This window comes from Camelus dromedarius, chromosome 8 (genome assembly GCF_036321535.1).
Source record: "Camelus dromedarius isolate mCamDro1 chromosome 8, mCamDro1.pat, whole genome shotgun sequence".
NCBI lineage: Eukaryota > Metazoa > Chordata > Mammalia > Artiodactyla > Camelidae > Camelus > Camelus dromedarius.
This window is the reverse complement of record NC_087443.1, coordinates 9862572-9931024: the sequence shown is the minus strand read 5'-3', so window position 1 is coordinate 9931024 and position 68453 is coordinate 9862572. Positions and strand designations below refer to the sequence as shown.

The following is a 68453-nucleotide window of genomic DNA, read 5'->3' as shown; positions in this document are numbered from 1 at the left end:
ACATCTTCCTTATCCATCATCTGTCAATGGGCATTTAGGTTGCTTCCGTGTCTTGGCTGTTGTAAATAGTGCTGCTGTGAACATTGGGGTGTATGTCTGGGAAAACTAAAGATTGTCATACTAAGTGAAGTAAGTCAGAGAGACAAAGATAAATACTACATGATGTAACTAATACGAGGAATCTAAACAAATTGCAAAACTGATACCATGTTATAATGAAGCCACTGGGAGAAACTGCTTCTCAGGGGTTACAAGCAAGCTGAGATACTCCAGCTGAGTACAAATCCTCTTGTTCCTGGTGATCTCGCCTCTGTTTCTACTGGGATTGGGCCTGGATAAAATCTGACCACCAGCCTCAGTCTTGGGGAGAGGCATTTAAAGACAGAAACATAAAGGAAGCATCACATGAGATTGTCAAGTCTGTCTGGAGTCAGCAGCCCATCATCTGCCCATCTGTCCCTGGGCCACTTCACGTCCAGCCAGAGAAACCCAGCCTGCCAGACTGTCGCCGGGGAAGTGGACCATTTCCCTGCCCCCAGCACTGTGGTACTGAGAGTGGACATTGGAGACACAATGTCTTTGATCCCAGTTCCAGCCCTGCTACCTGTATGGACTTGAGTCACAGTGCTCTGACCTCCTAGCCAGGGCCTCAGCCCCTCTCATTGGGTTTGCTCTGGAAATTAGAAACCCTCAGACCTCAGGATGCTCTTGCCCATCCCTCCCACGTGGGCGCAGTTTTCCGCTGGCCACCCAGAGTGTGAGCACTGGCTTAGACACACACACATACAAAGACACACACATAGACCCCCGTGCACGGTGACATTGAATACGGATTATGGGGTGGGATCAGAAGAGGAACAGACATTGAGGAGGAAGTAAGAGGAAGAATAAAGGGGTAGAAGGCAGCACCTACATATGACAGCACTCCCCCATTTTTCCAGGTCTTATTCTGCATATGCCTGAGGACATCCCTGGAAGAATCTGCTAGAATCATTCTCACTGTGCAGGTGGGGAGACAGACAGACCTGGACAGACACCAGGACTTATCCAGGATGGAGAACAGGTAAGACTGAGGAGCTGAGTCTGGAAGCCAGGGCGTCTCCTCACAGCTGCACACTGAGCCTCCCCGGGAGCCGTGGAGAGGGCGGGGCTGCTGTCACTGCGGAAGAGGTGGGTCTGCGTGGAGAAGGGGGTGAGCAGGCAGCAGCCCACAGGGCTGTGTGTGGAGGTGTTGTCTGTGGAGGGGGTTCCAGGAAGTGGACCCCAGGAAGTGACATCACTTCCTTGACCACAGACCCCAACAGAAGTGGAACCTGGTTACCAGGCACCCACATTCTAGAGATGGCCCCAAACCAGCTCACTTGGCTGGAGACAGTTGAGGAAGAAACATATTTTCCTTCTGTGTCCCGATCTCCCAGGGCTTCTCCATCAGGAAGCCCTGGAGTGAGAGCTTGTTCAGTGGCTGTAGGCATTGGATGAACCCTCAACCCAGATGCCTCTGGTCTGTTATGAGGAGGTCACCTAAGGTAACACGGGGTGGCCTGGAACAAGCCAGTCTGGGACCAGCCTCCTCTGAGAGCCCTCCCTGGGCAGGCTCGCTTCCCCTCATCTCCACGTGGGGGAAGGGGGACTTGAGGGGAGGTGGTCCCTCTGGGCAGTAACGGGTGATTGAACATGTGGTAACCCGGTGGTCCTGTCATGGCCACACCCGAGGACAGGGCTGGCAGGGGGGAAAGAGGACTCCTGAGGGGCATCTTATCTGTGCCAGTGGGAATCCAAGGCCCTCAGGTTGTCAGACTCTTTGTCCCTGATGGAGGTCCGTGCAGAGAGTGGTGTGAGTGTGTCTGGACTGGAGATGCCCTGTGGGTCTGAGAACCAGCCTAGAGAACCAGACAGGGCTCTGAGGTTTCTGCCTGGCCGCTGGGCACTGTGTTTGCAGGACCCACACAGGAGCTGGGACAAGACCTGGTCCATGGGATCCCACACTCCATCTCCCTGGAGGAGAGGCTGGCGCCCCATGACACCAACAAATCCCACGACAGGCACAAGTTGAGTGCCAGCGAAGAGACGCCATACCCAGGAAGCCCCGAGTCCAGCACTGCCCCGCTCCTCCCCTGTGCTCCCTCTTAGAGACCTGCTGGGAAAGGAATCTCATTCCTCATCTCCCCCACCTGTCCTCACAGCCCAGGCCCTGCCTTGGTCAGATACAAAGTCAGTGGACACATATGAGTCAGAATCTCAGAAAGAGACTTTGACAGAATCTCAGTTCATGTTAAGTCAACGGTGTTTCTGCATTTTTTCTACAGACTGTCCTGTTTTCCCTCCATCCCACATGTCCACATTTGCCTGAAAAACCTCATCCCTCCCACCAAGGGATGAGCCTCTGTCTTCTCATCTCTGGAATGGGATATTGTGGCAGCAGTCACAGGGATGATGTAGTTCATGCAGGGAGGTGCTGTCACTGTGGTGCTGACACAATGATCTGAGACACTAATGCATTTAATCATCACCTCCGCCTCATGTACTGGTGATTCTGAGTACCTTGAATCTGCTCAGGGCTCCCCTATTCCAGCTCTTGGCACAATAACTTAAGGCTTGAGGATTTGGTCTGAGCACCAGCCCAAACCCCCATGGTGGTCCCCAGTATTGCCTCTGACTCAGGTCTCTATGAAGAGTCCAGCAACGCAGGCTAGAGAAGCTGGTGGCAAACCTGGTGCCTGCCATCCTGTGTGGCAACCGCTCCTAACTGTACACATACCTGGGCAACTATAGAGGTTTCACCACTGCCCAGCAGGTGCTGGACCTTCTGTTTCAAAGGTGAGCACTCTGATGACATGGAACATTGGTGACTGGGCCAAATAATTGTACCTCCTGTGCGGGTCCTGCAAACACAGTGCCCAGCGGCCAGGCAGAAACCTCAGAGCCCTGTCTGGTTCTCTAGGCTGGTTCTCAGACCCACAGGGCATCTCCAGTCCAGACACACTCACACCACTCTCTGCACGGACCTCCATCAGGGACAAAGAGTCTGACAACCTGAGGGCCTTGGATTCCCACTGGCACAGATAAGATGCCCCTCAGGAGTCCTCTTTCCCCCCTGCCAGCCCTGTCCTCGGGTGTGGCCATGACAGGACCACCGGGTTACCACATGTTCAATCACCCGTTACTGCCCAGAGGGACCACCTCCCCTCAAGTCCCCCTTCCCCCACGTGGAGATGAGGGGAAGCGAGCCTGCCCAGGGAGGGCTCTCAGAGGAGGCTGGTCCCAGACTGGCTTGTTCCAGGCCACCCCGTGTTACCTTAGGTGACCTCCTCATAACAGACCAGAGGCATCTGGGTTGAGGGTTCATCCAATGCCTACAGCCACTGAACAAGCTCTCACTCCAGGGCTTCCTGATGGAGAAGCCCTGGGAGATCGGGACACAGAAGGAAAATATGTTTCTTCCTCAACTGTCTCCAGCCAAGTGAGCTGGTTTGGGGCCATCTCTAGAATGTGGGTGCCTGGTAACCAGGTTCCACTTCTGTTGGGGTCTGTGGTCAAGGAAGTGATGTCACTTCCTGGGGTCCACTTCCTGGAACCCCCTCCACAGACAACACCTCCACACACAGCCCTGTGGGCTGCTGCCTGCTCACCCCCTTCTCCACGCAGACCCACCTCTTCCGCAGTGACAGCAGCCCCGCCCTCTCCACGGCTCCCGGGGAGGCTCAGTGTGCAGCTGTGAGGAGACGCCCTGGCTTCCAGACTCAGCTCCTCAGTCTTACCTGTTCTCCATCCTGGATAAGTCCTGGTGTCTGTCCAGGTCTGTCTGTCTCCCCACCTGCACAGTGAGAATGATTCTAGCAGATTCTTCCAGGGATGTCCTCAGGCATATGCAGAATAAGACCTGGAAAAATGGGGGAGTGCTGTCATATGTAGGTGCTGCCTTCTACCCCTTTATTCTTCCTCTTACTTCCTCCTCAATGTCTGTTCCTCTTCTGATCCCACCCCATAATCCGTATTCAATGTCACCGTGCACGGGGGTCTATGTGTGTGTCTTTGTATGTGTGTGTGTCTAAGCCAGTGCTCACACTCTGGGTGGCCAGCGGAAAACTGCGCCCACGTGGGAGGGATGGGCAAGAGCATCCTGAGGTCTGAGGGTTTCTAATTTCCAGAGCAAACCCAATGAGAGGGGCTGAGGCCCTGGCTAGGAGGTCAGAGCACTGTGACTCAAGTCCATACAGGTAGCAGGGCTGGAACTGGGATCAAAGACATTGTGTCTCCAATGTCCACTCTCAGTACCACAGTGCTGGGGGCAGGGAAATGGTCCACTTCCCCGGCGACAGTCTGGCAGGCTGGGTTTCTCTGGCTGGACGTGAAGTGGCCCAGGGACAGATGGGCAGATGATGGGCTGCTGACTCCAGACAGACTTGACAATCTCATGTGATGCTTCCTTTATGTTTCTGTCTTTAAATGCCTCTCCCCAAGACTGAGGCTGGTGGTCAGATTTTATCCAGGCCCAATCCCAGTAGAAACAGAGGCGAGATCACCAGGAACAAGAGGATTTGTACTCAGCTGGAGTATCTCAGCTTGCTTGTAACCCCTGAGAAGCAGTTTCTCCCAGTGGCTTCATTATAACATGGTATCAGTTTTGCAATTTGTTTAGATTCCTCGTATTAGTTACATCATGTAGTATTTATCTTTGTCTCTCTGACTTACTTCACTTAGTATGACAATCTTTAGTTTTCCCAGACATACACCCCAATGTTCACAGCAGCACTATTTACAACAGCCAAGACACGGAAGCAACCTAAATGCCCATTGACAGATGATGGATAAGGAAGATGTCATGTATGCACACAATAAAATACTACTCAGCCATAAAAAGAATGAAATAATGTCATTCCCAGTAACATGGATGGACATGGCATGTATCATACTAAGTGAGGTAAGTCAAAGAAAGACAAATATATCACTGGTATGTGGAATCTAAAAAAATGATACACGTCAACTTATTTATAAAACAGAAACAGACTCACAGACATAGAAAACAAACTACGGTTCCCAGGATGGAAAGTGGTGGTGAGGAGGGTTAAATGAGGAGGGTGGGGTCAGCAGGTGCACATGACCATGCACACACTAGATAAACAACAAGGACCACTTTATAGTACAGGGAACTGTATCCAGTAAGTATTAATAACCTATAATGACAAGACTATGAAGCAGAATGTATATACATGTATAACTGAATCACCACGCTGTACAGCAGGAACGAATGCAACGCTGTCAATCAATGTTCTTCAATAGGCCATGGGGACGGAGAGGGTGCAGCGATCCCAGAGGAAATACAGCTGCCCAGCCCTGATGGGGGTGGGGGCTGAAGGATGATGAAGGGAGGGGACCTCCAGACCGAAGGACTCATGAAGAGAATGAATCGGGAGCCAGGACCCCTTTCATGCTGGAATCCTATGATGGGATGGATGTCTCAGCTCATAAGGACCAGGCCGCCAGGTGACAAGGAGAGTGGACCAGAACAGGTGAGGAGGGGAGCTGGGTGCCTCCCTGGGAGGCTGGCACAAGAACAGACAGGAGGGAGGGAGGGAGAGTGAATGAGGCTGGGCCCAGGCCCTGAGATCAGGGAGAAGGGGAAGGATCAGAGGGGGCTGATGGAAGAGAGGTGACAGGATCTGGTGACCACTTAGCCCAGAAGTTGAGGAGACAATCCTCAGATTTCTGGCTGAGGAAACTGGGTGGAAGGTGCTGCCATTGCCCACACACAACACAGAGAAAGAGCGGGCTTGATGGAAGGATGATGACTTTCCTTTTGGACATGATGCTAAAGGGTCTGTAGGCCTCTGACTCTGAGTCCAGCTGCCTTGCATCACTGGGAACTTTTTAAATGCAATTTCTCAGGCCCTACCCCTGACCTCCTAAGTCAGGAACCCTGTGGGTGGGTGGGCCCAGCAATCTGGGTGTTGACAAACCCTCAGGCCCTCCCAGGAAGGGTGTGATGGTCAGTGTTTAACAACTCATTCCTGGGGAGAGGGGAGGAGTCCTGATTTTAGTATCTGCCAATTCAGTGGTGGGAAGCATCCCACCACGGGGCTGACTTCTAGCCACTCGTCTGAATTCGCTCCACACAGAGTTGAGAAGAGACACAGCAGTTGTCACCCACAGGCATCATGGTAGCTCCAGGTGGTTGTGATGTGAACCTGGGGCCCCAGAACCACTGCTGGAGGCCAATTGCATGAACGTATCTACTAGGCAGGTAGATGTGTGGGCGTAAAGCTCGAGAGGGAGGACCTGGGATGCAGAAAATGGGAGACATCAGCGGAGATACGAGCTCTGGCCAGGTCAACACAGGGACACAAACATGAGTAATGAGTCCTGGTTCCTGCCCCGAAGGAGTGTGCAGTCACTTAGACAGAAAGACAGAGAACCAGCCATTGCAGAGAGAACAGCAGAGGTGCAGAGGGGTGAGCCCCTCAACCTGGGGGGTTTCCTGGAGTAGGTGGCAGGAGCTGAACTTTCAAACACAGGAAGGGAATTAGGCGGGTAGAGCAGAGGGAGGCCAGCGTCCCCGGCAGAAGGGAAGGTGGGGAGAAAAGACCAAACAGCATCCAGGGGCTGCACGTGGGTGAGCACGGCTGACGGGCGGGGTGGGCGCTGTCCTGACAGGGGGGAGGCCAGGGGAGTCAGGGCCAGGAGGGAACTGGGCTCAGAGCGAAAGGATTTTAACTTTATTTTGGAACCTATGAAAAATTGGTAAAGAATTGGAAGGAGTTGGGGGCTATGATTAAAACCGAAAGATCATGCTACCTCCTTAATTGTCACGTTCTATTTGCTCTGAAATTTCTTCTGCTTCTCAAACACATCAAACTATTTGTCACCTCCAGGCCTCTTTGTGTGCACGTCCTCCTGCCTGGGACCCTCTCACACTAGCTCACCTCTGGGTTGACTTTGACAAGTTTCCACCCAAGTGTCACCTCCCCCGAGGGGCCCTCCGGGGCCATGATGTGAGTTAGAACAGGCCCCTCGGTTCTCCCCATCACAGCACCTCCTTCAGCTCCTTGTGAGAACTGGCACGAACCACCAGCTACAAGGATCTTAGTGGTTTCTGTGGCTGAGTTTAAAATGTGTGCATTTCATCTCTAATGTCAAAAGGAAAAGCCAACATGATTCCCCACAAATGAAAAAAAATTAATTGTATTAATGGAATTGAACTTTGCTCTCACGGCTCTATTCTAATATTCTCCCCACTCAGGATTTAGTAGGTGATTTTCAGATCCATTTAAACATTCTCTGTCCAGTTTAGAGTTTTGATTTCAGTTTAAAAAACAAAAACAAAAAAACCCCTCAGTTACTCAGGATTTCTTCATATTCCCCTTCTTTCGTCTTTGTTTTCAGTGGGCCCCAGGCACAGGGAAAGCTCGCACAGCAGAACCTTTGGAAGGAGGGCTGGAGAGGGGAGAGGCCTGATGTGGTGCTTCCTGGTGAGAGACTTCAACCTGACAGCCTCAGCTGCAGTGAGGACGGGCAGGGCTTTCAAAATTAAACACAGAATTACCCATTGATCCAGCAATTCCACTCGTAGAACTAAATTTCCTAAAGAATTGTAACCGGGGTCCATGTTCACAGTAGCATTATTCTCAACAGCCTAAAGGGGCAAACAGCACGTGTCCATCTCCAGGTGAATGGGTGAATCAAATGTGGTGAATACATACAATGGAATAGAATTCCACTTTGAAAAGGAACTCAGTTCTAAACTTAGGGTTACCAGGGGGATAATGTGGGCGGGTAGGTATAAATTGGGTGTTTGAAATTTGCTCCTCTTGGGGAGTGATGGAAATGTTGGCTATCTTGATTGTGGTGGTGGTTTCAGTGCTGTATACCTCTATCAAAATTCATCAAATTGTACATCTGAAATAAGTGTCATTTACTGTTCAGGAATCTACCACAATAAAGGTGTTAAAAAATAAATCAATGTAATGGCAATGCAAAAAGGAAAAATAGGAATGAAGTCCTGCTACCTGCTACGACATGGATGAATCTTGAAGACGTTACACTAAGCAAAGTATGCCAGACACGAAAGGAAAAGTACTGCATGATTCTGTTGCCGGTAGATGCAACCAGTGTTCCAGGCTCTCGTCCCATCCCAGAAAGAATTCAGAGACAAGACACGGTGGTTAAAAAAGTAAAGTGAGGATTTATTAAAGGATGGGTAGTACGCTCTCAAGGCGAGAGCGGGCAGGCTCAGGTGAGGGGCTGCCCTGGGTTTCTTTGGCAAGTTGGTTACATGGGGTGCAAAGATGAATGGGCAGGATATTCATTAGGGAGAGAACGGTCTAGGTTCAATTGCCTGATTTTCATCCCAGCTCCACCTTCCAAAGGGAGGAAGGATGTTTGTCCTTGTTTAGTCTGGATGGGAAGTGTCACGGGGTCGGTGCATGATGGGTACTTCTTATCAGCAAGGCTAATTTTATTGAAATGTGGGGAAAATAAGCAAAAAGTTACATTCAGACACTGGAAATTCCTACTTTCCTCACCTTTCTTTATTGACCTCAGAGCCACTTCTCACCCCCAAAGGCATGACCACTTATCAGCCCAGAGGTTCCTGCTTTTCTTTCTCTGCCCAGGGACCCCTGGTGCTTATATGACACAAGGTTTCCTGCATCTGGCCTGTGGCCCTCCTTTCTGCCCAACTCCTGCCATTGCTCTGTGTCTCCCTTTCTCTGCTCATATCTAGCTATGTGGCTGCTCTAACATCACTGCAGGACTTCTCACCAGCCTGAGCATCGGCAGGGAAGGAGCAGCTGGCTAGAGTCTCCAAGACTCCCAGCCAGGCCTGTGAGCACTCTGCTGGAGGGGGTGGCCCAGTCCTTGCCACATGCCGAGGACAGGGGTCAGGAGGGGCTTCTGGTGATTTTTACACCCAAGTATTCTCGAGAGCAGTGTTTTTTCCCCACAGCCCTGTCCAGGGCAGGAGGTTGGGACCACACGGTTTGGGATGGGAGGTAAGGGGCTGACCGTTCATCGTGGTGCTCAAGATGGGCCAGTAGCCCCACCATCCACATTCCATAGTGGGACCAGGTCAGGCTCTGGGTCCATCTTAATAAGCTGTATGGAGAGCAATCCCCTACCCGTGTCTGTCACTGCCCTGACCCATGGGGCAGCCACACCCAGGCAGGCCCTGTGTAGCGGGGCATCCCCCCCCCCCCCACTGATATGGGCCCGGTGCCCAGAGCGGGGTCGCTGGATGTGGGCGGGCCTGGGTGAGCTGCCCTTGTCCGGCCAGATGCGGGATCTTGTGCCTGCAGATTTTAGCTGGAAGACCTCAATGAGATGAGCTCCAAGCAGTGGCAGAGAAGAGCCTTGGGCCTCCCTGACCCACCCCCATTCCTGGGTCCTCCTCACCCAGCCGCAAGGCCTCACTCTCCCCCGGGGCTGGCCTCACCAAATGGAGTTCAGCTCCATCTTTCCTGTTCCTTTTTGTTCCTGGGAACTTTGCCTACTAAATGTGGCTCTCATGGATTTTGCAAATATAGTAGGCTGTCAGGAACGAAGCAGTTGCCACAGGGCCCAGAATTAGAGAAATTGTTAAATTGCATCAAACCACCTCAAGGAAAGGGGTGGGACTTCCTGAGGACAAGACTGATGGGGAGTGGGAGGGCTGTGGGTCTAGGGGTTCAGGTTGGGGATGGGGTCTGGGAAAAAACAACATTTGCTCCCTTCATGTGTGTGTGTCACACTCTGGTAATTCTCCCAGCATTTCATACTCTTCATTACTATTTAACTTGTTACGATAACCTGTGATCAGTGTTCCTTGATGTTACCATTACAAAAAGATTGCAAGTTGCTGAAGGCTCATATGATGGTGAGCATTTTTTAAGAGTATTTTTTATTAAGGCAAGTACACTTTTTCTAGACATAAGACTATGGCACACTTTATAGGCTACAATGTATAACTTTTATATGACTGGAAAACCAAAACATTTGTGACTCACTTTACTGCGATATTTACTTTATTGCAGTGGTCCCAAACCAAGCCCACAGCGACTCTGAGGTGTGCCTGTAACAGCCTTGTCATCTAGCGGTCTACGCCCTGTAGACTGACTTTGCTATTTTCAGATCTCCTTAGCTGTGATCGGCCACGGAATCTGCATACACATTTTCAATTCAGACTTGCTAATTTCTAACAACAAAACCAGCTGTTGGATGGTGATCAGGGAAGCACTCAATCAACCAATCTGGGGGAGAATTCAGCCTTCAAAGTCATCAAAAGTCCTTTTTGTCTTTTAACCTCTCGATTTTTGGATGCAGTTTTTGGATTTCTAGAACTGTTTTAGGGCTGTTATAAATTTAACAGCAATGTAACAGTGTTTTAAATGCACATATTTGAATTGTACGACTTGGTAAAATTGAACAAATATACCTGTGTAACCATCACAATGCGGCGAACCTACCCATCATCTCCAAGGATCACTGCCCTTTATTGCCTGACATCCAGTGACGTGAAAATAATTCTTCGTTTCCTTTTACCCAATTTTGTCAGGCAGGGGGATAAGTCTGGCCCATGCAACCCTACCCAGAAGGATACAATTGTCCTGGTATCACTTAATTTTTCTATTTGTTGGTTATACACAAAAATATGATTTTTATATAGTCGGATTGCTAAATTCACTTATTTCTAATAACTCTTCCATAAACTTTTTTGACTCTTATGAATACAATGATAACACCTGAAAATAATGAGTTTTACTTCAATCTTAACAGTTTTTATGCCTCTTTTATTTTTTTTTAATCTTTTTGGCCTTACTGACCTGACCAAACTAGAGCTTTCAGTCCAATGTTGAATAAAAGTAGTGGTGACAAGCCTTCTTGGTCTCATTATTCACATAAGGAAGAGATAGTCCAGTATTTATCTGCTGAGTATGATTTTTATTTTGTTAGTGTTGTTTTTAATGAAACTTCCTTTCATTCCTAGTTTTTTTTTTTTTCAATCATGAAGGTGTGTAAATATATTTTTCAAATATATTTTCTGCATCTACTGATACTAACATGGCTTCACTTGTCTTTTCCTACTAGTGTGTTAGGCTACATCAGTTAACTTTAATGCTTACAGATTTACTTTGAAATGACTTCAAACTTTAAGTCACAAGCAGTGTACAAAAACCTCAGATTTCCCCAACTGCGCACGCACTGCATCTCCTCCACGTCCCTTGCACACCTGCTCGCACTCTTACCTCTACACACACTCACATGCATTCCCCTTTCGCTAAAGCATCTGAAAATAACCTGCAGACGTGAGACTCCACTTCCCCTAACAAAAACACTCACCTACTGAACCAAGTCAGGAAACAGACACTATCATTCAATCCGTACACTCTGAATTATGCCAACTGCTCTGGTTTTCCTTTTTGTTTTCTTGTTAAGTATCTTCAACCTCCTCCAATCTGGAAGCCTTTTCCTTTTGTCCTTGCCAATTTAAACATACACTTTCAATTTTGTAAAAGAACCTTTCAAGGGGGTTTATCTAACGTTTCCTCGTGAGCACACTCTGGCCACGCGTCCTCAGCAGGAATACAGCACGAGTGACCCTGGCTCTTCTCAGTGCATCTCATCAGGGGTACGACACACTGACTTGCCCTACTGCTGGTGAAGTGAACTTTGATCATCTGATTATGCTGCTGTCTGCCAGGTTTCTCACAAAGCCACTGTTTTCACCTTTGTAGCTGATTATTCTTTGGGGGGAACTATTTGGAGAGTATGCCAATATCCTGTCCATCAAAACTCTACCCACAAACTCCAGCCTGCATTGTCAATTACTTACTGAATCAGCCACCAGTATGACAGTTATCACACTGTGATATTTCTATCGCCATTGTTCCTCCTACATTTATTAGTTGGCCTTGTATAAAGATTTCCTTCGTGTATTCACAGATTTTTATCAGTACAAATTAATGGATTCCCATTTTAAGTCTCCTTTATTATGATGCTGTTCATTTTGTTTTGAAGTTTCAATTGTCTCAAATTTGGCCAGTGGAAGCTGTACAAGATGGTTCTTTTGTCCTTTTAACATGTCTCCGTAATTCTTTGACATTTTATTGTCTAATAGATAAGATGATTCAGGATCGTCTTGTATTTCTCGCCATCTCTGACGTTCAATAAGCCATCACTTCACAGACCTGGTCTTTCATTGGTGGGAAGACAGTACTTAAAATTAACAACCTGGCACCTGGTGTGCTCAACGCTGGTGGGGTGTCATTCTGTTTAGGTCCTCTCAGCACACAGATCCAAAACACACACCCGCAAGCACTACGATAACTATTTGTGTATTTAAAATCTGAATTACATTCCAATCCAACACTTTAGGTGGTTTTCTAGCTACCCCCTTCCGTGTTTACAGATACCGTCTCCAACAGTGAGAAACCTGGCTTTCGCCACCCTCAGTACACTTACCTATCTGCCCAGTATTACCAGCATCTCAGCCATGCTGATCATCTCTTCCATGCGCCCTCAGCACTTCTGCTGCAAGGGGGCACCTCACCTCAACACCTTTCTCATCCCCCAGGTCAGGGCCGTTCTGACTCCCACTCTAGGACAGGCAAGCAGGAGAGAAATGTGCAAATGCAAGGGAGAAAGCGGAATCCGAGAGTAAGGGATTGGGAAACCAAATCAATTGAGTTTTAAATATTAAATCCATTCTTTCATTCCTCTAATAAACATCATTTAGTCAAGATATGTTCTGCGATGATATTGTTGGATGTTTTTTTTTTTTTTAAATTCCAGGATTTTGCATCTAAATTCATAATGTACCTTTACTTTCCTGAAATATCTTACAGGTTTTGGTATCAATGAACAGGAAAACCCCCATCATCCTTTCTCTGGAAAAGCTTATAAAAGCTTGCTACTATTTCTTTAAATATTTGGAATAGCTGGAGTGAAGTCATCTGTTCCTGAGTTTTCTTTCTGGGAGGTTTTTGAAATGAGTGGCAAATTGTTTGCAGGTTTGGTAAAGGACAGCCATCCTTTGGTACGACCCTGCACTCACTGAGAGCATGCTGTGCTCACCGAGGGCCCATCCTGCTGGCAGTTCCTGAATTCTATTCACGTTTCCCTCAGTGATGAAAAAAACAAAAAACAGCTTAGGTTTCCAGACTCCTGCCCTGTGTCAGTCTTCTAAAAATTTTGAGTAACTGGCCATGTGTTTGAAGTCTCCTATGTTTCAAAAATGTTCACTCAAGCCTTGACTGCCAAAGTTCTGCCAGTCTCTGGTTTCTGGTCTCCCTGCACCCTACAGCTCTGCTCCCCTGCCACCAAGCTATAGCTCTCTGCCTGAGCCAAGCTCAATAGCCAGGTTCCTCCCTGTAGCCAGAAGTGACAAGTGCTCCCAGGTAAAACAGCCACATTTCCCCATTTACTTTCCGTCTTTCACTCCCCTCCTGGATTTTACCATACTAGCCCTCCTTGCTTTTGCAACAACAGGTTGCATTTAAATAGGTGCTTTTTGTGAACTGCTTTTCTCGTTGTCCTTACTGAGTGCACTGCTCTGCTGAAAGCGACAGTGACCCCACCTAGTTGTTTAATCTATCTGTGCTTTTTAAAGCTCCGTACCTGCCAACGTATACATTTGTACGTGAATGTTTTGCTTTCTAAAAAATCACTGTATGTATCACACACGAGAAGTATTAAGTGAGTTGGGAAATAAAGTTGCGTGCAGTTAGCCACTCACAGAAGGATGACAGTTGGCCAAACCATTAAAACACTGGTAGGGCAGAAACCACCCATGTTCTATACTCACCCACTTCTGCTACAACTAGTAAGTTGCACTCAAGGCAACCCACCTTGCCCCCTTGACCCACCACGTCAGGACAGGCCACTCAAAATTAGTCTGCCCCAGAAGTATTTTAAAAATCCTGCTGGCAGGCTCCTGTCCTATGTATGTCACCAAGACCAGGATCTCTCTCTCCACCTGGACATCAGAAAGTCTTCTTGCAGGTAGGTCTCCCTGCAAAAATCTTCCCTTGTTTCACATATGCCGGAGCAATAAACCTTTGCACTGCTTACAACCACTGGCTCCAGTTCACATCTACTACCTCAAACTGAAAGGAACAGCACACCGGGCAATGGGCCAGATTGTATTTTAACAAAGTAAAGTGCTAAACTGAAGACATTCCCCACATTTCCTAAATTGCTAGACACTTCAATTGAACATCTCTGATGTATGATAAACTTAGGTTTAACTTAAAAGCTTCCACTCACTTTTTCTACAAACTACTACCTCATGCCCACTTAGATGCCACATCAAGAATTTCACACAAGGCCAATAAAATATCACCTCATAGTAAATGTTCTCCTATAATTTCCTATAGCTTGTGCATCTTCTCCAGCCTGTGGGTAAAGTCTTCTCTACAAATGCTGATAGAGGTTTCTACCCTATGTGGTTTCTCTGATGTTTAGTAAGGTGTGGTTTTGGGCAAAAGGCACCCTGTATTCACTCAAGAATAGATTATCCCCACTCAGCTGTGTCGTACACTGCGGGGTCCAAATTCCACTAGAAAATTTTCCTGTGTTCAGAACCTCTTCATATTATTTTCTCCCCCCTAGAATTCTCTGCTCTGTATTGTGAGAACTCATTTTAGACCAAAGGTGTTCTCAAAATCATTATATTAATAGATTTCCTCTCCACTTTTTGTTCTGTGTTCTACAAACTCTGGACCTCACCCAACGTGAATTCCCTCATTTATCATATTTATAGAGTTTCTCCCCAGGTGTGTTCTCTGACGTACAGTGAGTTTTGACTTCACACAGAAGGATTTCCCACAAACATTACATTCCAAGGGTTTCTCCTGTGTGTGTGTTCTCTGATGTGGAATGAGTTTTGACTTCACACACAATGATTTCTCACATTCATATGGTTTCTGTCTTATGTGAGTTCTCTCATGAACAACTAGGGCTGACTTCTGATGAAAGTTTTCCCCACATTCATGACATCCAAAAGGTTTCTCTCCCATGTGTCTCCTCTGATGTTCTGTGAACCCCAAGAAGTAGGAGAAAAAACTTCCACACTCAATAAATTCATAGGGCTTCTCACCTGTGTGAGTTTGCAAATGTTTAGTGAGAGTTGACATCTCAGAAGAGGACTTCCCACATTCATTACATCCCTAAGGCTTCTCCCCTGTGTGAGTTCGCTGATGTTTAATGAGGTCTGACCTTCTGAGAAAGGCTTTCCCACATTCATAGCATTCATAAGTCTTCTCCCTTGTGTGCATTTTCTGATGTACAGTAAGGACCGACTTAACTGAGAAGGGTTTCCCACATTCAGGGCATTCATATGGTTTCTCTCCTGTGTTCTAAAATGCTGGGTGAAAGTTGACTTTTCACTGAAGGATTTCCTGCATTCCTGCCATTTCTAAGGTTTCTCCACTGTATGAATTCTCTGATGTTTAATGAGGTCTGAATTCCTGAAGAAAGTTTTCCCACAATTATCACTTTCACAGGATTTTCCCCCTGCATGGGTTCTCTTATAGCTTTTGTGGGCTGGCTTCTGGTTGAAAGTTTTTCCACATTCATGGCATGCATAAGGTTTTTCTCTTACGTGTATGCTCTGTTGCACACCTAGACTAGATTTTCACTGAAAGCATTTCCATATTCATTATACTTAATTATGTTGTCAGTTGAGTTGGTTCTGTGATTTGGAATGAGGTTTGACTTCTGGTTCAAAGGGTGAACACTGTGTTCAAAGAGAATGGATTTCTCAGAGAAGTTCTCTCCACATTTATTAAATTCATAGTGATTATCTTCTGGATGTGTTCTTTGGTGAGCAATAAGAGATGGCATGTCTCAGAACTTTTTTCCACATTCAGTGCATTGACAGGTGTTCTCTCCTATGTTAAGCTTTCTTATGTATAACAAAGAGTGAATTTTCATGGAAAGCTTTCCTACATTCATTGTATTAAAAAGGTTGCTCCAAAATTTGAATTTTCTGATGCTGAACAGAGTCTTCATTAAGAAAGAGGCCATTCCCATTTTTATTACATTCTTAAGGTTTCTCTTCAGAATGAATTCTTTCATGTTTGTCATCATGGCGCCATTTTCTACCTTTGTTTAACTCATCAAACTTCTTCCTTGAATAGTTTCTACGGCTCTAAATTAATCCTGTAATATAAATAGAGTGATAAGGAAGATAAGCTGACAAGTATATTTAGAGGAAATAGCATTCGTTTTGGGGACTTCATCAGTTTAGATCGGTAACTCTTCATGCCTAGAATATGACAACAGCGTATACACATCCACTCACATCTTCTTTCCTATTGTACCTGGCAATAATAAATCATGCTTGGGGCTGTGGAGAAAAAGGGGCCATCCTACACTGCTGGTGGGAATGCAGTTTGTGCAGCCACTGTGGAAAACAGTGTGGAGATTCCTCAAAAGACTAGGAATAGACTTACCATATGACCCAAAAATCCCACTCTTGGGCATATATCCAGAAGGAACCCTACTTCAGAATGACACCTGCACCCCAGTATTCATAGAAGCACTATTTACAATAGCCAAGACATGGAAACAACCTAAATGTCCATCAACAGATGACTGGATAAAGAAGATGTGGTGTATTTATACAATGGAATACCATTCAACCATAAAAACCGACAACGTAATGCCATTGGCAGCAATGTGGATGCTCCTGGAGAATGTCATTCTAAGTGAAGCAAGCCAGAAAGAGAAAGAAAAATACCATATGAGACTGCTCATATGTGGAATCTAAACAAACAAACAAACAAACAAAACATAAATACAAAACAGAAACAGACTCAGAGACATAGAATACAAACTTGTGGTTGCCAAGGGGGCAGGGGTTGGGAAGGGATAGACTGGGATTTCCAAATGTTGACTAGATAACAAGATTATAGTGTACAGCACAGGGAAATATATACAAGATCTTATGGTAGCTCACAGAGAAAAAATTGTGACAAGGAATAAATATATGTTCATGTGTAACTGAAAAACTGTGCTCTTCACTGGAATTTGATACAACATTGTAAACTGATTATAAGTCAATAAAAATGTTAAAAAATAAAAAAGTATAATTAGCATTTTACAGAAAAAAATAATGAATTAATATTCTAAAAGGTCTAATTCACAAAGGAACAATACTAATCTACAAGCTTTAATTCTATTTCTAGCTCTGATTCATGAGGAAGAAAAATATGTTAAAAAGAGAAAAATCAAGCAATGGACAAGCCATTCTTGCCACAGGATTGGACTTAACAGCTCCACCCTAGTTCTGGTGTTTTCCCTTTATTTCATCAGCATTGTTCAGCAGTGGACCTCTCCTGACCATCAAACCCTGTTTCAATCCTTTCTGGCTTTCACCCAAACCTCACCTGATTTAATATCAGTATTCAATCCTGCTTTCATATACATGCTTCAACATTTCTTTCTATATACCATGAAAACAAAACCTTAAGGAATAAAATTCTACACCTGGTTCCAAAAGTTTCATTTACCTTTATTATAAGATTTTTGGTTATGGATGACTGTTTTTTACTCCTCTACTATCTACAAAATTCTGCTTCTTTGCATTCAACTTCCTAAGAACCGATAATACATATTTTTTAAAAAATGTATCACTGAGACAAACATTATCATTACATCTGGATTCAGATCAGAATCAAGCCACCATTTTACAAATCTAGAATAAATATATTTTTTCTTCTGGGCAAGTCCACACCTTTGTCCCCAATAAACTGCTCATTTTCATCCACTGTCATCCACTCTTGGCTGTTCTCAGGTCCCACCTCCTCTATGTGTTCCAGGCCAGCCACCTTTAGATATGTAAGCATATGGAACTCTCTGGTGTCCTGGTGTGTTGGGCAGACAGGCGATGTGTTGAGTTACAGATGTTTTACTGCTTATAGGTTGAATGGCGTATAGAAAATGAGTATCTCACACTGCCACGATGCTGACATCACTCAAAGAAGTAATTTTTAACAACAGCTTTGTGTTATTTTTTAGCTACTACATCAGAATATACGGTATAAATCAACTTGGCATAGTTCCTAGAGACGGTCCTCCCAATCAGGGAAAGAAGTGTTTGTGGTGAAAGTTTAGCATCCGTATCTAGAATCTTACACTCCTGGAGAGAACAGGCTCCCATGATGGATAAGTTTTGCTTATGGGGGCTTTAAAAGGCTTAGAAATTATTTTTACCTGAGGGAAGGTGGTATACAAAGGAGACAGCATGAGCAGGGCAGTCTCGAGATGGAGATACACTTTAGGAGATGCCTTTTGGAAAAGTAACGATGTTTTCTAAAGAGCAAATGTGTTAAAATGAGTTAATGAGTTAAAATCTGATGTCTGACACATCAGGGGCTGATAATGGGTCTCTAGGCTGCTTGTACCCACTCTTCAGTGTTTCAATTTGGGATCTACAGCTTACAACGTGAAAAAGACTTTCAAAAAGAAAACTCTGCAAGTAAAGCCTTGCAGGCCAGCAAGCTAAACATCTAATGCCTGGAGTCACAGAGGCTTTCTCTTAACTGCCTTCTCTGCTCTGGCCTTCAGCTTTGCCAAAGTGCAAGCAGGTGCGGTCATCCTGCTCAATGACAGAACTCTGACAATGTTGAAAAACACCCATGTGGTGCTATAAGCAATGGAAACACTGTGGATCCTGGCAAAAAACTGTCTGGGTCACTGGTTCCCATGTGAAAAGCTTGTTCTAGTAGCCTGTACAACCAAGATTACAGAGGCTTCCCAAATACTTAGTTTATGATTCCTGTGGAAGGCACAAGGTAGTGGGGAGGGACACTCATTTCTGGGACAGTGTATCAAATCTGGATTTAAACCCCCCTCTGGAGGACATCTAACCACTGTTGACTTTTCAAAAATGAGAAAGAATGAGCCTGATTCTATTGTCCTCACCTCCTTCTTGGTACACACACCTCAGCATGGTAGTCATATTATTGAACACTGCTGTCTTCAAAATGGGATGGCCTCCGGGCTACTAACTGGGTACAATGAGGACAAAAAAGATATGTGTGGGGAGGAGGCAGTATATAGACCAGTTCTGAAATTTCTGAAAATTCAAAATCTCATCCTGATACTGGTGACATCCTTGGTGCAAAGCTGAAAACAATGGTTTTTTTCCTCCATGAAGAAATGTATTTATATACCAAAAGCTTAGAGAGAGAACTCAGGATTCTCCAAGGGAACAAAGGTTTTTATCTCTCTTTGAAAAGAGGATGCGGGAGAGCTACCCCTCTCTCTTCCATAGAAACATGGCCAGATTCATTTTTATCACCATTCTTCTCCTGCAACATTAACTTTGCATGTATGTGTAGAACACCTCATCGTACCAAGAGTAAATAAGATATTAAGGTATGTCAGAACCACACTGTTATTACTTGGCTTTAATAAATAATAATTCATATGTAGTGTTCCAGAAACTACATGTGTTGTATTTATGATAATATGAAGAAAGGTAAATATTAAAAACATATCAGCCTGAAACTTTATATCTCTACAAAGAGATAACTTCAGGCCCAAATGGCTTCATTGGTAACATCTTCCAAATATTAAAATAATAAAATCTTCTATAAAATCATGAACAGAATTGAAAAATATGAAACAATGTTCAACTCATGTTATGAAAATGAAAGTAATCCAGTCTTCAACCTCAAATATGGAAGATTACAACAAGGAAAATTACAGGATAGCCTGTCTATGGATACACACAGAAAAATCAAATTCAGTAATTATAAAAACAATACATTATGAGCAAAGATGATGTATTTGAGAAATATCAGATTGGTTTAACAACTGAAAATCAACTAAGACTATACACCATAATCACAGAATAAATAAGGAAAGTTATGTGATTATCTCACTACATGCAATAAAAGCATTTGGCCAAATTCAATATTTATTCATAATTTTAAAGAAAGTCTTAGCAAACAAGGAATGGAAGAGAACTTCCTCAAGAAATAAAGGGAATTTACAGAAATCCTTCAGTTAACACAAAAATTAGTGGTATCGTACTGAGTGGTTTCTCCCTGAGGTCAGAAACAAGACCAAGATGTTCACTCTCACTACTTTTATACACTTTACTGATATTCTGAGCCAGTACAAAACACAAGGAAAAGAAAAATAGCATAAAGATTATGAAGGAAGAAGTAAACTTGTCTTTATTCACAGATGACAAAACGGTTTACACAGAAAATTTTCATAAATCTACAACACAACTACCAGAATAAGTGAATCAGGGAGGCTGCAGGATACAAGGGAAATGTGCAAACGTCAACTGTTTTCCTATATATTATAGCATTAAACAATTAGAGAATAAATAGTACAGACAGCACAAAGTAAAAAGTGAAAACAGTATAAAATATTCAGAAACGTACTTAATGAAAAATTGGCAAAACTGCTAAACTGAAAACCACAGAACCAGGAGAAATTAAAGACCTAAGTAAAGGTACCAGGGTCATGGACTGGAAAACGCAGCACTGTTGAGATGTCAGTTCTCCCCCAAAATAAGCAATACAATCTCAAAAAAAAACAAAAAATTCCTAACAAGGGGGTGTGTGTGTGTGTGTGTGTGTGTGTGTGTGTGTGTGTGTGTGTGTATTTGTGGAAATTGATGAGCTGATTCTAAAATTTAATGAAAATGCAGAAGACCTATAGCAGCACAGAATTGTCCAGAATGTCTAAAAACATAGATATCATTATAATATATTCTGTAGATGAAGGATAATCCTGGCAGCAGTCTGTATTCATGCTGTAGAACGGCCAAGCAGTCTTGAGGAAAACAGCAAACCTACAAGGCTAATGCTGCCAGATAGCAAGACTTATTATTAAGTTATAATATTATAAGTGTAGTGTTGTCCTAAAGATGGATAGATCAGCCAATGGAACAGAACAGAAAGCCCAGGAACATAATCATACATATATGATTGCCTGATAATTGACAAAGACAAAACTGCAATTCAGTAGAAGAAAGGATAGTCTTTTTAATGTTTCACTTCATCAGAAGATATTAAGAAAATGGCAAGACATTTCAAAAAATGTATTTTTCAATACATACTATTGACAAAAGATTCATTCTTGGAATATATTTTTAAATACTATAAATCAATAGAAAAAGACCAATAACCCAATAATATAATAAAAATAGAGGACCTGAATATTCACCTCACTAAAGGAAATACCCAAATAGGCAACAAACATAAGGAAAGATGTTCAAAATCATTAATCATCACAGAAATGGAAATTAAAATTTCATGAGGTAACACACCACAATGACTAGAATGGCTAAAATTAATTAGACTGACAATACTAAGCGCTAACAGGATGTGATGCAACTGGAACTCTCACACATGGATAGTGGCAGTATAATTGAGTACAAACATTTTGGAAAACTGTTTAAATTAAATATTACTAAAGCTAAATATGTAACTACTCTATACTCAGAAAGTTTATTTCTGGTTATACATCTAACAAAAATAACATCCTGCAAGACACATGAAGAATATTTATGGAAAAGGAAATCACAGTGGCAGCAGAGGAAAATGCTGAGTTCATCTCCTTCCATGAACACATCAAAAATACATCTATATTTGGAGCAATTCTCACTGAAGACAATCTGGAGACCCGCAGAAAGACCCTTACACAACTAAGGCTGTAAACAGGACCCACAGGGAGCTGGGAAGGAAGGGATCAGGTCGAGACCTGCACCACTAGGAGGGATATTACACAGGCTCAGAGATCCTCCCCAGGGAGTGAGTTCAAACCACATACCGGGCCCCCCAGCCCTGGGGCCCAACACCAGGAAGACAAGGCCCCTTGGCTGGTATGAACATCGGTGGGACTGGAGAGGGCACTGTGAGAAACTCGGCACTCCACTCATGAAGAGCATGTCACACATGCTTGCCTGCTCAAAAAAGAAGGTGGAGGAAGCAGACTGAGACTGCCAGAACTCTGGCTGGTTTCCCTCGACTGCCCCCCAGACTACACAAAGTACCCGCTCCTGCCCCTTTTGCTTCATGGCACAGCTCATTAGGCTGCTGCTGAGGGGAGTGCACAAATGGGGGACAGAACTGGACTAGACCTGACAGTACACTGAATGGGATGGGGGGCATTACTGGTGCTGTCAGGGACGGCAGACCGGGAGTGTCCTGGAACACTGACATGTGCCAGGGCTAGTACAGAGGGTGCACAGTCCAGCCTCTCCTGCTCCTGTACTGCTTCCTTCTGAGGAATGGAACCAGCTCTGACCCAACTCTCAGGGCTTCTGAGCTAGCACCTTAAGGCTATGGTAACTACAAATAAAAAATGTACAATGGTTGTTTTGTAATAAAAAAATCTCCCAACAAACAAAGGTCCAAGACTGGATGGCTTCACAGGGAAATTCTACCAAACACATAAAGAAGAAATAATACCTCCCTTCTCACACTATTCTGAAAGTTGAAGAGAACAGAACATGCCCAAATTCATTGCACAGGTAAAAAGTACCCTGATACCAAAATCAGGCAAAGACACTATGAAATAAGAAAATTATAGGCCAATATTTCTGATGAATATAGATGGAAAAATCCTCAACAAAATATTAGCAAAGTGAATACAAAAGTATATAAAAAGGATCATACACCATGATCAAGCGGGTAAATTTATTTGAGAGATGCAAGGATGGATCATTATGTGCAAATCAATCAATGTGACACACCACATTAATGAATGGAAGGGAAAAATCACATGATCATCTCAGATGCAGATGAAAGCATTTGATGAAATTCAATATTCATTCATGATAGAAACTCTCATTAAAGTGGGTATAGAGGGAGCATAGCTCAACATAATAAAGGCCATTTATGACAAACTCACAGCCAACATCATACTCAATGGTGAAAAGCTGAAAGCCTTCCCATTAAATCCAGGAACAAGACAGGGATGCCCACTATCGCCACTTGTTAACACAGTATTGGAAGCCCTAATCACAGCAATCATAGACACATGCACACAGAGTAAGAGGTGTCCAAATTGGAGGGTTAGTGGTATAACTGTCCATTTGCAGATAATACTCCTGAGTATATATCCAAAGAAAACAAAAACACTAATTTGAAGAAATACATGCACCCCAATGTTCACAGCAGCATTATTTACAATGGCCAAGACATGGAAACAACACAAGTGCCCATCGACAGATGACCAGATAAAGAACATGTGGGAGGTGTGTGTATGTACTTATGTACACACACACATACACAATGGAACATTACTCAGTCATAAAAATTAAGAAAACCTGTCTTTTGCAGCAATGTGGATGGAACTAGAGAACATTATGCTCTAGTGAAATGAGTCAGAGAAAGACAAATACTATGTATCAATTATATGTGGAACCTAAAATATTATACAAATGAATATATATGCAAAACAGTAACAGACTCACAGATACAGAAAACAAACACGGTTACTAAATGGGAGACGGAACTGGAGAGGAACAAATTCAGGGTCTGGTTTAACAAACAGAAACTACAGTGTATAAAATAGACGAGCAACAAGGATATATTGTATAGCACAGGGAATTATAGGCATTATCGTGTAATAACTTTAAATAGAGCACCTGAAACAAATATAATATTGAAAATCAACTGTACTTCAACTAAAACAATTTATAGCACCATTTTTCAAAAGCCCCAAAGGTCAAAATAAATATATTTAAAACAAGTATGTTTCAAATATATACCCTAAATGTGTTTCAACAATATAATGGACAGATAAACTCTGGAATAGTCACAATGGAACATTACACAGCAATAGAAAGCAATATACTACTCATATACACAATACACATGTATCTCACAAACACAGTGCTGATCCAAAGAAGCTAGATTCTATATGTATATGTGTGTTTGTAGTATATATACACATGTATACAGTATGTATGTGTGTAAGTACATACAATGCAAATGCACATAGAGTGCATACTGTATGACTAGTTATCTGAAGTTAAAATCAGGCAAACTTGATCCATGATAATAGAAGGGAGAGATGTTACTTACTTACTGGTAAGAGGACACCAGGGAGCCTCCTGGGGTGCTAAAAAATGTTCCATATGTTAACCTTCATAATGGAAATATAGGTCTGTACACATACAAAATTGTATTTACTTCAACACTTAAACACTGTGTATTTAACTCTATATAGTTTATACCATTTTTTAAAAAAAGGAAACCATTTGGGTATGAAAGTGACAATAGGAGATACTGGGTGATTCAGTGACACTGGGTATTTGAGTCATGTCAACAAGCTACTTCCAAAGTTCAAGAGCCACTAAAAAGTGACTCCTGAAGACCATTTCAATGGCCATAATCTCTGAACTAACTCTTTGTGACCTAATTTCCTCCTCAACTTCATCTGGCTCAGACTCACACTAACTCACCTGGGACACTCCGGCTTGATGATTCTTCCCCTAATATCCATGGCTCCTCTCCTTGCTCCAGCTTGAGGATCACTTCTGGTTTAGGGATGCAATACCCTGTAAATGAGCACTGCATGATGAGACAAATTGGATGAGTTGTGGGGCCTTTGAAGGAGGAGGACAGTATACCTCAAAGAGTGTCCAATTAAAAAAAAAGCTCACTTAATCCTGTTATGGGACAGAGGACAACACATTCTTTCTGGTACCCAAAAGGGATAAATTATCCTTTACCTCTGAATCCCCAACCTAAATATCATTATATTTACAAAAATTCCACAAATAAATAAGAAAGGACATGTAAATGGGGGGTATACATGGGAAGCAAGTGCTACCCATCCACTGGGAGGAGGTGGCTGTAGTTCTCCAGCATCACATGCCTGTACAGGGTCCTCTAAGCAGGATCCAGGTGCTACCATTCCACCTGGGTGAAGCCCACAGGTACATCCCTGAATGACAAGGATCTCTAGAAAAACATTTCTACTCAATCTGAAATGGTCCAAATTAGGTGATGTGGGAAAAAAAAGTGCTTAAATACTAATTTTTACCATTTTTGCTACTGAAAATTGACCAGAAATGTTACAAAGGACCTCTACTATATAGCTTGTTTTGTGTTACCCTTTGTGAGTAAAAAATAAATCAGCAGAAATACCACTGGTGAATTAATTTACTACTAAATGAAAAAATATCTGCATGCCCTCATGCGCCCAGATCTGCCCTAGATTATGAGAATTCCAAGTTGAATAATAAACTCTTCCTTCTTTGGAAGAACTTACTCTTATAATGAAACATATAAAGACATACCTAACATAGGATTTAAAGGACCCATACTACAAATACATACGATGCAGACACAGATCATAAAAGGGTTCTGTGCAAGTTCGTGTGAGTGTTAGCACCTTGGGTTTGACTGAGCAGATAAAACTTTCAGTGATTAAATATAAATAGCAATTTCTTTACAAATATATGGCAGAATATCAATGAAAGTTAAAAAGACTTGAAACAATGTGGCTAGTCAACAGACTGCACAACAGGACAGGAGAGCAGGTCTGAACCTGTGATAAAATAAAGGCTGCCACGGCAGGGGGAAGAGATTCTGGGAGGATATAAGCTAATCTATTTGACTTAAATCCTGTTAGTGATCTCCAAATATTTAATCACTCACCTAAATCCCTAAAATTCTTGAGCAATCATCAGTTTTATTTATATTTATCTATAAATTAAATACAATGCTCTCAATTCACATTTGAAGAGAGCTTAATTGTGTTATTTTTCCGATAAAAATGTAAATGAACAAGCTAATATTTTCTTCTCATGCCCTAAAGGAATGGCAACAGATGATGTGTGCAGAAGCATCTTACACACTCCCTTGGAGCCTTGCCTCCCTCCCTTCCCTCACCTCCACTCACCCCAGGTCCCTGCTGTGAACAGCAGGAAGCCAATCATGCAATGGGAATACACATCTCTGTCCTAGTTATACAAACTAATTGTCAGTGAGGAAGCAATGATCCCAGAGTAGGGTGTAGCTGGATTGACTAAATTAAGGGGGGCAGCACTGAAGATGCTAAACAGGGAAATTGCTGAGCAAAGGGAGGGAGGAAGAGTTTTCTCCCAGAGGGTCTGCATGATCTGCCCTGGAGGTTCTGGAAACTTGTCAAGTCTGGAGAAACAGAAGGAAGAGCAGTGACAATGAAACAGATACTAGACTTATATACAGGGCTCCAAATGTCTTCAGAACACAGAAGTGGAAATATTCACTTAAAGGTGAGACAGAGGATTCTGGAGTTCAGGAGAGGGGTCTACTATGAAAATAAGGATGTGGGTGAAAATGGCAATGAGACAGATTGAGGAAAGAGAAAGCAGCACAGAACTTGAGGGAACAGCAATATTTGAGTGGCTGGCAGAATAAAAGAAAACTAGGCTATGAAGGCTGAGAAGAAATTTTCTGAAATGTGAGAGCATAACCAGATGACAGAGACTAGTGGAAATAGTAAGCACAATTTCACAAATATCTGACATTTCCAATTAAAGATACTGGAGTTAAAACACACATCTGCCTCTGATGCCTCCAATAATAGAAGTAGAAGAAACAATTAAACAAACAAATGTGCAAATAAGAGAATACACTAAAAAAAGGCAATTTCATGTAACTTCTGGATAATACCAGCAAATAGCATCAGACAAAACTGGAGGCACGGTGCCTACAATTTATAGAAACACAGGTAGGCAGAAGCGGTGGCTTCCAGCCACAGCCAGAGACCACCAAGCTCTAAGCCTTCAAACCAGGTGGGAGTCAGCACAGGTAGTCGGATGGGTGACCCACTGATGAAATAATCGATTGCCAGGGCCCCTTGGTGGGCCCCTACTCTGTGGAGATCCAGCAGTCAGTGAAGACTAAGGCTGATGAGCAGCCATTCTCTAAAGCTGGGACACATTAAAAAGTAATAAATCTATATACAGTCAGCCCTTCATATGTCCAGGTTCCGCATCCATAGATTCAACCAAGTGTGGATTGAAAATATTTGGGGAAAAAATTCCAGAAAGTTCCAAAAGCAAAACCGAATTTGCCACAGACCAGCAATTACTTACGTAGAATTTACACTGTATTTACAACTATTTACATAGTATTTATATTGTGTGAGGTATCAGAGTAATCTAGAGACTATAAATTATATGGGAGGGTCTACCATAAAGAAGGCATGAATATACAATGGGGGAAATACAGCTTCTTCAATAAATGTTGCTGGCAGAGCCGGATAGTCACTTGCAAAAGAATCAAACCAGACTACTTTCTCATACCACATAGGAAAATAAACTCAAATGGATCAAAGACCTAAACGAAAGACCTGAAACCATTAAACTTCTCCCAAAAAACACAGGCAGTGCACTGTCTGACATGAGTCTTAGCAATATGTTTTGCATGTCTGCTTGAGCAAGGGAAACAAAAGCAAAAATTAACAATTGGGACTCCATCAAACTAAAAAGCTTTTGCACATTGAAGAAAATTATGAACAAAATAAAAAGGCTGCCTACTGAATGGGAGAAGATATTAGCAAAAGATACATCGAACAAGGGGTTAATATCTAAAATACACAAAAAACTCAAATAACTTGACATTAATGAAAAAACAACAATTAAAAATGAGCAAGGGACTGAACAGACATTGTTCCAAAGACATACAGATGGCCAACAGGCACATGAAAAGATGCTCAAGATCATTAATCATCAGGGAAATAAAAATCAAAACCACAATGAGATATCACCTCACACTTGTCAGATGACTATCATCAAAAGGACAACAAATAACAAGTGTTGGCAAGGATGTGGAGACAAGGGAACCTTCATGCACTACTGGTGGGAATGTAAATTAGTGCAACCAATAAATATGGAAAACAGTATGAATACTCAAAATATTAAAAGTAAAACTACCATACAACCCAACAATTCTACTTTTGGCTGTTTATCTGAAGAAAATGAAAATACTAATTTGAAAAGATATTTGTACCCCTGTGTTGAAAGCAACATTATTCACAATAGCTAAGATATAGAAGCAACTTAAGTGTCCATCAACAGATGACTGGATAAAGAAGATATGATATATATATATATGCATAAATACACACACACACAATGGAATATTCCTCAACCATAGAAAAGAATGAAATCTTGCCATTTGCAACAACACTGGATGGACCTAGAAAGTATTATGCTAAGTGAAATAAATCAAAGACATATACTATATGATTGCACTTATATGTTGAATCTGAAAATTAAAACAAATGAACAAATGAACTGACAAAATTAGGGACAAAAATGTTATAAGACAAAAAATTGAACACAGTTGCGTATGTCCTCCCTAATTAATTATTTTAAATAGAGATAGATAAAATTCATGAATTAAAATGCAGAGATTGGCAGACTAAAACAACAACAGCATGATCCAACTATATGCTGTCTACAAGAGAATCAGTCTAGATCCAAAGGCATAGTGTGTTCAAAGCAAAAGGATGGAACAAGATATCCATGCAAATAGAAACCTAAAGAGTGTTGGATCTCTATATTAATATCAGAATACACTATTAAGACACAAAGGACATTATATATTTTGAAAATGATTAATTCATGAAGAAAATCAATCAATCAAAAACATGTATGGACTAAAGAAGAGAGAACCAAACTATATGTAGCAAATATTCACAGACTAGATGGGAGAAGGAAGTGGTTCTATGACAACAGGTTGAGATTTCACTACACCACTTTAGTCAATAAATAGAATGTCCAGATAAGATCAGTAAGAAAACAGAGTACTTGAACAACATTATAAAACAGACAGACATAAGAAAAGTATGTAGAATACCCCACCAACCATTAGCAGAATATATGTTCTTCCCAAGGGCAGAAGAAGCACTGTACAGGATAGACCGTAAGTTTGATAACAAAAAAGTATCAATACAAACATAACCAAACAGAAACAAAGTCACACAGAGAACAAACAGGTGGGTGCCAGAGGGGAGGGAGGTGGGGTAAGGAGAGAAACAGGTGAGGGACTTTTCTTTCCCTTTTTCAGTTTTATTAGGTAGAATTATTACAGTCTGACTGCACATACACATTATATTGCATGTGAAATAGGTGAGGGATATTAAAGAGGCAAAAACTTTCAGTATACAAGATAAATGAGTCTCAGGTACAAAATACAAGGTGTAGGGAATATAGTCAGTATTTATATAATATCTTTGTAGAGTAACATTATAACTAGACTTATCATGGTGATCATTTTGAAATGTATACAGAATCATCATGTTGTATACCAGGAACTAACTTAGTTCTACAGGTAAATTATATTCCCAAAACAAGCAAACAAACTCATAGAAAAAGAGATGAGATTTGTGGCTACCAGAGGTGGGGTAGGGAGGCAGGAGGAGAGGGAAATAGATGAAGGTAAACAAAAGGTACAAACTTTCAGTTATAAGGTAAGTACTAGGGATGTAATATACAACATGATAGAGGTAACTAATATTGCTCTATGTTATAAATGATAATTGTTGAGTTAAATCCTTAGAGTTCTCAGCACAAGGGAGACTTTTTTTTCTATTTCTTTAATGTTCTATGTATATGAGATGATGAATATTAATTATGTATATTGTGGCAGTCATTTCATGATGTAAGTCAAATCATTACGTTGTACATCTTAAATGTATACAGTGCCATATGTCAATTTTACCTCAATAAAACTGAAAAAAAATTAAAAAATAAAAATACATAGGAAGATGTGAGTAGGTTTTATGCAATTACTACATCATTTTATGTAAGGAAATTGAGTGTCTGCAGATTTTGGTATCCATGGGCGGTCCCGGAGCCAACCTCCTGCAGATACCAACAGATGACTATATATGCACAACACAGACAGTTCTGCCCAAAGTGAAGCTAACTAAGAATGCAGCTCCTCACACTTCAATCCTCCATAACAGCATGTAGTTTCTTTCAAAGCAATTACTTAATGAAACAGATCTTAGTGCTCTAATTTCAGGATATACCATTCTCCATTTCAAGAACTGAAGGGGGACCTCCTGCTTGCTTGCCTGCCTCCTTTCTGCCTGGGATGAAGGAGAGTCCTCACATGTCAATCCCCTACCCACTCACCTACAGAACCTTCTGGTTAGAGCCTGTGGTAAGATACATCCATACCTGCATCCTTACCTACCAAGTCACCTGTGCTAAACTAGTTTTCAAAGAAAAACAGGAGAGAAAAATGATGACATATCAAACAAGAAGGGAAAACCAAAGCATTAAAAGTAAGCCACCAGAATGAACAGAATGACTAAAGAGAAAGGGGGGGGATGTACAAAAATAAGGGAAAATTTTGAAATAGTCTAAATAGAATACTCAAATATGTTCAGGGGAATATTGCTTCTACATAAAGTGAGAAGAGTTGGCTATAAGAATCCATCAGAGAGGAGTCAAGATGGCACAGTAGTGGGACCACGAGCTCGCCTCTCCTCATTACTACAACAAAACCACAACTGACTGGTAAACAACCATTTAAAATAAAAAGATTGGAACCTAGCAAAACAGATCATCTTCAACTGGAAACAAAGAGGGAACCGCAGAGGGCCAGCAGGAGGGGCATGCTTGTGGTATACTTGGGGCCCCATACTCACTGAGTGGGCAACCCACACGCTGAAGAATAAGTAGCAGAGGCCCCCCTGCAGGAGTGAGCAGTCTGAGCCCCACATTACACTCCACAGCCCAGGGTTCTGGCATTGGGAGAAGACCCCAGGACATCTGGTTTTGAAGGCCAGCAGGACTTAACTTCAGGATCCCCATGGGAGTGGGGGGAAACAGAGACTTCATTCTCTTGGGAAACACACACAGAATCTCACGTGTGCCAGGTCCAAGGGCAGAAGCAGTGATTTCATAGGAACCTGGGCCAGACCTGCCTGCTGGTTTTGGAAGGTCTCCTGGGGAGTTAGGGGATGGCTGTGGCTCACCCAGGGGACATAAAAGCTGGTGGTGGACATTCTGGGAGTGTTCATCTACATGAGCTTTCCTGGAGGCTGTCATCTTGATATGGCCATCAGCACCAAGACATAGACCCACCCATCAGCAGTCTTCCTGAGCCATAAACATCTCTAGACATGTGCCTAAACAGGGTTCTAACCATCAGAGGTCCAGGACCAACCTTCACCCAGCAGTGGCCAGGCACTGACTCCTCCTGCCAAGAAACCTGCATAAGCCTCTAGTTCAGCCTCATCCAACAGGGAGCAGGCACTGAAAATAAGAAAGCAGCAATGCCAAAGACTGTGGAAGGAGTCCACAAACACAGGCCAGACTCTGCCATGGGACCAGCTGGACTCTGGGCCTTGGGTGACAAGAGAGGAGTGTACTGCTGGGACACACAGGATGACTCCCACAGAGGGCCACTTCTCCAAGGCTGAGAAACATAACTAATCTACCTAAAGATACAAATAGAAAGATGGAAAGTATGAGGTGGCAGAGAAATATCTTCTAGGTCAAGACAGAAGATAAACCTCCAGAAGAAGAACTAAGTGATGAGTAGATAGGCAAACTATCCAAGGAGTTTAGACTAATGATGGTGAAGATGTTCCGAGGCTCAGAAGAAGTACAGATGCACTGGGGAGGTTTCAGCAAAGAGTCAGAAAATATAAAGAATGCCCAAACAGAGTTGAAAAATAAAATTACTGAAATGAGTAACATACTAGTAGGAAACAAGAATAGACTAAATGAGGCAGAAGAACGGATCCATGAGCTAAAAGACAGATTAGTGGAAATCACTACTGCAGAACAGAAAAAAGGAAAAAGAATGAAAAGAAGTGAAGATAGTTTAAGGGAACTCTGCGACAACATGAAGTGCATTAATGTTCACATTATAGGGGTCCCAGAAAGAGAAGAGAGAGGAAGAACCTCAGAAAAATTTTGGAGAGATAATCACCAAAAACTTTCCTAACTTGGGAAATTTAAGTCACCCAAGTCCAGGAAGCACAGGGAGTTCCACAAAGAATCAGCTCAAAGGGGAACACACCAAGGCACATAGTCATCAAACTGATAAAAGTTAAGGATAAGAAGAACATATTAAAATCAGGAACAAAAAAGCAAAAAATAACATATAAGGGAACTCCTATAAGGTTATCAGCTGATTTTTCAGCAGAAACTCTACAGGCCAGAAGGGAGCAGCACGATATATTTCAAGTGATGCAAGGGGAAACTTACAACCAAGAATACGCTATTCAGCAAGGCTCTCATTCAGATTTGATTGAGAAATCAAAAGCTTCACAGATAAACAAAAGCTAAAAGAAATCAGCACCACAAAACCAGCTTTACAACAAATGTTAAATTTCTCTAGTCATCAACCACAAGAAAACAGAATAAGAAGAGGATGGCAATAAGAACATACAATGTAAATAGATTAAATGCTGAAACCAAAGATATAGACTGGCTGAATGGATAGAAAAATGAGACCCATATCTTTTGTGGTTCCTTATAAATTTTGCAATTGTTTGTTCTAGTTATGTGAGGAGTGTTGCTGAGTATTTTGAGAGCAGTTGTGCTGGATCTGTGGGTTGCTTTGGGTAGTGTGGCCAATTTTGATAGTGTTGATTCTTCCAATCCAAGAGCACAAAAATCTTTCCATTTCTTTGTATCATTTTGAGTTTTGGTGTATAGGTAACCCCTGTGGTTAAGTTTATTTCTAGGTATTTTGATGTAATGGAAATGTTGATGCCAGTTATAAAATTCTGGTTTTTGAAGTGAAAAAAAAACAAAAAAAGAGTGAATTAAGGGCCAAAAACAGCAAAAAATATCATTGATTCTTATGGGTGAGCTGTATTCCATTACATATATATATGCTGCATCTTCATTAGCTATTCAACTATTGATGTGCACTTAGGATGCTTCCTTATCTTGGCAATCATAAATAATGTTGCTGTTAATAGCAGGGTGTATGTATCTTTTTGCATTAATTCTTATTTTGTGGTTGGCTTTATTCCTTTGATAACTATGTAAGCCAAAACTCTAAACATTCTTAGAAACAATGAACAATACATATATGTAAATTAAAAAACATATGTGCAGTAAAAAAAAAAAAAAGAAAGAAATGAGCTATCAAGCCATGAAAGACATGGAAGAAAATTAAAAGATATATTACTAAATGAAAGAAGTCAGTCTGAAAAGGCTATAAACTGTACGATTCCAACCAAATGACACTCTGGAAAAGGCACAGATACAGGAACAAGAAAAAAAAGATTGTGGTTTCCAGGGGTTTGGAGAGATGGAAGGAGAAAAGAATGAATAGATGGACCACAGGGGATTTCTAGGGCAATGAAATTATTCTGTATGATACTATAGTGGTGGCTACATGTCATGATGCATTTGTCAAATCCTATAGAATGTACAGCATCTAGAGTGAACCCTACTGTAAACTATGGACTTTGGTTGATAATAGTGTGTCCATGTTGGTTCATCGATTGCACCAAATATGCCACATGATGAGGGAGGTTGAGGGAAGGGGAGTATATATGTGTGGGTGGGGAGGGCTATGTGCGAACTCTGTATATTCTGCTCAATTCTGCTGTGAACCTGAAACTGCTCTAGAAAATAAAGTCTATCATTAATTAAAAAAAAATACATGACCCATATATACACTTTCTATAAGAGACCTTCAGAGCTAGAGACACATGCAGGCTGAAAGTAATGGGATGGAAAAGAATATTCTATGCAAATGGAAACCAAAAGGAAGCTGGAGTAGCAATACTTGGACAAATTAGATGTTAAAATAAAGAGTGTTACAAGAATCCATGAGAGAGAAAAATGAGAGCACTTGAAAATTAAATCATCACATTTTCTTAACTGTGGAAACATAAGATAAATGCTGTCAAAAGGCTACTAGAAAACAAATAGAATAGCGAATACAAAATTATATAAACCTCTCATAAAAATGAAAATCAAAGAACCATTGAAGAGTTTATAAAATATGGATGAATCCAGGAGGTAAACACTACTCTAAAAGAAATTCCAGGACAGACCACGTAGAATAGAGGAAACAAAAGAAGAAACAACAGAACATCTGCCTGAAGAGATACATGAATCTTCAGATTTAAAGAACACATTTTAACACTTGTAAATACAAAGACATTATGGGAAGAAAGTAAAAATGTGTAGCTCAATCGGATGACATTTCTGAAATACAACTAAAAATCTTTAAAGCCTATGAAAGTAAATAAGCAATGACTGGCCACAAAGAAATGAGACTCAGACTGACACCTGATTCATCCTCAGTAAAAATCAGTAATAGAAGGAAATGGAAAGAGAGATGCTTACAATTTTCTGATGACTATAACTATTTTTTCACCCAGAACTATACAAGCAGCCAAACAGGCATTCATACAACAAAGAAAAAGAAGTGGATCATAAAACTAAAAACCATAAATCCCTGAACACTCTATAAAATATTCCAGAATTCAACCTGTTGAAACAGCAGAATCCAAGAGAGAGAAACATATGACATAAGATATCACTGAGAATATAAGAGACCAGCATTAACTAGTTTCTGGTAAAGCCAGAGAAGACACTTATTGGGGTCATAAATGGAAAGGAAGTGGTTCTGTGGTTTACTGAACAGGTAGCATAAGACTGTTAACTTCCTGAGGAAGTACATGCACCTTAAGCATCCCTCCATCACGCCCATGGACACTGCCACATGCTCAGGACTCAGAGACTGTGATGCCCTGAAATATGAGTAGTGGCACTGCTCCACCAATCAACTGACAATCTAAAGCTATAAAGACAAGTTCTCAAGTAGGCAAATGAGATGAAAAAATTGACAAAAAAAGAAAAAATGACAAGTCTACTGTCATTTCTTGCAGTGAACTCAAACTCAGGTAAAATATCTCACCCACTTACAATGTTCCCTTGAATAAATCATTCCGAGTACATTCTATATATAAAACTTTATTCACTAGTATTCATCAGCTCTATAATGATGTAAAAGTGAAAGCTAACTCCAAAACTGTAGGAATTATATGAGCTAATAAAGGGGTAGCACCTTGAAGGGCCTCACACATGGCCATTCTTAAATTACAGCTTTTCTACAGCTCAAGAACTCCTATTTTCACAAATTACCTTTAATACTGGGACAACAAAATAACCTGCATACTTATAGGCAAGTCTTAATTATTAGTGCTTCATTTTTAATTGAAAAAAAAACAGAGAAATTAAGTAACTAGGCTGAGGTTACAAACAACTGGTAAAGGCAACCAGTTAGCATTCAAATTCAGTTTTGCCTGGCATCAAAGGTTTGTTTGTGCCATACCTTTCTCTACTGATTCAAGAAAAGACAAATAGTAATTTGAAATACAATCTACCTTTACTTCTTTTCAAATGTATCATAGCATCCTCTTCTCAGTGGCTGTGGATTGTACAGTCATCTGGGAGCCCATTTAGGGCACCTATCTTTTGGCATCAGTGCCATCAAGTCAAAAGGAAACTTGGAACAAATACAGAAGAGTAAAAAAATGAAAAAATATTAATATTCAGCATGTAAGCAAACTAGTAAAGACTTCTATAAAACATGCAATATAGGGGAAAGGAGTAAACACTTGCAAAGAATCATACCTCATTTATCCTTCTGCAATATACACAAATATCAAATTATGTTGTATCCCTGAAACTAACATAATACTGTAAATCAACTATACCAAAAAAAAATAATAATTTTTAATTATAGGGGAAAAAAAGCCTCAGTCCAGGCAGAAAAGCAGGGGTTTCTGCACTGCTCAAAAATAAGAAAAACTCATAATTACCTGGGCAAAAGATTACAATAGAGACAGAACAGATCACTTGAAGCCTGGGGAAAAAGTTGACAGAGTATCTATCTTCTTTGGGAAATTAAGATAATCAAAATGACTTTTGCACATCAGGGAATTTAGAAAGCCATACACATGCCCAGGACAGAATGAATGCCTAGAAAAGACCTCAGAGACCCTTAGCTTTCACCTCTAGCCGGTCTCTACAACACTGCAAGCAGAATGTGAAGGCTGGGGCAGTTGAACATGGACAAGCTGAGTCCTGAAGAATAACCCCAGCACACAGCCAATTTCCAGAGTGTGAAAGATGGAGGTTTGGGAAGTTTTGTTTTGTTTTGTTTTTTTAGCTTTTGTTTTATCCCTGCCTACAAGGGAAAGTCTGTCAAAACACTAACTGAACACAAGCTAAAAGAACAGAGAATTCAATGACCACACATGACAAGAAATACAGACTTTGTGGGAAAAAAAGGCAGTTTGTAAAAGTCATATGGATAACTGAAGCCTTTGACAATCAAGAACAGCAAAACTTGGAGAAAAGCAAGAAAGCAACTTCTAGAATTATATTATACAACATACAATAACATTATAATATGCAAAATGTCCAGTTTCAACAACAACAACAACAAAATCACAAGTCATACAAAGAAATAGGAAAGTACGGCCCAATCAATGGAAAAACATGATTGACAGAAATGCCCCTGAGGAAGATCAAATACTGAACTTTCTAAACAAAGACTTAAAATAAAATCAACTGTATTAAATATATGCAAAAAGAAACTATAAAACAAAGAAATAAATGCAACCAGGAAAACAATTTATAAATGAAAAATTAATATCAATAAAGAGAAATTAAAACAAAGAACCAAATAGAAATTCTGTAACTGAAAATTACCATAAGTGAAATGAAAAATTCACTACAGGAGTTTAATAAGACTTGAGACTGCATAAAAGGATCATCTAACTTAAGATAGGAAAATTGAAATTATCAAGTCTGAAGAGCAGAGCAAAAAGGAATGAAGAAAAGTAAACATGACAGAAATGACCTATGGGGCACCATCAAGCAGACCAACACAAAAACTATGGAGTTGCAGGAGAATGAGAGAAAGAGGAGAGAAAAGAATAACTGCAGAAATAATGGCCCCCAATTCCCCAAATTTCAAGGAAAACAAGAATCTATACACCCAAGAAACTCAAAGAATGTCAAGTAGGATAAACTTAAAATACATTCATCAAGACACATTACAATCAAACACACAAAGGAAAGAATCTTTAAAGCAGCAAGAGAAAAACAGCTCATCAAATGCAAGGGATCCAAATTAAGATTAAAAGCAGATTTCTGAGCAGAAACCTGGGAGGCCAGAAAGCATTGGGTTGATATATTCAAAGTGCTGAAGGGAAAAAAAAATACCTGTCAACTGAACATTCTATACCAACGAAAAATGTCCTTTAAAAATGAAGATATTTCCAGATAAGCATAAGCCAAAGGAGTTCATTACCCCAGCCCTACCCTGCAAGAAATGCTAAAGGGAGACCCCCAGGTTGAGATGAAAGGATATAAGACAGTTAACTGACACAAAGCCATAAAATAAAGACTTCCAGTAAAGATAACTATATAAGTAAATATAGAAACAAATATTATTGCACTTGGGTTTGCAACTCCACTTTTTTTCCCCCCTACAAGATTCAAAAGACAAATACATAAAAAATAATTGTATGTTATTAGATACAAAACTGATAAAGGTGCAATTTGGGAAAGCAACAACATGGTGAGGGTAGAGAGAGAAGTAGAGGAGCAGAATTTTTGCATGCTCTCGATGCCACAATGCTATCAATTTAAACTAGATTGTTATAAATTTCATATGTTAAAAATAATCACCATGGTAGCCACTAAGAAAATATTTAAATTACATACCCAAGAGAGAATGACAAGGAAATTAAGTCAGTACACTACAAACAAATCAAGTAAAAACAAAGGAAAACAGTAACTGACAAAATTAGGGACATAAATGGTATAAGACAAAATATTGAACACAGTTGCATATGTCCTCCCTTACGAATAATTATTTTAAACAGAGATGGATTAAATTCACCAATTAAAAGGCAGAGATTGGCAGACTAAAACAACAACAACAGCATGATCCAACTATATGCTGTCTACAAGAGAATCAGTCTAGATCCAAAGGCATAGTATGTTCAAAGCTAAAGGATGGAAAATGATATCCATGCAAATAGTAACCTAAAGAGTGCTGGATCTCTATATTAATATCAGAAAAAATATACTATTAAGTCACAAAGGACATTATATATTTTGAAAATGATTAATTCATGAAGAAAATCAATCAATCAAAAACATGTATGGACTTAAGAAGAGAGAACCAAAATATATGTGGCAAATATTGACAGACTAGAAGGGAGAAGGAAGTGGTTCTACGACAATAGGTTGAGATTTCACTACACCACTTCAATCAATGAATAGAATGTCTAGATAAAAGATCAATAAGAAAAGAGTACTTGAACAACATTATAAAACAGACAGACATAAGAAAAGTATGTAGAATACCCTACCAACCATAAGCAGAATATATGTTCTTCCAATGGCAAAAGCAGCACTGTACAGGATAGACCATAGGTTTGACCACAAACAAGTATCAATACAGTTAAAAAGACCAAAATCATCATAAGCACTTCGCCCATAACAGAATAAAGCTAGAAATCTGTAACAAAGTGAAAACTGGAAATTTTAAAAATATGTGGATATTAAACAATACATTCTTAAACAATCAATGGGTCAAAGAAGAAATCACAAGAAAAATTAGAAAACACTTAGAAACAAAAGAAAAAGAAAACACAAAATAACTCAACTTATAGGATGCAGCCAAAGACATACATATAGGGAGATTTATAGTAGTACATGCCTATATTAAGAAAGAAGAATGATCTCAAATCAATAGCATAACTTTACATCTTCAGAAATTAGAAAAAGAGGAGCAAATGAAACCCAAACCAAAAAAATGAAGGAAATAATCAATATTAGAGCAAAAACAAATGAAGAGAGAATAAAAATCAGAGAGAAAAAGTCAATCCCAAAGTTAATTCCTTTAATAAAACAACATTAGCTAAACTATGTTGACTAAGAAAAAGAAAGAAGACACAAGGAACTAAATCAGAAATGAAAGTGGATACATTACAGGAAGAAATCATTTAAAGAGAATACTATGAACAACTGTACACCAAATAAATTAGATAACTAGATGAAATGGGCAAATTCCTAGAAAAACACAAATTGCCAAAACTGACTCAAGAAGAAATACAAAATGTCAACAGACATGTAACAAGTAAACAGATAGAATCAGTAATGAAAAACAGCACAACAAAGAAAAGTCAAGGACTAGATGGCTTCACTGGTGAATTCTAATGAATGATTAAAGAATTACCAATCCTTCTCAAACTCTTCCAAAAAAATAGAAAAGCTAGGAATACTTCCTAACTCACTCTATGAGTTCAGCATTATCTTGATACCAAAGCCAGATAAAAACTTCATAAGCAAAGAAAATCAAAGACTAATATTCCTTAAGAATACAGATGCAAAAATCCTCAACAGAATACTAGGAAACTGAATTCAGCAGCATATTAAAAGGATTATATGCCATGATGAAGTGGGATTTATCCCAGGAATAGAATGATGGTTAACATAATAAAAATCAATCAATGTAACGCACCACCCCAGTAAAACAAATGAAAAAATACCGCATGATCATCTCAATTGATGCAGGACAAAAAAATTCAACACCATTTGATGATAAAAACATGAAGAAAATAAACAACACAGGCAAAGTTCGTCAACATGATAAAGGGCAAATATGAAAAGCCTACAAAAAACATACTTACTGGTGAAAGACTGAAAACTTCCTCATGATGAAGAACAGAACAAGGATGCCCATTTGCAAAACTTCTGTTCACTATTGTACTAAAAGTTCTAGCCATTTAGGCTCCTACCATGTCTTGGCTATTGTAAATAGTGCTGCTATAAACATTGGGGTGCAGGTGTCATCCTGAAGTAGCGTTCCTTCTGGATATATGCCCAGGAGCAGGATTCCTGGGTCATACGGTAAGTCTATTCCTAGTCTTTTGAGGAATCTCCATACTGTTTTCCACAGTGGCTGCACCAAACTGCATTCCCACCAACAGTGTAGGAGGGTTCCCTTTTCTCCACAGCCTCTTAATGTCCATCAACAGATGACTGGATAAAGATGTGGTATATTGATACAATGGAATACTATTCAGCCATAAAAACCGACAACATAATGCCATTTGCAGCAACATGGATGTTCCTGGAGAACGTCATTCTAAGTGAAGTAAGCCAGAAAGAGAAAGAAAAATACCATATAAGATCATTCATATGTGGAATCTAAAAAAAACAAAAAGAACATAAATACTAAACAGAAACAGACTCATAGACATAGAATACAAACCTGTGGTTGTCAACGGGGTGGAGGGTGAGAAGGGACAGACTGGGATTGAAAATTTGTAGATACTGACAAAATACTGTAGATGCTGACAGATAAACAAGATTATACTGTATAGCACAGGAAAATATATACAAAATCTTGTGGTAGCTCACAGTGAAAAAAAAGTGACAATGAATATACATATGTTCATGTGTAACTGAAAAGTTGTGCTCTACACTGGAATTTGACACAACATTGTAAAATGACTGTAACTCAATAAAAAATAAAAAATTTAAGTTCTAGCCAGAGTGATTAGGAAAAATAAAATACACTCATATTGGAAAGGCAGAAGTAAAACGGTCTCTATTTGCATATATTATCCTATATAGAGAAAATCACGCGCACACGCACACACACACCACGCACACACACACACACAAACCCCACAAAATAAGCTACAAGAGCTAATAAATGAATTTCACCATAGTTGCAGAGTGCAAAATCAACACACAACAATCAGTTTTTCCCCTCTATGCCAGCAGTGAACAACACAAAAAGTAAATTTAAATAATGTATTTAAAATACCATCCAGTAGAGTAAAATACCTAAATTTAATCAAGGATATCCAAAACTACAAAAAAATTCTAAAAGAAATGAAAGACCTAAATAAATAGAAAGATATTCCATTCTCATAAATTAGAAGATTTTATATTGTTAAAGTGGTAATACTACCAAGAATGATCTGAAGATTCAATGCAATCCCTATTAAAATACAACAGCCTTTTCTACACAAATGGAAAAGCAGATACTCAAAATTAAGGAACTGCAAGCAGTCCTAAATAGTCCAAACAATCTTAAAAAAACAAAAAGAACAAATTAGGAGGAGTTTGATTTCAAAAAGTACTACAAAGCTACAGTACTCAAAACAGTGTGGTACTGGCATAAGTATAAACATGAAGATTAATGGAAAAATACAGAGTCCAGAAATAAATGCATGCATTATGGACAACTGATTTTCAACAATGGGCCAAGACCTTTCAATGGGGAAAGAACAGTCTGGTCCTGGGACAAGTGCATAACACAGGGAAAGAATGATGTTGGACAACTACCTCAACAGTATATTCAAAAATTAACTCAAAATGAATCTAAATATGAGTTAAAGCCACAAAAGTCTTAGAAGAAAACATAAGATTTGGCAATGTATTCTTAAATATGACAGCAAGAGCATAAACAGTAAAAGTAAAAACAGATAAATTGGACTTCATCTCAAATTAAAACTTGTGTGCATTAAAGGATCTTATCAGAAAGGAAACTAAATTTCCACAATTGGTGAAAATATTCCCAAATCATGTATCTAATATAGGTCGGATATCCAGAATATACACTGAACTCTGACAACTCAACAAAAAGGACCAATTAAAATATGTGCAAAGCACTTGAAAGGACATTGCTCCAAAGTTTGCTGCTGTTTTTTTAATGTTCAAATATAGAAAGCTGTTCAACCTCACAAGTCATTAGGGAAATGGAAATCAAAATCACAATGAGGTACCACTTGGCGCATGCTAGTATGACTACAATTGAAAAATGGAAAACAGGTTTTGGCCAGAATTACAGAATCTGAAACCAGCATACATTTCTGGTGGAAATGAAAAACTCGTTTAAGATGCTACAGAAAATAGTTTTGACTGTTCCTCAAAAAATTAAACATAAAACTGTCATATTTGACATGATGTGTGAAATTCCATATTCATATCTGTGCGTGTATGTGTACACACTCAGGAACTACATACACACACATATTCATAGCAGCACTATTCAAAACAACCAAAAGGTAGAAAATATCTAAATTTCCATCAATAGATGAATTCATCAATGAATGGATAAACAAATGTAGTATTTACATACAATGGAATATTATTCAGCTATATAAAGGAATGTGAGAGAATTCTGAAAAAATGGAGTAGGAGCACCAGACAGATATACCTACACAGACAACAACTGCACTGGCAGAATCTGTCTGAATGTAGGATTTTGGAACTCTGGGCTCCGTTGAGGCTTGCAATGACCAGGAGAAGGCTTGGGTGGTGTTTTTGGCTTATTTCATTGAATTTCAGCCCATAGCAGAGTAGCAGCTCCTTACAGGAGCTAGAGTGGATAAAAAGGACAAAGTCCTCCAAATACTGGGGATCTGTGCTCTGACGGCTGAGACTTCTGATCAAAGAGGTGCAAAAAAGTAGAATGCCACTGATGCACTTCCCCATAGTGTCACAAGCCCCTTCATTTTTTTGGGCCCCCCCTTTTTTTTGCCTTTTCCCTTTTCAGAACCAGATTAACAATTAGGAAATTAAAAAACAATTGCAAATATTGGGAAAATTAAAAAGTGACTGTGCTTACCCAAGGAACAGCCCAGAAAAGACTTAAGAAGACATTAAGTTTACACATCAGGCTGATTCTTCACACAGAATCTATATCAATTAAAAAAAAATAACAAAAAAGAAAGAACAGCAAACCCTGCAAAGGGGGAAAATCTTTTTTTTTTAGAGTTATGACATTATTACTAGTGTTTACCAGTGTACAACCAAAAAAATCACAAAAGATACAAAGGAACAGAAAAGTATAGCCCATGCAAAAGAAAAAAATCAAAAGAATCCATCACTACAGAAGACTTAATGGCAGGTATATCAGACAAAGACTTTAAACAACTGTTTTACTGATGCTCAAATAAGTTAAGAAAAATGTGGAGAAAATCAAGAATGATATGTGAACTAAATGGAAATCAGTGAGACAGAAAATCTAAAAAGAAACCAGGAAGAAATTATGCAGCTTCAAAGTACATTAACTGAGATGAAAAATTCATATGGATATTCAAAAGCTGATTTGAGCTGATGGAAAAAAGAATCAGTGAACTTGATGACAGGACAATGGAAATTATCAAGGCTGAGGAATGGAAAAGTACAAAGATTGAAGAAAACTGAACAGAGGCTAAGGGACCTAAGAAACACCATCAATCACAGCAAAACATGCATGTAGGAGTCCCAGAGCAAGAAGAGAGAAAGAGAAAAAGGGGCACAGAAAACATTCAAAGAAAGTCACAGAAATATTCGAAGAATATTCAAAGAAATAATGTTTCAATTGAAGTTCCCAAATTTAATGAAAGACATGAATATAAACATCCATGAAGTTTGACAAACTCCAAGTTTTAAGATAAAACCAAAGAGACTCATATCAAGACACCTTACAATCAAACTTTCAAAAGACAAAGTGAATCTTGAAAGCAGCAAGAGGAAGTGACTCATCACATACAAGGGATCCTCAATTAAGATTATCTTCAGACTTCTCATCGGAAACTTTGGTGGTCAGAAGGCAGTGGGTCAATATACTCAAAGAGCTAAATGAAAAAAACCTGTCAACCATGAATACAAATCTGGCAAAACTGCTCTTTAAATAGCCAAGAAACCAAGACATTCCCAGATAAACCAAAGTTGAGGGAGTGAATGCCCACTAGACCTGCCCTGCAAGAAATGCTCAAGGAAGTCCTGCAAGGTAAAATGAAAGGATGCTAAACATTAACTTGAAACCATATGAATAAAGATCCAATAAAAGGAAATACATAGGCAAATACACAAGTAGTATTACTATGACAATTATTTATAACTGTACTTTCTATTTTCTACATGATTTGAGTTATACATTTTTAAAAATTTAGAATAAAAGTTTTTATTAATGTAACTATGATTTGTAATTCCAAATCTTTTTTTTCTACAGAAATTAGAGAATAAGACATTTAAAATAATAATTTTTGTATTTTAGAGCACACAATGTATAAAGATGTAATTTTGTGACATCAAGAATTGGGGACAAAGCTGTAAAGGAGCAGTTTTCTGCAGGATGTTGAAGTCAAGCTGCTATAAATTTAAATGTGTAACCACAACAAAATGAAATCAGGTTAAATACTCAATATAAAGGGTGGAGCATTTCATAATAGGATTAACAAGTCTAGTTACATGTTCTTTACCAAAAACATACTCATAAAGAACATGGAAAATCTTATGGAGGTGCAATCCCCTCATGGTGCAAACCCCTCAAGTACATCAAAGAAAGGAACAACTAACTGGTGAGTGAGAACATATCCTTTTACAAGTCAAGGGGTTTTCAGTTATAGTCGCCCATATCTGAGGATGCAGAACCCACGAACATAGAGAGACACCCAAGGATCATCAGTCACTTTTTGTATCCTTGTATGGGATCGTGCAGATACCAAGGGATGACTATACTGGATTTCAATTAAATTCAAAGAGAACCTAATCAGAGTTATCAGCTGATAGATCATTAAAAGTATTTTTTCTTTGATAGCTCTTCAGTGGCATATTATTCAGGAGCAATTCCAAAAATTGAGAGGCATTACTATAACAAAACTCCATTCACTCACATCTACTTATTTATGCAAACAAATTTTCTCAGTGCTTATACATCCATGGAATTGACCTTGAAGTAGAATTAATGCTAAACTATTTTTCCTTGTGGTAATTCTCATCCACTAATAAAATACACTAGTTTCCAAAAAATCCATGCAACTCAATCTCTGTAAGACATATTTCCAATAAAACTTTACTTTTGTGTTTAAGACTTATTCATAAATAGTTGAATTATATTTGTTTTGATTACTTGGAATAATAAGTTTTATCATGACAGGAAAATTTTTAAACAACCCTTAAATCTCAGTTTATTCATATATTTCCACTACAGGGAAGTGTGATAAAGTGATCAATAAAACAGCTGCAAGTTTTAAAGAAAAAGAATATGAACCAGAACTTTGTGTGCACCTCACTTATAAGACTTTTACAATATTTTATCAGTGTCCCCATCTCCCACTCCCACCCCACTGAGAGTGGCTCCTTTGTAAGGGCCCACAGTTCATTTTTCTTAGAACCTACAGTATATAGCAAAGGACACCTAGCAGATTCTTATAAGTAGTTGATGAATGAATAATTGAATTGAATTGAAAAAATTCATTAAAAGTTCAGACATTTTGTGATAAACTGTTGAGCAGTTGAGTTCTTATACTTTACCAATACATGGTATTTCTGAGAAAACTAGAGAATTTAAAGATGAAAAATAATTCTAACGCCCATGTGAAAAATAATCCATCTTATCCTGAGCCGCTGAAGATTCTCTGGATTCAATAATAACTTCTTGGTGATGTCTTTATTACTGCTTGCTTTGTAACTTTGTAATACCTGAATATTGCACCCAAGTCTCTTAGTTATTTTGAGAATGTCTCCACGTACACCTATATTATAGGACTTTATAAATAAGTAATAAAAGATTTAACTTAACGGGCAAAGTATTCACTTCACAGAGGAAGGAGATGAAGATAGTACAGAACAACGCAGAACTCACCTCCCCTCACAAACACATCAAAGCTACATCCACAAGTGGAACAATTCGCACTTAAAACTAACTGGAGACTGGCAGAAAGACTCCTGTACAACCGAGGCTGCAAGAAAGATCCACACAGAATATGGCAAGAAGGGAAGAGAAGTGATCAGGTTGAGACCTGTGCCCCTGAGAGAGGACACAGATGAAAAGGGAGATTACACAGGTGGAGAACCTCCTCGGGCAGTGAGTGGTCAAGCCACATATTTGGTGCCCTAGCATGGGGTCTGATACAGGGAAGGTGAGCCCCTTGGCCAATTGGAGGGCCAGTAAGTTCAACAGGAGAGCTGTGAACTTCACCAGTGAGGAGCATTCACATGCCTGCTTGCTCCTGAAGCAAGGCTAAGCACACAGGCTGCCTGGTTTCCTGTGACTGCTGCAGCAGGCATCCAAAACGGAGCCCAGTGAACGTTGGAGCCCCACTTGCTTCATGAAGCAGCTCCACACTGGGATGAGGTCCCGGGTGTGTGTAACCCAGCTTGGCACCTGAGAAGAGCAGGGGCATCCGTTACTGGTACTTACACAGTAAGCACATGAGAAGCACCTCTGATCTCCAGCTGAGGCCAAATGAACACAGCTGGTGCCCAGACCCATGCTGGGAGCCCACACAGGCCCTATGTGCCCTGTGGTGCAATTCTGTACCAGGGCAAGTGTGACAGAAGCCAAGGGAAGAGCCAAGCTGTGAAGGAAAAAGGAAACTGAGACTCAAAACAGCATCTGAGCAAGGTCGGGGCATGCATTGCTGCTGCTTACCCAGGCTTACTACAGAAGCAATCCAGATCTCTGCCCTGGCAGGACCACCATGGCCTGTACCCCAGTTCAAGACAAATGCCCAACCTCGCTCTAGTGCTGCTCCCCTCTGGAGCAAAGGTACCAGTGCTGGAAGCGGGGAGAGCACATACATGGAGCCAGCTTGGACCTGACCTTCAGGGCTCCTAGTCCAGCAATATGTGACTCACATCCACTCATAAGAAGGCAGAGACAGCCACTAAGCAGAGTGGAAGCCCGAGTTCAAACCTGGATCCAGCTGTAGTCTCTCCATCTCCAGTAACACCTACTACCAAGGTGACAGCTGCCAGCACACCCTAAGGAAAGGCATAACGTGTGTTCAAGTCAGATCCACTGGGTACATGATGACTGTATGGGGATGCTTCCACATAAGGAAGCCCCTTCAAGACAGCAACAGTAACTGTTTCACTTATCTCCTAGAGAGAGAAAACTAAGCAAAATGAGAAGACAGAAGAATATGTCCAAATGAATGAGCAAGAGAAACCCCTAAAAAATAACTATGGGCAGAAGACCTGAATAGACATGTTTCCAAAGAAAACATATGTATGGCCATCATCAGACAAATGAGATATGACCTCACACCTATCAGAATGGCTATTATCAAAGAGAATAAATATTAAATGTTGGAAAGCATGTGGAGAAAAGGGAACCCTCGTATACCGTTGGCAGGAATGTAAACTGGTGCAGCTAATGTGGAAAACAGTATAGAAGATTCTCAAAGAATTTGAGAATATGACACAGCAATTCCACTCCTGGGTATATATCCAAAAAAAATAATTAAAACCCTAATTCAAAGAATATATGTACTTGATGATCTTAGCAGCATTATTTACAATAGCCAAGATATGGAAGCAACCTAAGTGTCCATTAACAGATGAATGGATAAAGAAGATGTCGTACATATATACATAAAGGAATACTACTTGTCCATTAAAAATAATGAAATTTTGCTATCTGTAATAATATGGATGGTCTTGGAGGGTATTATACTAAGTGAAATAAGTCAGATAGAAAAAGACAAATACTGTATGATATCACTTATTTGTAGAATAAATTAAAAAAATCTAGTGAATATAAGAAAAAAGAAACACACACAGATATAGAGAACAAACTGTTACCAGTAGGATAAGGAAGGGGGCAGGGCATTACAGAGGTAGGGAATATTAAGAGGTATAAACTACTATGAATAAAATATATATAGAATATAAAATATATATAGAGAGAGAATATTACTCAGCAATAAAAGAAGGAATGTCTGCTATTTATGACAATATGGATGGACCTTGAAGGCATTATAAGTGTGATGTCAGACACAAGATATTGTATGATTTCACTTCTATGTGGAATCTAAATAAAAACATAACAAACAAAAAACTCAACAAACTCATAAGCAAAGAGATCAGATTAGTGGTTACCATTGGCTGGGAGTGGAGGACTAAGGGGTGGTGAGAGGAAACTGGAGGAAGGTGGTCAAAAGTTACAAAATTCCCTTAGAATGACTATTCTTTAGGTCCTTCACCATTCTAAGCAAAGTAAGCCAGAAAGAGAAACAAAAATACCATGATATCATTCATGTGAAATCTAAACACACACACACACAAACACACACACACACACTTAAAGGGAGAAACTAATGGGATTACAGTAAGATTAGGAGACTTTAACACCCACTCACATCAATGGACAGATCTTCCAGACAGAAAATCAAAGAGAAATTCTCAATGATATTATGGAACAATTAGACCTAACTGATATTATCAGAACATTATGTCCTCCAAAACACCAGAATATACATTGTTTTCAAATGCACATGGAACATTTGCTAGGACTAACCACATACTATGAAACAAAAGTCTCAACAAATTTAAGAGGATAGAAATTATTTCAAGCATCTTTTCTGACCACAATGACATAAAAATAGAAATCAACTACAGCAGGAGAAATGAGAAAAAAACTGACTGCATGGAGACTAAACAGCATGTTACTAAAATACCAATGGGTCAATTTTGAAATCAAAGAGAAAATTTAAAACTATCTTGAGACATCTGACAATGAAAACACAACCACACAAAATCTATGGGATGCAGCTAAGACAATCCTAAGAGGGAAGTTCATAGTGACACGGGCCTTCCTCAAAAAAATAAGAAAAATATCAAACAACCTAAAATACCAACTAAAAAAATTAGAAAAAGCTCAAACAAAACCTAAAGTCAGCAGAATGAAGGAAACAATAAAGATCAGAGGAAAAAAATATATAAAATAGACATTTTAAAAAAAAGCAAAAAAAAAAAAATTTTTTTTTTAAATCCAAAAGCTGGTTCTTTGGAAGGGTAAACAAAATCAACAAACCTCTGGTCAGGCTCACCAAGAAGAAAGGTGAGAACCCAAATACACAAAATAAGAAATGAAAGAAGAAAAATAACAACCAGTACCACAGAAATACAAAAACAAAAAACAAACAAACAAAAACAAGAGAATACTATGAACAATTATATGTCAACAAGCTGGAAAACCTAGAAGTAATTGAACTTTCTAGAAACACACAGCCCACCAAACTGAACAGGAACAAACAGATAATCTGAACAGACCAATCACCAAAAGTGAAATAGAATCAGTAATTAATAAAACAAAAAACAAAAAACACCAAAAAAAACCCCAAAAAACTTCCCTGCAAACAAAAGTCCAGGACCAGATGGCTTTACTGGGGAATTCCACTAAACATACAAAGAAGAAATTATACCAATCCTTCTGAAATTCTTCCAAAAGATTGAAGAGAGAATACTCCCAATCTCATTCTATGAAACCACCATCACCCTGATGCCAAAACCAGACACAGACATTACCAAAAAAGAAAATTATAAGCCAATATCACTGATGAACAGAGATACAAGAATTCTTAACAAAGTATTAGCAAACAGAATGCAGCTACACATAAAAATGATCACACAACTTGGATTCATCCCAGGGACACAAGGATGGTTCAACATATGCAAATCAATCACCTTGATACACCATATCAAATAAAGAACAAAAATCACATAATCATCTCAAGATGCAGAAAATGCATTTGATAAAATTCAACACTCATTTATGATAACAACTCTTACCAAAGTGGATATAGAGGGAATATATCTCAACATAAAAAAACCTATTCATGATAAACCCACAGCCAACATAACATTCAACAGTGAAAACTTGAAAGCCTTTCCGCTAAAATCTGGAACAAGACAAGGATGCCCACTCTCACCACTTCTATTCAATATAGTATTGGGAAGTCCTAGGCATAGCAACAAAAAATAAATAAATAAATAAAAGGGATACACATTGAAAGAAGAGGCAAAATTATCATTATATGAAGATATGATACTATATGTAGAAAACACGGATGATGCCACACAGAAACTATTAGAACTAGTAAATGAATTCAGCAAGGTAGCAGATATAAGATTAATATACAGAAATCAGTTGCATTTCTTTACATTAACAATGATATATCAGAAAGGGAAAGTTAAAAAACAGTTTGTTTTTAAAATCACATCAAAAATAAATAAAATATTTAGTAATAAACCTGACCAAGAAGGTGAAAGACCTAAAGCAACCTACAGATTTAATGGGATACCTAAAAAGTTACCCAGGACATTTTTCCCAGAACTAGAACAAATAATCCTACAATGTATACAGAACCCTAAAAGATCCTGAATTAACAAAGCAATTGTGAAGAAAAAGAACAAAGCTGGAGGCATAACACTCACAGACTTAAGATAATGCTACAAAGCTACAGTAATCAAAACAGCATGGTACTGGCATAAAAACAGACATATGGATCAATGGAACAGAATAGAGAGCCAATAAACAAACCCACACACAACAATGGTCAATTAATCTTGACAAAGCAGGCCAGAATATACAACGGAGAAAAGACAGTCTCTTCAGCAAGTGGTGTTGCAAAAGCTAGACAGCTACATGCAAATCAGTGAAGTTAGATTACTCCCTCAGACCAGATACAAAAATGAACTCTAAATGGATTGAAGACTTAAACATAAGACACGATGACATAAAACTCCTAGAAGAGAAATCAGGCACATTTTCTGACATCAGTTGTACCAATGTTTTCTTAGTTCAATCTCCCAAGGTAATAGAAATAAAAGCAAAAATAAACAAATGGGAGCTAATCATACCTATAAGCTTTTGCACAGTAAAGGAAACCATAAGTTAAATGAAAAGACAACATAAGGACTGGGAGAAAATATTTGCAAACAATGAGGCTGACAAGGGATTAATTTCCATAATATATAAGTAGCTCATACAACTCAAACATAACAACAAAAAATACAACCCAATCAAAAAATGGGCAGAAGACCTAAAGACACATTTCTCCAAACAAGACATACAGATGGCCAACAGACACATGAAAAGATGCTCAAAATCATTAATTATTAAAGAAATGCAAAGCAAAATCACAATGGCCAGAATGGCCATCATTAAAAAAACACAAATAACAAATGCTGGAGAGAATGTGGAGAAAAGGGAACCCTCCTACACTGTTGGCAGGAATGTAAATTGGTGTAGCACAATGGAAAACAAAATGGAGGTTCCTTTAAAAACTAAAAACAGAGTTCCATATGATCCAGAAATCCCACTCAACATATATCTAGAGAAAACTATAATTTAAGAAGATACATGCACCCCAATGTTCATAGCAGCACTATCTACAATAGCCAAGACATGAAAGCAACCTAAATGTTCATTAGCCAATGTATGGATCAAGAAGAAGTGGTATATATACACAATGGAATATTACTCAGCCATAAAAAAAGAATGAAATCATGCCATTTGCGGCAACATGGATGGACCTAGAGATTATCATATTAAGTGAAGCAAGTCAGAAAGAGAAAGACAAATTCCTTATGATATCACTTACATGTGGAATCTAAAATATGACACAAATGAATTTATTTACAAAACAGAAACAGACTCTCAGACATAGAAAACAAACTTATGGTTACCAAAGGGGAAAGAGGATGGGGAGGGTACATTAGGACTCTAGGATTAGCAGATACAAACTACTATATATAAAACAGATAAACAACAATGCCTTACTGTGTAGCATAATGAACCATACTCAATATCCTGTAATAAAACACAGTGGAAAATAATAATGAAAAAGAGTATGTGTATATATGTATAACTGAATCACTCTGTTATATAACAGAAACTAACACAATGTTGCAAATCAACTACACTTCAATAAAAAAATAAGTTTCAAAAAATGAAAATAAAACTGACGTGGAAATCTTGAGGTAAAATAGTAAAGTAGGGAAACACAGAATTCTATCCCTCCTGTAAAGCAATGTTTAAACTAAAAAAAAACTTCTCAGAATCAAGTTTTTCAGAACTGCTATCTAACAAAAAACCTGGAATAATCAAGGCATTCCTGGTTTGGCTTGCTGGTGACAGAGTGGTCAATACAGGCACACCTCGTAGATATTTCAGGTTCAGTTCCAGATCAATGCACTAAATTCAGTAATGTGAATTTTTTGGTTTTCCAGTGCATATAAAAGTTATTTTTACACTATACTGTAGTCTAATAATTGTGCAAATATTGTTACATCTTTTAAAATGGACATACTTAAGTTAAAAAATATTTCATTGCTAAAAAACAATAACCATCATCTGTGCTTGCAACAAGTCACAATCATTTTGCAATGGTAACATCAAATGTCACTGACCACAGATCACCATAACAAATAAAATAATAATGAAAATATTTGAAGCGTTATGAGAATTACCAAGAAGTAAGCGAATGCTTCTGGAAAAATGGCACAAATAGATTTGTTCAATGTAGGGTTGCCACAAACCTTCAATTTATAAAAAATGCAATATCTGCAAGGCACACTAAAACGAGATACAGCTATACGTGTATCGTCAAAGAATTGCGTTTTGATCTGTCTGGGGGCTCCCTGAGAACTCCTACAACTCAATAACCAAAAAAAAAAAAAAAAACCTATTTAAAAATGAGCAAAGGACTTAGACAATTCTCCAAAGGAAATATACAAATGGCCGACAAGCTTATGAAAATATGCTCCATATCACTAATCATTAGGGAAACACAAATCAAAAGCACAATCAGATACTACTTTACACCCATTACGATAGCTACTATAAAAAAAAATAGAAAATAACAAGTGTTGGTGAGGACATATAGAACTTGGAACACTTGAGCACTGTTGGTGGGAATATAAAATGGTATACATGCTGTGGAGAACAGTATGGTGATTCCTCAAAAAATTAAAAGTATAATTACCATGTGATCCAGCAATACCATTTCTTGGTATTTATCCAAAAGAATTGAAAGCAGAGTCTCAAAGAGATATTTGTACACCCATGTTCATAGAAGCATCATGCACAATAGCCAAAAGGCAGAAGCAAACCAAATATCCATCAACAGATGAATGAATAAACAAAATGTGATATATATATACACAACAGAATATCATTCAACCTTAAGAAAGGAAGAAAACTCTGAAACAGTTCAACATGGATGAACCCTGAAGACATTACAGTAAGTAAAATAAGCCAGTCACAAAAAGACAAGTCCTGTATGATTTCACTTATATGAAGTATCAAGAGTACTCACACTCACAAAAACAGAAAGTTGAATAGGAGGCAGAGGGGAGTGGGGAGTTTCTGTTTAATGGGTACAGATTTTCAATTTTGCAAGATGAAAATGCTTTGGAGGTTGGTTGCACAACAGTGTAAATAAACTTAACACTTCTGAACTGCACACTGAAGAAGACTGAGATGATTTAAAAAACAAGACAAAACAAACAAAACAAACAAACAAAAAACAAGGATGCCTGCTTTGGCCACTTATATATTCAATACTGCACTAGAAATTCTAGCCAGAGCAAATAGGTCAGTAGGTAGGTATGTAGGTGGGTAGGAAGGTAAATAAATAAATGGCATTCAAACTGGAAAGGAAGAAGTACAATTGTCTCTTATTTGCAGATGACATGATGACATAAATAGAAAATCCTAAAGAATCTACAAACTATTAGAACTAGTGAATTAATTCAGCAAAGTTGTAAGATACAAGATCAACACTAAAAAAACCTTTGTATTTGTACACTATCAATAAGCAATCAAATAGGAAGTTAGGAAAACAATTCCATTTACAACAGCATCTAAAATAATATTTAAGAATAAATTTAAGCAAGGATGTGTAAGGTCTGTACACTAAAAACTACAGAACATTGCTGAAAGAAATTAAAAACCTAAATTAATGGAAAAACACCTCATGTTCATGGATTCTGAGACTTACTATTCTCAAAATGACAATATTCCCAAAAATGGCCTACAGATACAATGCAATCCTTATCAAAATTTCAACAGACTTTTGTGTGGAAATAGAAAAGCTAACATAAAATTCATATGACTTGCAAGGGACCTTGCTGTGGAACAGTTTGGCAGCTTCAAAATAAGTTAAACACAGAATTATCACATACATGACCCATCCATTTCACCCCTAGGAAAAAACTGAAAATAGGTCTTCAAACAAAAACTTGTACAAGAACGCTCACAGCAGCACTATTCTCAATAACCGAAAATGGAATCACAAGTGCCCATCAATTACATGTATATATATACATAAATATATATATACATACATACATACAATGGAATATTTATTCAGTCATAAAACAGATGAAGAAGTGATATAGGGTACAACATGGATAGATCTTGAAAACACAATAAGTGAAAGAAGCCATAAACAAAAGGCTACATGATTCCATGTATATGGGCTACCCAGAATAGGGAAATCCATGAACAGGAAACAGATTTGTGGTTGCTAGGGGTTGGGGTAAATGGAGAGTAACTGTTAAGTTATGGTACTGCTTGTTAAGGGCACAGGGTTTCCTTTCGGTGTGATGAAGAGATTCTAGAAGTAGATGGTGGCTATGGTTGCACAATATTGTAAATGTACAAAATGCCACTGAATTCTATACTTTTTAATGGTTGCACTGTGAATTTCATGTCACATGCATTTTACCACAATTAAATAAGAGGGGGATCCCTTATCAGACTCTACAAAGAGTTAGATTCTGCCCAGTCCTCAGGACTGTCACAAAGCCTCATCCTACTAACCACCCTAGGTCGCCCTGGCCTACCAAGACCAGTCCCTTCTCTGAACAATTATAAGTGCTAACACTGACTCAATTCATTTGAATTATTTATCACGTATGTTCTTTTGGCATCTCTTAACTTTTCCCCTGGATTGGATAAGAATCGTTCACCTTATTTCTACCACTTCTTTAGGTAATGTTTAAGGCTGCAACTGGAAGGTTCACAATGTCACCTAACGAAACCTCTCAAAAAACTTTTTATTTCCTAGTTTCACAACTCAGTAAGATCACAAGATTCACATTTACCTACATGGCATCTTTGTCCTACTGTTGATCTGCTACTCTGTACTAGAGGTAAGCAAACATACTCAGTAAATGTCCACACAGAAAATATTTTAAACTTGTGAGCCATACAGTGCCTGCCACAACACTCAAATCTGCCCTTGTAATGTACACAAATCTAAAGCAGCCAGAACCATAAATGAATGACCATGACTGTGTCCCAGTAAAATGTTACACATACTGAGACTAGAATTTCATAAAATTTTCACATCACAGAATATTACTATTGATTTGCTTGTTTCTCCATCATCTAAAAATTCTAAAGTTTGTGGGCCATGAAAAAACAGGCAGCATGCTGCACGTGGCCCATAGACTGCCATTTGCTGACTTCTCCTCTCTATTTTTCCTGATGTTAACTTACTCATTTCTCCTATTTCATATGAATGTGCATTTTATAAACCTCAAATACTCATTGTTAAGCAAAACTGTGCATAAATTAAACAACTCACCTGGGATGTGATCATTTTCTGCTGGTCCTGGAAGAGAGTGTAGAACTGTAAGGGTACAGTTGAGAAAGAAGGAAAGGTCATGAGAGACGTCACCTATCAAAAACTCCACATAGTAGCTGGCAAACAACTCAGAAATGGAGACACCTTGAGAAGAGGCAGAAAGGGACACTCTGTGTCCATGCATGACTCTGTATGACTATGCAGTGCCTGCTCACATTAGTTTTCAAATGTAAAAACATTTGTTTCCTGGTAATTTATGAACAATGTATGCTGTAACCCAGAAAAATGTAAACACATTAAACTAATTCAGCCAATTAGGAAAAACCAAAGAATGGAATATAATGCTTTCCTTAAAACTGATGCTGAGAAAAATTACGGAACAAAAATGTATAGCATTCATCACAAAACAAAGAATCCCAACAAGATTTTGAAAAAAGGGATGGGGTGTTTTAAAGGGCTGGTCTCTTTTTGGAAGGAAAAAAAAAATCCTTTTAACTTGGTTTCAGGTTCTCAAAAGTATCTTTTGACAAAAACAAAAACAAACAACAAACAAAAAATCTGCTTTTCATTTATCTGTTGTCAAAGCATAAAACTCCTGCCTGGACCAAGGGACTCAATGTCTGCTCCTGATTCTGCCATAATAAAATGTATGACTGTAACCACTTAATATTTTAGACCCACTTCTTGCCCACACTATCCCAACACCGTCTTTCAATTAAAGCAGAAACAGTCCTGTCTGAAGTCCAGGTATTAAAGACCTGTCTTGCTGTACCATCTCTGATTCTCTAACATCACTACAGGGCATCAGCATATCTCTAGTTGTGGTGTAGTGGGGGAGCAGCTTAGAGTCCAGAAAGAGTGCAGTGAAGAATGAAGGGATGAAGTAGGCAATTCCCTCCCCTGTGGCTGGTAAGCTCTTCCTTCCACACGATGCTTTCATAACTCCCCAAGAAGCAGTATCTTCTGTTCCTTTTGTCTTGCCCTCCTATCCCAGCCACAGCTTACACCTCCTCTGAAAGTTGGCCCAAAGCTTCCACTGTCACCCAGTCTGTGACAGTCTGGATATGACAGTGGTCCTGGCAAGAGGACCCACGTTGCTTCTGGCTGAGCAATAAGAGCCCCTTCGACTAGGGCTCTGGATCTGTACTGAAGTCTCAGACCTACTGTTGTCCTATCAGGGATTCCTGCTCCTGGAACCCCCTTACATCACAAAAGCTGCTTTGTTACATAAAAGCTGGACCCAAGCCAGCTGGAATATTCACCCAAAATCTCAAGCTCCGGGATCTTCCTGTCAGCTTGAGTTACAAGCAGGACCACCTGTAAAAGCAAACTGGCGCTACTGAGAACACAGGCAACGCTGGGGCGGGGGCGGTCAGAGGGACCTGGACGCGTCCGTTTATGTGCCAGGCTCACAAGTTCTTTAGAAACAAGAACTCCCCAAATCCAAAGCCGCATTGACTTCAAAATGATTTCCTAAAGGGGTTAGGGCCACGGAGCTGCTAACTGCTGCGACTGACTCATGCTCAGGTTTCATGCTGGGCCGAGGATGAGGTATGGAATCTCTCCTTCCTCCTGCCCCTGCGCCGGTCGCCACTTCGGATTCCTATCGCCTCTCTGAGCCTATTTCACTGTTAAAAAGGGCCGCGACACTGACCGCAGGTGGTTGGGAGGATGGAGCGAGATCCCGAGGAGAAAAGAAGGCGGTTCTCCGCTGAGATGAGAAGTGCGTGTATACCGAGCGCCCGAAAGCCGGAGTCCGCGCGCGGCCGCACCGGCGCCTCGGACCGCGCTTCACCCCGGAGATGAGGAAACTCCGCCTCGCCCGGTAACAAGCGCTGGGACGCGCCGGGTCTCCTCAGGTGCGTGAAAACGGAGCCGGATTCACACCGAGGTCAGGGGACAAAGCCGTTTCTCACTCACCCCTCTCGCGCGGAGGCCCCTGCTCCACGCGCCCAACCCTCCGGCGCTCAACAGCCGCTTCCCAGCCTCCCCCCCCCCCCCCCGCCTTCAGGCGCCAGAGGCTCGGGCGCCGTCTCCTCGCGACCAGGGAACTGGAACACACGGGCGAGTGGGGGGAGGGGAAGAGGGGGCGGCGCACATGCGCAGAAGGCCCAGAGCGACTGCCTCGTCCTGGGCCAGAAAGCCCGCGGTGCATTTCCCTAAAGCCCTCCAGCCAGCTCAGTTAGAAAGGGGTCTGCGACTTCCAGCACACTGGGTAGAATTGCCAGGTTTAGCAAGTAATGCTCAAGCCGCGAGACATACTTTTATTTGTTGTTCATCTGAAATAAATTACAAGCATTTAAATTACATATCTCTTTCATTAGTTATATTTCCCTGAACTGTTGGTTCTGCTTAACAGTTCTTTGTTTTGTGGAATTCAGTTATAGAATTTCTTCCAGAGAGAGTACTTTGCCATTGTTCAATTTACTTTGTCACATATCTTCTGCAATGGTCACATCTCACTTCGTTCTTTGTCCATTGGACATTCATTAATGAGAAAACACACAACTTTAGCATTATGAACAAGTATAATGGCATAAAGTTAACAACTCTGGGAACTGCTCTACAAATTTATTTTCTGAAACACATGATACATCATTCATGGCAAAACTTGCCTTTTCCATTCTTCAGGATTATGTTGGATCTCTTGATTAATGACTTCCTAACATGAACACTGACAAAAAAGAGAACTTTTAGGTCAACTTTCTCTTTCCTTTTTGTTTCCTTTATAACAAACCCTACACATGATAATTCCATTTCTCTCTTTGTTAGATGAACAACTAGTAGCATCCACGTAAAACAATCAAATTCTTCAAGAGATGATCCTCCAAAATAGAGTCATGGCAGATACAATAATGATTATCCACAAATCAGAATTTATTTTCCTATCATAACTAATGTTTTCCCTTTTAAGAATAGTCTGACAGGAAGATTTCACCAAGTTCCATTAAACAATGGAATAGTTCAATAACACTTTTTGCTCTTCTTTCAATTTCCATAGTTCTATTGCTAAAGAGATATTGAAAATGATAAAAAAAAGAAATAAGAAAATTGGCTTCATTCAATGGATTATTCAAAAGTAAACAAGAATTTGGGGCCTTTCCTTGAAAATTAAAATATTAGTTCCCTGCTTTAAATTAACTGAGATCTCTTCCAACTGTGTTTGTTAGAGAGCACCAATGAGTTTCTGAATGCAAGAGAAATGAAAAATACTGAATGCCAACAAAAATCATAAGAACCTTTTAATCACTGAATTCAAACAGTATAAATCCTGAAGTCAGAAAACAACTTCATGACAATTACTTCAACATTAATAGAAAGGACAACAGAAGCTGTAATAGAGGAGAACAAATCTGACTTTATATTGGATCTGTTCCTTTAATTTTAACCACTGTGCCCTGCTTTCTAGGCTCAGTCTTGCTAGCTCTGAACCTTTTGTGAAACAATGTTGCCTTTAGCCTGAAATACACAGGAGAGCCTAGTCTCAGATCTCTGACCTTTAAGGATGTTAGCCCTTGGGCACTGTTGTGGAGATGGCAAGTTGCAAAACAGAGAAAAACTTTTTTTGTTGGAAGTTTCCAGGGACACCTTGACCTGGCCCACCTGGATGGCTGCAAGAACAAAGAGTGCCTGCAGCAAGAAGTTTGCAACAACCAATCACACCCCTTCCCTTGCTTTTTGTATAAAAGGAGCCTGTATTCTGACTAAAGCAGGATGGTTCTCTAAAACATTGGTCTGCCATCCTCTCTGCTGGCTTTGTGAATAAAGTTGCTATTCTTTGCCCCAATACCTCACCTCCAGATTTATTGGCCTGCCCTAAGGTGAGCAGAATGAGTTTGGACTCAGCAACAAAGCTATTTTAACAGCAAGCACTATGCAGAATTTGGGCAGAACATCCAACATCTTCCATAGAATCATTCATGCTTAGTTTCAGCTTGGAATAAACATTTTTGCTCCTTTATGCAAACATTCACCAAAATGTGTATTTGTTTTACCACCAGCAAGTGTCGTGTAGAAGCAAGAGGTAAATATGTATTTTCTGCATTGCAATTGCTTGCATCCAAGGCTGTGCTGAAAAAAGATGACGCATTTAGAACACTGATAATCTCTGTACTCATAAGTGAAGCTATTATTTGTGGTGTTTTTGCAGTGGACTTTATCCTGGCACTTGACGTTTTGATTGCATTCTCACTGTGCTAGTGGGGAGATAGACAGGCCTGGACAGACACCAGGACTTATCCAGGATGGAGAACAGGTAAGGAGGAGGAACTGAGTCTGGAAGCCAGGGCGTCCCCTCACAGCTGCACTCAGAGCCTCCCTGGGAGCCGTGGAGAGGGCTGGACTGCTGTAACTGTGGAAGAGTTGGGTTTGTGAGGAGTAGGGGGTGAGCAGGCAGCAGCCCAGAGGGCTGTCTGGAGGTGTTGTCTGAGGAGGGGGTTCCAAGAAGTGGACCCCAGGAAGTGACATCACTTCCTTGTCAACAGATCCCAATAGAAATGGAACCTGGTTACCAGGCACCCACATTCTAGTGATGGCCCCTGAGCCAGCTCACTTGGCTGGAGGCAGTTGAGGAAGAAACATGTTTTCCTTCTGTGTCCTGATATCCTGGGGCTTCTCTGTCAGGAAGCCCTGGAGTGAGAGCTTGTTCAGTGGCTGTAGGCATTGGATGAACCCTCAACCCAGATGCCTCTTGTCTGTTATGAGGAGATCACTTGAGGTAACATGGGGTGGCCTGGAATAAGCCAGTCTAGGACCAGCCTCCTCTAGGAGCCCCCAGGCATGCCCACTTCCCCTCATCTCCATGTGGGGGAAGGGGGACTTGTCCCCTCTGGGCAGGAACTGGTTGTTGAACCTAGTGGTCCTGTCATGGCCATACCTGAGGACAGGCCTGGCCGGGGGGAAAGAGGACTCCTGAGGGGCCTCTAATCTGTGCCAGTGGGAACCCAAGGCCCTCAGGTTGTCAGATTTTTTTCTCTGATGGAGGTCCGTGCAGAGGCTGGCGTGTGTGTCTGGAGTGGAGATCTCTTATGGGTCTGAGAACCAGCCGAGAGAGCCAGACAGGGCTCTGAGGTCTCTGCCTGTCCGCTGGGCACTGTGTTTGCAGGACTCCACACAGGAGATGGGACAGGACCTGGTTCATGGAGTCCCCTACTCCATCTCCCTGCAGGAGGGGTAGGTGCTCCACGACACCACCAGAGCCCAGGATGGGTTCAGGGTGAGTGTGAGGAAGGAGACTCCACATATATGAAAACCTGGATACCTGCCCTGCCCTGCTCCTCCTCTGGGCTTCCTCTTAGAGAGCTGCTGGCAAAGGAATCTGATTCCTCATCTCTCCCACCCGCCCTCACAGCCCAGGCCCTGCCCTGGCCAGATACAAAGTCAGTGGCCACATATGAGTCAGAATTTCACCAAGAGACTTTGACAGAATCTCAGTTCATGTTAAGTCAAGGATGTTTCTGCATTTTTCTACAGATTTTCCTGGTTTTCCTCAATCCTCATGTGTCCATGTTGGCCTGAAAATCCTGATCCCCCCCCCCCGGAATCAGCCTCTGTCTTCTCATCTCTAGAATGGGATGTTGTGACAGCAGTCACAGGGATGATGTAGTTCATGCAAGGAGGTGCTGCCAGTGCTGTGCTGAGACAATGATCATAGACACTACTGCATTTAATCATCGCCCACTGCTCCTTGTACTGATGATGCTAAGAACCGTGAATCTGCTCAGGGCTCCCCTCTTCCACCTCAGGCACAAGAAACTGAGGCTTGGGGATTTGGTCTGAGCAACAGCTGGAACCCCCCTGGTGGTCCCCAGTGCTGCCTCTGACTCAGGTCTCTCCTCTTTCCACCCCAGGGGGAAGATGCATCAGTAGGAAGAAGCAATGAGACCTGCATGGCATCAAGCCTTCAGCAACATAAGCTGGAGAAGCTGGTAGCAAACCTAGTGCCTGCTGCCCTGGGAGGCCACCTCTCCTACCTGCACACATTCCTGGGCACCTATAGAGCTTTGGCCACCGCCCAGCAGGTGCTGGACCTTCTGTTCCAAAGGTGAGCACTCTGTCCTCATGGGACATTGGTGACAGACACCTAATTGCAGTGACATGTGGGATTGTCCCTCTACCTCTCTGAGCCTAAATTTGCTCCTCTGCACACTGCGGTCAAGGGAGGATCAGGCCCTAGGAGGGTAGGAACAGAGGGAAACCTTCATGGAAAGTGCTTTCTAGGAATCTGGCCCCTGGAAAGGTCAGCTGGAGGGGCTGTGGTTGTGCTAACTGGTCACTGTCCTCCTGCCCATGTGGAAGCCTCTGCCTCCTGGGTCACTGGGATTTTGTCCTTGAGTGGAAATTTTTCCCATTTAAAAGGGGATTTGTGATGCCATTAGCTGTCCCTCCCAGGCCCACTCAGATGTGTGTGATATAGTAAGGGCCCCTAGAGACAGGTGCTTCTCTAGGAACAACCATCATGTAATGCATTAAGCAGACAACAGCCTTGCATTCCAGGACTTCCATTTTCCCGGGAGTCACGCTGTCATACTAGACATCACATCCACGTAGTGTTCTCAGTACAGTCCATGTGACACCTTCCTGGCCTCCTCTGGGTACGGATGCATCCTCCCTTACACTTATGATGACAGTGGACCCCTGCACCAGCTGAAACAGTGAATCTCTGAATGAAGAGGGAGGGACTCCCTTCCCCAAAGACTATGTGGAGCTGTGGGCTGTGTGGATGGGTGGGGGTGGGCATAACCCTGGATCTCACACATCCTCTGATTCTGGCTTGAGAGCAGAAGTCTAAGAGCATCTCCTGGCAAAGAGGAAAGGAGATCCTGAGGGCTATCATCCACACTGTGGTGCTGTGAGGGGCATACAGGTGGTCAGAGGCCAGAGTCAGCCCCTACGAGAACCCACAGCCATCTCCTCTCCATCCCAGCCCTGCCCCCACCCACTTCCTGGGACCCATCACACAAGCGGTGGAGAGCATCCTGCTCAGCACCTGGTGGAGCCTCAATGGTGGGGACTTAGCTGGTGCTCAGGGGACACAGTGAGCCTCAGGGGACAGCTGTGGCATCCTATGGAAGGAGAGTGGCAGAGGCAGGAGGACACCCAGGCAGGGTCCCTGGCAGGTTAGGCAGCAGGCAGGTGCAGAAGCTAATATCTGAGGTGTTAGGGATCCCGCAGGAAGCCTGGGTGGCAGACACAGCCTGTCTGTTCCCTCCTGGGTCAGACACTCATAGACCAGCTCCTGTGTTCCTGAGATGGCAGTGCCCAGAGCAGACAGCCTGCCTGTCCTCACAGAGTTGCCATGCAGTGGGGAGGGGCAAGCAGAGGGACAGAGAAGTGTGACAGGCATCCCTGAAGAGGGGAAGAGGTGGTCACACCACTGACAAAGGGCTGTCCTTTCTGAAGGCTTGTAGCAGCCCCTCCTCTGTGTCCAAGCCCACCTCTGCCCAGACTGCCAGCCGAGATGGGACATGGAGCAGAGCCAGTCTCTGGATGGGCAGGAGCCAAAGGCAAAGAGGCCCAGGTCCCTGCTGGGCTACCCTGGGAGCCCAGCCTGGAAGGAAAGGCCAAGCCTCTGACTCTAGTGCCCCCCCAACTACCCCCAGAGCCATGCCTCCATCCTGGGCACCTGGCTGCTCCAGTACCCAGAGGATCTCCACCAGCCTCCAGAATTTCCCTGCCTAAAGACCGTACTAATGTATTTAGAGGTGGGCATGCCTGGCTCAGACATGGAGCATCAGGCCCACTTTCTCCTGGCACAGCTGGAGCAATGGAGCTCCCAGAGGCAGAGAGTGATGGTGGGGAGGATGCAGGTGGGTGATGGGGTGAGTGAGGAGGGGAAGGCACTGGACCACACAGAGCAGAGCCTCCTGAAGCTGGAACTGGCACAGGAGCAATGAGGATGCTCAGAACACTCATCCCCTGGATTGCAGTCTGGGAAGACTTCCTGGGGGTGGAATCTTGGACTAAGAGTTTACTGATTCGCAGTGATGTTTCCCCTTTCTTTGGGAGAGACGTGGGAAAGCAGTCATACTGATGAGAGTTTCCCTTCTTGGAGCTACAGCACAAGCTCCAAACCTGCTGGGGAAACACTTCTGGACAGAGAGCCAGCTACACCTCTCCTGCCTGAGACAGCTCCAAAGCCAGAGCAAAGGACCGTGCTGTAAGTATCAGTCAGTCTCTGCTGTCTCCCCTCCCCTTCAGTGCCAGGACACTCACTGTTCCTGATGTGCCTGTGAATTTACAATTCTAAAATAACCTAACATGTTATCTTAGAGGTGATAACATGTTACTTGTGGCCTGTTCTGCCTGGCTGACTAATGTATGTGGACACTGATTATCATTTTTTAATCTTTTAAAAAATAAAAAAAGGCAGGACATCACGTTAAGGCAGGGTCCTGGATATGTTCCCTTCATGGGAATTTTGATTTGCAACAGGGGCACCCACTCGAGCTCAGATGAGCAGAGTCTTCCCAAAACATATCAGATGCCGGAGAAGCTGCAGGGAGGTCCTAACCTCAGGCCAGAGGTCCTGGGAGGTGCTCACAGGCCCACCCATTCCTCAGTCTCCTCCAGCAGTGACCCACTGCCCCACCCCTGGTCCAAGCCCCAGGACTGGCATCCTTGCCTTCAGCTTCTGCAGGGGATGGAGATCTGCCTTTCCCCTAAAACCACAAATAGGGGGTGAGGGCCAATGATGTCCAACAGCGTAAAGTCAGGGATTCCCATGGTTTGAGATAACTGAGTGAGGCCACGGTCAGCGACGTCTCTACTCTCTGCCTGAAGACGGCTGCCCCCAATCACAGAACATAGGTCCTCACAGGGAGAACATGCTGAGCTTTTCCTGGATGAGGAGAGACAGAAGCCCCTGATTAAACTGGGAGCAGACAAAGGAGAGATCAGAGGACTCAGGGGAAGGGCTGCCTGGGCTGAAGTGCTACCCTGATGCTTTGGAGCACAGGCTCAGTGTCAGTTGGTAGGACTTGGGCAGAAATGATCACATCCAAGTCTGAAGGCAAAACCAAATTCAACTCTAGAAAATGCCTTCAGTACAGAAGCCCAGACAGCCCTGGGCCACTTGGAGGTTTTGGAAGCTTGAGATGCTGTGTAGCTTATGACAGACCAGGGGTTAAGTAACACACTCCCAAGTTCTTAGAAAACCACAAACAAAACCTCTGAGACTTCTGATTCTGCTAAGGGTCCCACCTGGTAAAACCCCTCAGGAGATGCTCTGATGTCAGCCAGTCATGGAAAGCTTACAGTTCAGCTGTGAGGACCTGTAGTCTGGCTGCAAGGGCCATCCAATCCCCTTACAAGTCACCCACCTATACATTCTGTGGTTTTGCTTTTAGAAATCCTTCAGCCCGTCAACCCTCTGAGTTCATACTGTCAAATACAGGTAAAAGCTTTGTGTTCCTGGTTTGCAAACCTTGCAAACAACACACTGGTCCTTTTGCTTCAAGACATCCTGATTCATTTCTGGGATTTAATTCTCATTTTAGGATGACATCAGAAATACTGCATAACTTATTCAGATTAATTATTTCCAGATCTTGATTGAGTATTTACTGTATGTCAAGCACTGAGCAGAGAGCAGACTGAGAACTGATTGAGGAGCTTCCTGGCCTGGGAGAAGCTCTGAATCCACAGAAGGAGAGAAGACATGGTGGAAAGCACCTGTATCCTAGCAAAATGGACAGGGATCATGCTCAGAAAAGTCAGAGAGTGATCCTAGATTTAGAAGCCGCCTGTGGATGACAGGATTGGGCTCCAGTATCAGACATGAAAAAGACATGGCTGTGGAAGAAGCTGGCAGCAGGAACAACAGAAGCAGCTTCTTTAAGGGCAAAGGACCAGAAGGTACATTATGCAGCTTTGAATTTCACATTTTCTAAAGCTTTCAATGGATATGATAATAACTCAAGTTAAGTGCAAATGTGACTGCTAATATAAGGTCATGCCATTTTTTCAAGTTCTACATCATTTTAGATGAAATGAGACAAATATGCTGTGTGATACGTTTCTAATCTGCTTTTACATTTTATTGTTAATATAAACAGCAAAGGGCCATATGTGTCTTTGGATATATTAACTTCTCTGCACCAGACACACAGGGTTGGGATATGGACAAGTGACCCCAGCAGGTTCCCACTCTCTCCTTGTCTCCAATGTCTCCTGTGAGACATTGACCTCCTCTCTGTTCTCTGCTGTGGACCATGGACCCAGGGCCCAGCTCAGGGACTCCATCAAATCTCCCTGAGACCCTGCCCTTGGGAAGTGCCCAGTAGAGTTATGAACAAGAAAAGGACTTCAACTAGAAGGCAAACTGAAGACTTTGATCTTACGGAATCTGGTTTCTCCCAACAGCAAGACTGATGTGTGTGTGTGAATGTTGCCTGTTTGTCTGACATCCATGGAGCCAGCAGGATGCATGCCATTCCTCACATGGCCACCAGAAGGAGGGGTGTGTAGCTGCTTATGACAAACACTCTGCTCCATTCAATTTAGCCTTCATCAGAACATGTTTTATAAACTCAGGATTTCTTTAAGGCATATAGATTTGCTTTTCTTCTTCAATCTCATTTGGAATCTAATGTAAATACACTATAATTCACAACTATAAGGTGAGCCACTGAGTGGAAGTTGTCCCTTGTGGCACACTGACATGTATAATTCTGTGTCCAGCCCCCATCTGTGTCCACCTCTGTCCCTTCCTCTCTCCCTTCAACCATCTGTAAATATCTAAGTAAAACACTTTGACAAGCAGTGTAATGTTCTCAAGATATTTTAAATAATGTTGCCCTTTGTGTGTGTGATGTAGATCTTTGGGTGCAAGTGGTCTGCTCACAGGACAGTGGGATTGTCTCTGAATCCCTAGGAGACAACTGAAAGGGGCAGTGGGTCTCAGTGGGAGCCACTTAAAGGGAAAGATCTGCCTAGAACAGCCAAGGTGGATCCACGCTGTCTCCTATCCCCAGAGCACTGGATCTGCTTTCCCCTGGGGAGCTTTGCTAAAATCCTGTGTATCCTAAAGGGTCAGAATAAACAACAGTGATTATAGGAACTGTGGGAGAGGGACAGGTTATGGTTTTAAACCTGCTACTCTGCATACAACAGCCTTCCTTGTATTGTATTATAATGAATGCTCAGCCACCTGGGAGCAGAGTCTACACCTTGGTTTTGAGTATATTACAGGTTCCTAGCCCAGCACTCGGCCAAGAAGACATGCTCATGTTGCTGAATGAATACATTTGGGAGGGAAGATATGACACGTTTGCAAATGTATTTGAAACGGGGACTCTCCTGGAGCTGTCCTGACAGGTCATCATAAGTAGTCACCTTTCTCACCTGCCAGGCCTGTTACACCTGATGGTCTTCTCATAGTGCCCCTCAGCCAAGACCCACCTGATCCCAGGTGTCTCCAAGGTCACATCTCACCACCTGCTCTCACTTCTGTTCTCACTTCAGCCCCTTTGACTGCCTTACTGTGTAGCCCTCCACTCTAGTTCTCAGGGGACACCTCTAATTCCCTTAGGGATCCAATATCAGAATATTAGATCCTATGGACCTACAGTTTCATGATGGGACTGAATTTACAGATCAGTAACCACATGGAGAAACACAGCTCTGCATCACTGTTGTAATGGTGGGTTTCCCTTGAATGTTAAACTCAATGGCGTATAACAAATGTGTTCCATTTTTCTTTGCAATGAGCATCCCTGCTAAATTTTACCCTTTCTTTCATAATGCTCTAAGAGACCTGACACACAGCAGGAGGAACAGAATGAAGTTACATCGTGTTATAATGCAGTATAGAATAGTGTGATACTTCTGAAAACTGCTGCTATCCAGTTGTGCTAGTTATGTTAAAAAAGTGTATGAATGTTACCCCTTAAATTTCTCATGTTTACATGAAATTCAGAAGATAGTGGTGAATTTATCAATTTCTTTCTCTGCATTAATTTGGATGATCCTGGTTTTTTCTATTCACACTGTTAATGTAGTGCATTACACTGATGTATTTTCTTACGTTGAAGCCTTCTTGCATTTCAGGAATAATTTGCACTTGTTTATGGTGTACAATTCTTCTTAGGTATATAGATATAAATGACTAGTATATAAGTATTTTTCTGCCCTTCCAACCTCAGCTCAGCCTTCCTGAGCCCTGGTAGGGTGGCCGGTGATGGCCAGGGCACAACACTGAACCACAGAGGTTTATGCCTTGTCATTAGTCATGGTAAGTGTTATTACTAACCTCTGACTGTTGACTTACACAGTCATGACTGTCAGACAGACCTGCACTCACCCATTTCCCGCCTCCATGCCTCACTCTCCACTCATTTCTTCTTGGATACATTCACTTCTTCCTTAAATCCATCCTTCCTCACTCTCAGTGACAACCTGACAGTGGCAAACTCTCTCAGTCTCTTTGATCTGGAAATGGTCTCATTTTGCTTTTACTCCTGAGTGATGGCTCAGAAGGAAAAATATACGGATGCTCCTGTGATGTGTCGCTTGGCATCTGAAGATGTCGTTCTGTCATGTGCTCTGCCCTGATTTGGTCCTGCTGCCTGGACTGCTGTTTGCACTCATTGTCCTCAGCCTTCCCTCCTCTGTGAGAAAGTCTTCAATTGTCCTTCACAGTAAAGCAAAATGCTTCAGTCATACATGATGTACGTATATTCACTTTCATATTCTTTTTCACCATAAGTTACTACAAGATATTGAATACAGTTCCCTGTGCTACACAGTGTGAACTTGTTGTTTATCTAGTTTATATATAGTACTTAGTATCTGCAAATCTTGAACTCTATTTATCCCTTCCCACCCCCTTCTACACCTGGTAACCATAGGTTTCTCTATGTCTGTGAGTCTATTTCTGTTTTGTAAATAAGTTTTTTTTTCTTTTTTTAGTTTTGACATATAAATTCTATCGTATATCTCTCCTCTTTCTGATTTACTTCACTTAGAATGACAATCTCAAAGTCCATCCAAATTGCTCCAAATGGCATTATTTTATTGTTTTTATAGCTGAGTAGTATTCCATTGTATAAATATACCACAACTTCTTTATCCAGTCATCTGTCAATGGACACAGAGGTTGTTTC

The 68453-nt window shown here is 41.0% G+C and overlaps 1 protein-coding gene across 1 annotated transcript; it reads right to left on the bottom strand.

Annotated features, from left to right (window-relative positions):
* Positions 1–8159: 8159 nt before the first annotated feature.
* LOC105097402 (putative zinc finger protein 487) lies at positions 8160–57528 on the bottom strand. The gene is made up of 4 exons (XM_064487887.1): positions 57271–57528; positions 55351–55395; positions 24410–24505; positions 8160–16131 (listed from the first exon to the last, which is right to left on the bottom strand). Exons 1-4 carry the CDS (start codon positions 57503–57505, stop codon positions 16121–16123), a joined length of 387 nt encoding a protein of 128 aa, XP_064343957.1. The 5' UTR covers positions 57506–57528; the 3' UTR covers positions 8160–16120.
* Positions 57529–68453: the final 10925 nt, after the last annotated feature.

Bases quoted from the DNA above. Each gene is read 5' to 3' on its own strand.
- LOC105097402 (XM_064487887.1), bottom strand. From the start codon at position 57,505: ATGCACCGCGGGCTTTCTGGCCCAGGACGAGGCAGTCGCTCTGGGCCT. The intron at 55,396-57,270 runs GTGAGTGAGAAA...GTACCCTTACAG, and splicing joins GGGGCCTCCGCGCGAGAGGG to TTCTACACTCTCTTCCAGGA. The intron at 24,506-55,350 runs GTGAGTTGTTTA...GCTCATTTACAG, and splicing joins AGAAAATGATCACATCCCAG to GGTATTGCATCCCTAAACCA.